Source organism: Pyrus communis, chromosome 16 (genome assembly GCF_963583255.1).
Source record: "Pyrus communis chromosome 16, drPyrComm1.1, whole genome shotgun sequence".
NCBI lineage: Eukaryota > Viridiplantae > Streptophyta > Magnoliopsida > Rosales > Rosaceae > Pyrus > Pyrus communis.
In genome coordinates this window covers 10,896,451-10,966,960 of record NC_084818.1, presented here as the reverse complement: position 1 = coordinate 10,966,960, position 70,510 = coordinate 10,896,451, and the positions used below count along the sequence as shown (strand labels likewise).

The following is a 70,510-nucleotide window of genomic DNA, read 5'->3' as shown; positions in this document are numbered from 1 at the left end:
ATAATGGTTACATAGTGTAGAGAGAGAGAGAGAGAGAGAGAGAGAGAGATAAAGGTGTGTGACGGCAGGTTTGTGTCATAATTAACTTGTCCAAAGTTTAGAACCATCATAGGGTGGTCCAGTAATGAAGGTGAATTCTAGATTTGTACTTCCAACGATTGATTTTGAGTTCGATTTTTAACGTTGGTAAATTATATGATGGTGGTTAAGTGCAAGTTAAAATGCTCCTGTGAATGGACTGTCGCCACCAACTGGTCCACTTTTTACATAAAGGGAAAAAAGTCTAGAAACGCATCCCTGCCTCCCTCCAATATGTATGAACCATCATCATCGATACCTATTTACCTTGCTTTCTTTATTTTTCTCTCAGCCGAAAGATGATCTAATTAACAGAATTTGATTTTAATTATTAGTTCCAAACCCATATCTCTCCCAACAGAAAGAGATAAAAGATGAGGAACCTTTGTTTGGTATAATAAGAAGGTAAGGATTTCATGCAATTGATTGATACACAACATCAATTTCACATCAATTAACTATTCACAAACTTTTCTTTATTATAATTCCGAATAAACCGTTATGGGGAAATTTGTAGACACGACAAGAATTCAAATAATTTAAACAAAGTTTTGAACCTATTCGGTAATAATGAATATTCTCAGAATTATCCATTGAACTAGGGATTGTGTTAGAAATGATGTCGTTAGATACATTTTTGTTGATAAACGTATTTGTAGTATACGTTCATGAAGAAGCACATAATAAAAAATCAGCACAAAGCTGTTTTTATAATAAAAAAATCTCATTTTACATTTTCTTCGAGATGGATATTATTTAGGCATCCTCATACCGCTAAATGCTGTCGAAACGCTTTTAATTACCTAAAAGTACTTTAACCATTCTAAAGAAATTAACAAACCCTAGTCTAAAGGATCTTGGATAACGTTTCGTCTCTCACCCTGGGACCTTATATCGGGGGCAAATCGCGAGCCCTCCCCCTAACTTTTCCCAAATTATAATTTAATTCTTTTTGGTGTGAAACCCCGTCCTGCAGATATTTGCTAATCATGCGCGTGGGTATACAAATATCTAAATATATGTATAGCTATAAGTATAGGCCTCTACCAAAAAATAATACATACGTGTGTCAGTGTGTGTATACCTACACTAAATAATTATATATCCTGTGTGCAGACCAAATAACAAAATAAGATAACGTATTTTATACCACTTTGTGTCTTTCCCATAACTATGAATCCGAATTCGGATTCTCTTTATGAAGATCTTGGAGATTCATGAATCGTGTCCGTTCATTGTACATTGTGCGGTCAGAAAATATATTATTTAAAATTGAACACAAATAATACTTTACAAAAACTGATTGCACAATATACGACGAACGAACACGATTCATGGCATAACTACTACTTGATGGGAACTAAACCAATTGTCAATTCAAACAATTAAGTTTCTTTTAAATTAATGGGCCTAGTAACATCTTTTTCACTTGTAAATGAGAATTTTTAGATTTGAATTTCATAGATCACGAGTTTGAAATTAATTTATTTCCCTCACCATTTGTTTTAAAAGAAAAAGTAGAAACATAAATGATTCCGACGCATGAATGTTTTGTTTCTATTTTCCTCCTCGAAAGAGAATTAAAAAACTGAAATAAACAAAAATGAGTAGAAAAAAAACAAGAGTACTGAAATTACTTGCTTATAAATAAGTAGAATAAGATGATGGGCAAGCCAAAATCCAGAAAAGAAATGAATGTATAATTTGATGAGGTAAGATGACCAACTTGCGAACTCGTCTGCCAAAGTCCTCAAAGTTAGGGGCTAACTATATTGTATACACATTTCTTTTATTTTCCTTTAATTTATATTTCCCCACCGTATTTTGTTTATTTAAAAAATAGGGAAATTGACCCTACACGCTTGAAAATCAATGCCTCGTGCCACCCACGTCTATGGCACCACCTTTCACATGCCCTTATACTAACGCCCTTACCACTCTTAACTCCATGACACTTGTTCACACACAAATCACCCCATTCTTTTTATTATAAACCTGAACAAACTATTCTTCGCCGTTCGATTCAATGTTGCGTACGATGGTTCTACTTAAGATTACTCATAATAAAATATTTCGGCGATTCTAAAATTGAATATGACAGCTTAATCAGCTAGTTGGTTAGATAGCTTGTGTGCATTCAAGGTTGTACGTATGTGAAATTTGATGTACTAAAATATAGTGGGCGCTCCTTTTTACTGGAAACGGTTTTTATTTTTGTGAGACAAACAAAAATATTAGTTAGTTAAATTGTTAAATGTTAAGTGTTAGAATAATCAGTACGAATATAAAATTCTAACGAGACCTGTTAAATTGTCACATGGTATTGTACATATAAAATTCTAGAGAGACTTGTTCTTTAAGATGTGGAGAGTGGGGACCACCAAATCTGCTAGCTATCACGCCACATCGGCTTTCCAGCGCCGTCGATATACTGTTTCAGGGCGAGCCTCCAGTGTGAATCGTCTATGAGCCGTCAGATCGTCTTACTTATTCATCAGTTTTTGAGCCGTTGATCACGCCTTCGACTTTGACCCATGGAAAACATCATCAGGGAACCGTACTCGCCCAAGCGGAGACAGCATCAACCTCGCCGCTGAAAGGGAAACACGTGGACGGTTGGGCACCGCTATACCAGGTGGCGTGCGCGAGCGCAACGGATAGTGGCGGCGCGTGAAGGTGTGGAGTGGTAGTTTTGTGAGAGAAGTGGGAAGTCTCTAGAAGAAGGCATCAAAACCCAAAAGAGGGAACAGATGCTGCTCCCTTTAATAAGAGAGAGAAATGGAATTATGTATACAAAAGAGCACCACAATACATACATACATTTCCTCATTCAGAAAAAGAGCTTTTTTAGGGGTGTTGGGGATTTGGATTTTAAAGGTGGTAGCAGTTGGATTATTGGATTATTGGATATAAAGATGGGATTAATGAATAAATTGATTATGCAAAGTTTAATAATATTGTATTCTTTTACTTGCCCTAAACATATTTAAGGCCAAAGTTCATATGAAAAACAGTGGGAATTTTTTTTAAAAGGAGACTAGTTGGTACCTTCGCTACGACAGTCTACTCTTTCGAGGTTCAGGAAGACTTATAGAGGTATTTCAGCCTCCCCCTAGCCACCATCGTGCGATTCACCAGCGTCAGGAATCGAACTAAGGATGTGTCGTGTGGAATACGAGCCTGGAATTCATCCCAACTACTAGGCCACCCCCAGGGTGGTTGTGGGAATTTTATTGGAACCTATATAACCCTTTTCAAGACTCAACTTAAATTTTAAATGTAGATTGTCTTTTATAGTCTATTGCATAATTAACATCAATTACAAAATGGAATTGAATATTATCAATAAGCCTACAAACCAATAATTAAACTCTATCATTAGCAATCTTTATCATACGTTAATTCTAACTAAAACCCTAAGGGTGTGTTTATTTCATCTTCTTAAGTGGGACTGGACTAGCTATGATTATTGTCCCATGTTTGGTATGTTTGGGGACTAACTTAAATGAGACTAGCCCAGACTCGTGTGGACTCCGGGCCTCGTTAGATTGTCCAAAATAGTCCCGTGTTGAACCATGGGATTGCCAAGGACTACGATATGCCTTCTTCTTTGCTTTCTTCACTCCCTGCTTCCTTCTTTGTCTTTCCTCGTCTATCTCTGTCTCTACCTCTCTCTCTGCTAGATCAAGCTCGTCGAGAAATTAATTCATGAGTTCCTCTTCACAGTCGCCTTCGATGCAAATCTCAAACCGGATCAATTATATAGTCTTGTGATTTCTTTGCATGATCAAGCTCGGCTCTTTGATGACGGCCTTTAGCCGTCAATGTCTATCTTCTGATAGCGAGAAGGATGGGGATTGGGTATTTTTACGGTTATGGGTACTTTTTATTTGTAATAATCAAAATATTTGGAAATTTGGGAATTGGGTCTTTAGCAGCAGAGGTCAATCTTCAGGATCAGGGTTAAGCCTTTGGTTATTGGTAATTTTGTAACTTCCAAGTTGCTAAGGAACACCAGCAATTTGGTGAAGAAGATATCCTCTTTCTTTAATCTATTAATTTTGATATTCTTAATAGAAAAAAAATTAGAATATAATAATAATAATTTATTGTTAGTCCAGCTTTTTAGTTTGACACTGCAACAAACGCTTTACTGAGTTAGTTTAGTCCAACTTAATCTAGTCTAAGTCAATCTAGGTTAGTCCTTGAGCTTAGTCCAGACGGCGTTAGTCCGGTGCAACAAACGCACCCTAAAAGCTCTCATAAAGAAAAAAAACAAGCTTTTTTTTTTTTTTTTTTTTTTTTTACCTATGATGATGATTTTGAAGTTTTAAATTCTTCAACTAAAGTATCAATGGGTGTAATTTTATTTATATTGGACATGCTACTCCATTGAGCTCATGGGGAATTTTCAAGGACACGTACCAGATATGTAATTTACAAGTGAAGCGGTGTAAACTACTGCAATGTACAAGTTGGGAAGTTCAAACTTTTGTGCAAGAGGGAGAATATACTACCTTGTTCAACCAACCCAACCTAAATGTGTATATCCTGGGTTGAATATAAAATACTAGTTTGTGTCGTACTAAGTTACATCTGGTGCGTATTCAATTTTCTTGTGGTATGTTACTAGTATTTCTAAATTGGAACATATAAACACGTGTAAGTAGTAAGGTTCTAAAAGATGCTAGACGATAGTCGGACAGCGAGCTGGGGCCTAGCACCTAGCCTAGGCGGTTAGGTGGGGTCTAGGCAGGCGCCTAGGCGGACTAGACGGATTTAACTAACTCAATTATATTTCATGTAAATAAGTGTATGTTTATACTTAAAATACATATAATTTCATCATAAACTACAAAATAGAATGACACATATATTATGAAGTATTGGAACATAATGAAAACATGGGGAACAAGCATATAATGTGTGCTCATTTAAAATATTCAACAAGTCTTTTACAATTTATTGAAAAAAAAAAAGCAAAATGAAAGTTATCTATTTTCTACCTAAGTGAATCGCAACCTAGGCGGGTCTGGGCGGGCTAAGCAGGTGCCTATCAATCTAGGCGAGCGCCTCAACATGTCTAGGCGCCCTTTCTTAATTTTTAAACGTGTAGGTATGAATCGGGACAGTGGTCAGTTGCCTAGCGTTTAGGTGGGAATTTTTAGAACAATACTAAGTAGCTCTAATCCCTTTGTCACCATTGACCAAGAAAATCAATTGTGTTTTGCATAGTTTTGTGTCAAAAATGTATGTCAATCATTGAATCGATTGGAGCTACTTACATATGAGTCAATTTTGATGGTCAATAGTAACCAATTGACAAACTAATTTATGAGTCAATTTTGATATAAACGATGATCATGATATCACTTGTCACAATTAGGATCCAATCCAATTTCAATTAAAATTAATTGGATTGTATGATTGATATTGGATAGTGTTATCCACAAGCTCCTTTTAATTTATAGTTGTCGGATCGAATGAATTGAATAAGATGAATGACAAAAAATTTAATAAGGGTATGTGATAAGTAAAAATGTGTATGTGAATAGCATTATCTTTAATATTTTTAAACAAAATTTACAAACCAAATGATATGTCGGTAATAGAAAATAAGTACGTTAACTAATACTTCTAACAAACAACAAGCACATTATTTCGTTGGTAAAGTTCAGTTTAAAAATTTGTTCTTTCTAGCATTATCTTTTATCAAAATAGCAAATTACACATTGAATTAAATACATTGATTTCTTAAATTAAAAAACTAAATTGATTTCTTAAGTTGAGATTACATCAATCATCGAAATTGATGAAACAAAATTGAAGCTTTGATTGAACTGATTAATCCAGAATGATTATAATTAGGTGTAAAAGAATTGCTAATTAAAAATGCTAATCGTCATAGTTGCCAACTTTACCTACCCACTAAAAATCTTGCAATAACATCAACTGTTTTGACAGGAGCACCCAAATTAACTGGCCTCCACTTTTCCATTTATATTATTTTATTTTAAATTAAAAGAAAAAAATCAATTTATTTATTTATCTCTTTCTGTTTTTGTCGGTAAAACTCACGAGCTCCACTCCCTAGACACCGTGTGGAATTTTTCCTAATCAAAACCCGCTTTGACATTTTCTCAAGTCAACCCAGAAACCGAAAACCACTTTTCCATTTTTCATTTTCAATTTACATTTTTCCCAATTTATTTAAAATGTTATTTCCAAAAGCAACATAAATGCATAGAGATGCCTTCTCTCTTTCTCTCTCCTCCCCCTTTCTCTCACTAGGAAAACCACTTGTTTTTGCCACTTTAGACTTTTGTGTATCAAAATCCTTCTCTCTCTCTCTATAAATACATTGTTTATATAATTCCTCTCTCTCATTACATCCTATCGTCTCTCTCTCTCTTAGCAATTAAAAGTCAGCGCCTTCTTTTGTCTCTCTACTTCTTTTCTCTGTCCTCAAACAGTGATAGCTAGCAGACACAAGGTACAGATTCAGAAACCTTGTCTCTCTCTCTCTCGCTCTCTTCTAATGGAGGACGATTGGGATCTTCAAGCTGTGGTCCGAGGCTGCTCCACCGCCACCGCCACTACCACCACATCATCAACCAGAACTCCCTCCACCGGTGCCACCGCAAGTTTCAACATCTCCGGCTTCCATTCAAACCCAGCAGCTGCTTCCTTCTCTTCATTTGGTCCAACTTCCCCACAACAGCAACTCCTCTTCTCTCCCCCACTTCCAGATCCCATCATTAAACCCAGAAATGCCATTGAAGAATTGCATGAGCTTTACAAGCCTTTCTTCCCCAAATCTCAGCCTTCCCTCTCCTCCCCACAAATCGCACCACTCACTCTCTCTCCTCTGACCACACCCAAAGATCCAAGGCATCCCATACAGTACCACCAACAAACCCAGCACCAACAACAACAAACCCAGCACTCCAAGCCATCATCTTCCACCACCACCGCACGATCCAAAAAAAGGTACGATTTTCCACTCAGTTTTTGTCTCAAAACTTCAAAAAGATCGAATTTTGAAAGATACCCACCTCGTAATTTGCGCTATTTAATTCGTAATTTCATTTATTCACGATTTTTCGTACCATTTCAGAAAGAACCAGCTTAAAAAAGTGTGCCAAGTTCCGGCGGAGGGTCTCTCTTCAGACGTATGGGCATGGCGGAAGTACGGCCAAAAACCCATCAAGGGTTCCCCATATCCGAGGTTGGTTTTCCATTTCTTTCATATAATTTTTCTCAAAACATTAAGTTAAATGAATTTTAGTTATTTTATTAAATTTCTAATTTTTTTTTTTTGGAACAAAAATCAGGGGATATTACAGATGCAGCAGCTCGAAGGGTTGTATGGCCCGGAAACAAGTGGAGCGGAACAGATCCGACCCGAATATGTTCATAGTCACCTACACGGGGGAGCACAACCACCCGGCCCCAACTCACCGCAACTCGCTCGCCGGCTCCACTCGCCAGAAGCCCTTCTCGCCACAAACCGCCACGCGGGGTGACTCTGCGAAACCCGCTTCTCCGACAACCTCGGTCTCCGCGGACGAGGAGACTGTCGTTGCACCTCAGAGTACGACCGTGGAAAGCAGCTGCAAGGAAGAGAAGGGGAGTCCTTTGATTACTGACGAGGAGGACGAGTTGTTGGGGATGTGCGACTCGGTCGTGAGTGACGATTTCTTTGTTGGGCTGGACGGTCTGGCCGGAGATTACTTTTCCGATCACTCGACGGGGAGCTTCGGCATGCCTTGGATTTCTAGTAGTGCTGCCACCGCCGCTGGTAGTATCTGATTCGCCAAGAAAAGTCAGCTCTTTTGTGAAGAAAACAAAAATACAGGAAAAAAAAAAAAAAAAGGAAAAAAACCAATTCTCTTTTTCCTCTGGGGGTATTTTTGACTCTATATTTGTTGGGGGTTAGAGAGAGAGAGAGAGAGAGAGAGAGAGAGAGAGAGTACAGTGGGTGTAACTATGGGTGGGAATCTTGATTAACAATATGCTTAATTATTAGAAATATTAGGGGTGAAAAGGCTTGTAGTTTTCTAGATTAGTCAATTAATTATCTTTTTATTTGTTGATTGGTTGTTGGTTTGAACTTTGAGTAAAGTTAATGGAAGTGATTAGTTTGATGTTAGTTACTATTTTGTTTTTATACCAATTGAAATCTCATTTTATTAGATGCAAAAGGCGTTGTAACTAAGTTAATTATAGTAGTGCTATCTCTATGTACATGCATTCGAGTCTCCCTTCACATTATCGCATAATTTAGAACTAACTAGATTTTGCTCCCGTAAAAATATGCAAATGGCTTCATAGTTCTTGGTGTGTGACATGCTTGGCTTGGTCGAAAAGCCAATTTGATACCAAAATCCAAAAGCCAGTTTGGCTCCAAATTTCTGTTTTTCATGTTGATTTGTTTGATGTTTTAACGGCTCGATTAATCCAAGCTTGCAACCGAACTTCCACAGAATTGTAGAAAGTCCAATTGGGATATAAGCAAATATCGTCTTATTGGAGCTAATATTAATGAACTGTCAACATCATGCACAGCTTTAGCAACGGACATAACCCAATCGTGGTTAAATGTCAATTGCAAGTTTCGTGCTTTGTGGTTCACAAGAAGAGAGTACGGGTTTGGACTTGACGACCCAAAGTGATTAATATTCGGCTTTTTAGCTAACATGGTCCATGATAATTACATAACTCTTTATTTTGATTCTTGAAATTTGAAATCAATAGAAGTGGTTACTAAGTTTGTCCATCATCAATCATTTTAGTCATTTCTTGAAAAATCTCCATTAATAAATACAAAATGACAAAAATACCTTTAATTTCTGTCAAGTCATTTTGACCCATTGTTTATTAAATTTAGATATTTTTGTCATTTGGTCCTTATTTAACATAATTTTTCAAAGAATGACCAAAATGATTGATGATAGACAAACTAAGGGACCACTTCTAATCATTTCAATCTCAGGGACCAAAGTGATGAGTTATGCAAATCTTATGGATAACTTTGGCTAAAAAACCTTAATATTCATAAGTGACTTAAATTATGGTTTTGCTTCTCAATAAATTGAAGAGTGAATGTTACTAGACAAAATCGTTTTTAGTTTTCAATTTTTAGTTTTTTGTCTTTAGTTTTCACTTTTTAAAAAACTGAAAACTTAAATCTTGTTTGATATCTACTTTCAGTTTTAAGAAATGTACAATGAAAACCAAAAATTGAAAATTCAAGAAAGTCGTTGTCGGCTTTTATCTTTTTGAAAATTGAAAATTGAAGGTAGTTAACAAACAAAATTTCAATTTAAAAATAAAAGCGGAAACAAATTGAAAAAAACAAAACGTCGTAAAAATACTAGTGGGTTTTGATTGATTATTGCTTGAAATGAATCTTGTAAATGTGGAGTTCCCATAAAGTTACCCTTACACGTAAAATTTTCTTTTTTAACGGAAATTGTCTAATACTAAATTTAGCCTAAAGTCCCCAAAACTTGCACCATTTTCTGTTCAGAAACAGCTAAAAATTTTATGTTTAACGCATCGAAAAACTTTTTGGAGGTTTATCATCTCCGATGGCAATTATATATTTGGCAAACTTCGGTGCCAGTTCAACTGAACTCATTTATGCAGGGAAGAAAAAGGATAAATGTATTAATTGACGTCCATATAAATAAGTACAATGTTGGATTGACGTTAGATTTTGTCGACTTAGAGTTTTGTAAGGATGTGTAAGGCGAAGTCCCACGCTGGAGAACGATCGAGCTTAACAAAGACTTGTAAGAAGTTGAGCCACTCCACAAATTACTAATTAGTTTGTGGTGAAACCTAAACCTCTTAGTAATGTTAGGGATATCATATATTTATATCATATCAGTGTGTATTTGATGTGCCACCCTTCGTAGATTAGCTTACTGACAACCTTTCACCTGCCAATTGATATTCAACGGTGAAGTGATAGGTATCCAGTTGATAGCATGCATTCCAAGAGAAAGGTGGACTAAGCTTCCCGATCAATCTTGGTTATCCAACCCAGTCTCTCCAAGCACCATTCCGACTCGCTTTACATCCCATCCTTGGTCCCTATTATTGACTTGGAGTCACCAAGTGACTCGATTGACATTGGAATTGACATTTTCTTGGAGAATTGTGCCTAAAGCTGTCAGTTTGCCAACGTGCTTTTGGAGGCTGGCAAGCATATACCATGGTTGGTCGATGTTTGCCAGGCCATTGGCTTTCGACGCTCAGACGTGTTCTTTTCTAAGCCCATTGAACCTTGGGCAGCTTGGTCTCCTCTGGCTTTGACTTTCCACGTCAAATGTTACATCAATGTAGTACAAAAATATAATCTTCTTAACATTTTCCAATATTTTTAGCTAGTGGCATTAAAATTTGTTGCGTACTCTAAAAAATTAAACACCAAGAATATTTAAAACATGGTTGGATTGTGAGTAGACAAAAGGGCTAATTTAACGATAAGAAAGTGCAAAGGGAAAAGTAGGAACTCGTCCAACTGAAAAGTGGAGTTTTGCAATGGAGCAATATGTTAGCAACCTCTCATTTTGAAATGGTAAATAGTAAAGGTAATTGTTATTCACATACATCCCTTTTTTATTCGCTCTTTCGGAATCGGTACATAAATTAGTGCTTTTTTTACGTTATTTATCTTAGTTAATGTGGGGTTTCCCGGAATCAAGTTGTTTGTTCAAGCTTCGGCTTAAGGAATAACAACCTCAATATAACCTACTCCAACCAAAAGTTGGCCCGTATTCGCTCTTTCGGAACCGGTACATAAATTGGTGCTTTTTTTACGTTATTTATCTTAGTTAATGTGGGGTTTCCCGGAATCAAGTTGTTTGTTCAAGCTTCGGCTTAAGGAATAACAACCTCAATATAACCTACTCCAACCAAAAGTTGGCCCGTATAGCATAGTATGTAGTGTAACACTTGCTTGCTCCGAACCATTTTGTCAGAAGTTGTTTTTCAAAACAACATAAATACAACTTCTTCTATGATATTTCGGACGAGCATAAGTCATTGGGTTAGTCGGTCACTGTGGCTTATGCTCGTCCATATTTTCTTAAATTTTCTATTTTTACATTTCACACGCCTTTGTTAATTCTTATCTTGATCTTTTTCAATTTATTCCATTTGACAGCCGAAAATTAAAAGGAGTGTGTCAAAGGTAAAAATAAGTGTGGATAGCACAACCCAAGATTTAAAAGAAAATGAGAAGCTACCAGATTTGATTGGTATTGTAATCAGTGTTCAACCGTTCAACATGGGCTTGGATTCACCAAAATCCACTCATATTTTATCAAAGTGTCAACGCTGCTTTTCAATAATTACCCACGTTACAGGAAAAAGATGTAATTATATGCAGAAAAAGGAATCTCCCCCCTTGGCCATGTTTCTGCAGTTACACTGGTCATAGAAAAGCATAACATTTGTTAGGACATGATTGTCCGGTCCGGCTACAGTAAAATTACTGTTCGCCGTGGAGTGGTATTTTCGCCCATTGAGCGTCATAGCGCCACTTTCGTGTTTAGAAAAATCGGATCATATGACATAGAACTCAAACATGAGAAAATCTTGTATACAATCACAAGATCTCAACACAGGATCAATAGGGTTTACGGAAAATCAATAAATTTATTAAGAAAGTAAGAAATGGAAACAACCAAAAGTGTATTTCATACAAGGACATGAAAGATGCTGCAGCAACAGAGACTCAGTCAGCAGTTATGCTTTCTCCTGAGAACGGCTGACAAATGTTTAATCGATGCTTGCATCCTTACGTCATTGCAGATGCTCTATGCAGTGGAAGCAGCAGCAATTTCATAGCCTTGCACAAACCTTCTCAACTTTTCGGTTTCACCAACAGCAGAAAGCCATTCGGTGAGAATCTCCATGGTTATATAATCCGGATTACAAGCCTGTTCAACCATTTGATCCATTAACTTAAATGCTTTCTGCAACAAATTGTTCTCCCTAAGACCCTTGAACATGGCATTGAATGTCAAGGTATTAGGTCTCACTCCCTTATCTTTCATACTATCCATCAACGAAAGAGCGAATTCCACTTGATTATTCTTGCACAAAGAATCTATTAAGATGTTGTATACTACTGTGTTGGGAGGAGCACTCGACTTAGAACCCATGTCTCTGAAGATCTTCATGGCCTTGTTTATATCGCCCTTCAAGCAATATGCATGTATCAATGATCCAAAAGTGACAACAGTGGGAACAAGATCCTCGTTTATCATCTTGCTCAGTACTCTATGAGCAATTGTAAGTTCCCCAGCTGAGCACAAATACGAAATCAACGTGTTGTATGTGATGCTATCAGGCTTTACTCCAGCTGTCTCCATTTCCTCGATCATCTCATGCACCTTCTCGAGTTTTTTCGTCTTGCAGAACCCGTTAATCAAAACATTGAAGGCAACGACATCCAGGGAGAACCCGGCTTCCTTCAACTTTGATACAACAAAGCTGGCATCATCCATCCTTCCAGCTTGGCTTAAACCAGAGATCATGCAGTAGTAAACTTTTGCATCTGTGGAGCATCCAGAACTTAACATTTGCTCAAACAATTCCATTGCCATGCCAATATTGTTTACATTACAAAAGGAACTGATTAACGTTGTGTAAGTCGCGACATTGCCTTTCAGACCATCCCTCTGCATTTCATTAAGGAACTCAATTGCACTGTTGAGCCTTCCATGTCTACACAGACCATCAACCAAAGTATTGAGAGTAACTACACTTGGTGGTATACCTTCCTCCTTCATTTGATCATAGAGCTCACGACCCCTCTTGATGTCCCCAACCTTGTTGAAACCGTCAATCAAACTATTGTAGGTAACAGTATTAGGTGCACAGCCCTTTTGCAATCTCATTTTTTCCATCAGACGTAATCCTTCTTCTTGCCTTCCCACTTTACAAAGTCCATCAATCAGAGTGTTGTACATGATCTCATCGGGTTCAGCTGAAATCCCATCAGTTTTCTCTCCTCCCCCACTCATCCTTTCAAACAACTCCAAGGCCTCATCCACCCTCCTAGACTTGCACAAAAAGTTAATGACAATACCAAAAGTTACAACATCGGGAAGAATGTCCATTTCTTTCATCTTTACCATAAGCTCATTCATCCTCTTTAAATCATTAACTCTTCCCAAACCTGTCAAAAGCGCATTGCAACAAGCAGTTTCTACAGCACCACCAGAATTAATAACGTACTGTAAAACATCCCAAGCCCGACTAGTGTTCCTGTTCCGACATAACGAAGTGATCAATTTCGTAAGTTTCAAACTATCAGGGAACACACCATGCTCACTAAATTTCTGCACCAAACCCACAATGTCCTCGTCGCTGACCCTCCTCCCACGCTGCGCTCTCTTCAGCAAAGAGGAAAGCACAATATCACCGGTAACACTGTCGACCCGGAACTCTGCATTTGGATCAAACATTTTGTCGAGCACCTTCAGTGCATCATCGACCCGTCCCCATTTCAACAGCACATCAATCACCACATTGCGAAGATGGGTGTTCTTTAAAGCGGGGTCCAGACCGTTAAACACATTGACCGCCTCATCAACCATACCAGCAAAGCCTAGGGATCGAACTAGCAGAACAGCGGCGCCCATATTAACCGGGATGTTCCGCTCTTTCGCCATCTTATACATGTCGAAAAGCCTGGTTCGCGAGTTGGGTTCTCGCTTAGTGAGCTCGAGAACGGCCTGGAATGACGACGAGAGCGAGGCCGTCGCCGCCGTCTCCGCCGCCGCCGAGTCTGGTGAGGTTGCCACATTCTCGGAAACGTAGTCGAAGAACTTGAGGGCTTTGGAGGAAGTTTCGAGGCGGCGAGTGATATGGAAGAGAGAGCGAGGAGAAGGAGCGGTGATGGTGTCGGAGAAGAGGAGGTGGCCGAGCTGGTCCAAGTTCCAGTCTTTTTCATTGGACTGGAGGAGTTGGACAACTTGGGTTACTAGCGAGTCATTTTCTCGGGGTTGTTTGCTCGGTTTGGGGTTGGGGTTGGGATCGGAATCGGTAGAGAAGTGGTGGTTGAGGAGGAGGAGGACGAAGTAGGATCGGGTTTTGGAGGATTCGGGGTTAAGGAGGTGCTTCGAGGCTAAGAGTGATGGGTGGTTCATTTTGTTTTGGGGGAGATTTGAAAGAGGTTTTGGGTTTAAGAAGACATTGGATTGGAAAATTTGAAAATACAATCAATTTAAAGAGCACTTATTGAAGCCATTTAGAACTAAGATCTGATGATATTCATCTTTTATTTGTTTTATTTGTAAGTAAGACATTTTAGGTTTAAATCTCGTGGATGGCAAATTCGAACTTAAATTAAGTTGCCCATTATGTGGTTTATATCATTATACTAAAAACAAAAAAAAACACTTATTGAAATATAACATAATTTTTCCAATTTTATAACACTAATCAAAATTAATGTTCAAAAGACTTTAGTTATCTTTAGACTAAAACTCTCTTCCTCCCAACATTGTGATTTTATTTACTATGAACCTCATTGCTATTGTTAAACCATCAAGGTCCAGGCACCACCACACTACTCTGTTATCTCTACCCAAAAGCAATTAAACCAATAGATCAGTACACCGATCACTAGGGCCAAGCAAGAGTCACTTTTTTTCTTACCACAAACCTTACAGTTAACGTCCTTCGCTACACAACGAGTTTTACGATTGCTACTCGAGCCGTAATAGAGTCGTCATTGAGCGATGTGCGAGTCTGGGAGAGGTATTCGAGAGCTCGAGTAGTAAAATTCAATTATTGAAATGGAGATGAGGAGTTTAGAGATGAGAAACAACGGACGTTAGAGGAGAAGAGAAGGTTTTAGTCTCAGGGCAATTTAGTCTTTGGAACATCAATTTTGGTTAGTTTGATTTTGTAAGAGTTGGAAAAAGTAGGCCATGTTTCAATACGTGGTCTCTAACCATCCTGTAATTGTCTTTTAATAACTAATTCCTAACTACCATTTTCAGCCATCAATCTTCAAAGTATTGCTGTCAATGGGCAAATCTTGCCAATTGATCTAAGAGCTTTTGGAGAAACTATTGTGGACACAGGAACAGTGTTGGCACACCTTGCAGAAGAAGCGTATAATCCCTTGTTGCTGTTGTAAGTAATCAGAGCATTTGTGAGTCTCCAGTGGTTAACACTCCTATCCTATTGCACAGAGTAATTGTCATTTGCACGTCGCGACGGCCCTTTGTGGTTCAAAATGGTGAGTGTAGGAATTTGAAGCCACCACACTGCTGTTATCAATAGGCATGGTAACAAAGCTTCCATCATTGATGGTTTGCATGTAGTGTCGAATTTGAATCGCCAACCAATGGTGGCTCATTTGTAGAAGTTGGCTGCGTCATTCAAGTTTTACACATCAGAAATGCCGACTCAATAAGTTGTCAATTAGTTGGTTATCTTTAGCTAGGGGGATCATACAAACGCCTAAGTAGGTAGGCCTTAGCTTGCAAAATTTAAACTCAGTTTATATACTGAGGTCTTGTGCATAGCATGGTGTTATGTTTTAATGAAATATATTTCCTCTCCATCTCATTCCAGTTTGTAGCAATATACATACATACATATATATATATATATATATATTATGTTCTGGCTTTGCAGTATCTGTTCTTTGCATTCTATTCGACGCTGTTTAGCTTTTGTGTTTGGCTGCAAGAAAATCTGCCGCTCCCCAATTTTCTAACAGAACACAATGTTACCTAATTTCCACCAGGTTGTTCTCTCTCTCTCTCTCTCTCTCTCTCTCTCTCTCTCTCTCTCTCTCTCTCTCTCAACAAATCTGACTGGCATTATATCCCGTAATTGTTCAGTACTGTGGCTGAGTCATTTCCTCGTATCAGCCTACACTTCGATGCTGGTGCATTGATGGTTTTGGAATCGCATGAGTACCTTGTACCTGCTGAACATGACAAAGCATATAAGTTTAATCTTCTTCCATCTTATTGACATGATTATTGATGGCCTGTGAACAAGTGTAATGGTTGGCTGGTTCTATTGTTACAGGATATGTGGTGCATAGGTTTTACGAAAGCTGAGGGAACGACCAAATGTCTTACAGTTTTAGGAGGTTAGACCTCAGGTTTATGTCGTGTGTTTTTTCAATCTTCAAGTGAAATACTAGATGTACATGTTTCTTCGATTGCTGATCTTCTTCTAAAAGACAAGATAGTTGTCTATGATTTAGGTCATCAAAGAGTAGGATGGGCGAAGTATAATTGTACGTTCAATATTCTCTTTGTTGTTTTCATTCCCCCTGGAGATTTCAAAAGTACCAAATTTGTTTCATGCTTGTAGGTTTCTCTTTAGGTTCACTGCATGTAAACGTCTCGGTGACTGCTCCTTCTGGAAGACTTGTCAGTAAAGGCAGTTCATCAGAAGACATGCTGCTATACAAGCGCTTCTAAATTATGGAATTGTGGGGCTCTTAATGCAAATAGCGGTGTTTGTCTTCCTTCCATTTTTTGTAAATTAAACCTCAAATCTTAAATTAGTCTCTCTTGTTGGTTAGCTCTCTTTGTGCTTCATCTGAGTTGCATTCAGTCAATACAAGTCCGAGAAGTTTTACATTCCGGAGCGATCTTTTCTTCATTTTCGCATGCACCACCATCACATCGTCATACCATCACATCCACCATTCTGTATGTAAGTGTAACCGCTAGTCCTAAACACTTCTTCTTTTATATTTAATGGGCCTTCCCTCTTTAAAATTCTTTGTCTTTTAGGGTGCACGGACAATTTTCATGCTAGTAGCAAGTATTACTACAAAGGGCCCGCGAAAATTTTAGACTTCCATGCGGTTTCTCTCTTTTACTTTTACAGTTGGTCGGTCTGAGTACTGCGCATGGAGCTAAAAGCATATATCAAGCAGAATGCTACATACAAAGATAATACTTTGGGCTTTTTCACCATCTGTAATTTTGGAGGCACATACAAAGGGTAATACCCTGCAGGAATGCACATAATCAACACCTTACGAATAACTTCTTTTACCGTATAACGTTTATAATTGGAATATTAAAGTCCGTACCTACAAAAATAATTTGAACCGGAAATCGTTTAGTTATTTAAATATATCAAATGAATAGGCAATTTATCATGAATGTGTTATTTAGTATTCACATCTTCAATTTGTTTCACACATTTAGATAACTAAATGATTTTCAATCTGAACAACTTTTGTTGGTATACTAATTTTTTATATTTACAAACCAAATGTTGTTTCTTAAGTGTAAGGAGATGCCTTTATTTTTAACTATATATATTTACATGAGTGGCAAGCAGACTCATTTTATTATATTGTACTTCCATTATGGATTCATTTTATTCATCATTAATCTCTAATGTAGGATACACTACCAAAAAAAATTCTTTCCAGACGAAATAATTTCGTTGGATCAAATAAGGTTTGGCCATCTAATGTTTTGCCCGATAAAAATTTATTGGGTAAAAATTGTCACACGAATGTTTGCCCAATGACTTATTAAAATTTTGTCGAGCAAATACTATTTACCCGACGACAATTTCATCGAGAAAAGTGTGGACCAACTTGGCTCGTCGAATCTGACTTGCCGACGACAGTATTTCTTCAGGTTCACGGAAATAGAAAAAATAAAAATTATTTTTCCCAACAAACAGTAGTCGGACAAGGAATTATATTTAAAAAAATACAAAGTACATGCTTGACGAAAGTATATGTCGAGCTGACTTTTCAAATTTTTTTTTAATTCATAAGTTAAATTATAATAATCTATTTTAAATATATTAATTTCAAAAGAAATCCTAATATTAAAAAAAATTATTTAATTACATTAAAACTGAAATATTTGTACAAAGGATGTAAAATATCGTAAACTAACTACTCCTGGGCAGCGGCTCAGATGATCAAGGAGGCGAATGCCAGAGCTTGTCATTGTATGCGTCATCTCAGCAATGTACTGCCGAAACTCATCCTTCTGTTGACCTGAAACTTCTTCCCGAGCTTCTTCTCGCTGGCGAAGCTTGTAGTTCTCATTTGGAAGTTTTGTCAAACTCAGGTGAGTATCCAGAAGTATACTTAATTGACCTTAAGGTACTCTTTTTCCTTACGATTAAGAGCATTTTTCCCACTGAGTTTTTGCTACCTGATTAAGTATCCTGGGTGGGTCATAACCTTGTGAGCTTTCTACTTATGTCTAGAAGACGTATAGTTTTACTTAATGTAAATTTCTCACATTTCTCCTCAGACTATGGGTTTTTCTCTTATACTCAGTTTTTAGCGAGGTTTTCTGAGTTTTATCTTTTATGCATTCTTCTGTTGATTTGAAACTTACATTCGTTCATTGTGCCGACGACTCCAACAATTGAATTTACTTCATCGATGAAGACTTGATGCGCCATTTATTTGATTATTTAAAAACTCAAGGGGGAGTGTTGCAGTCCTAATTAGGTTAGAAATGTAATTGTGTAAATCCTATTGAGATTCTACAGTATCTTTTACACTGTTTGGCATAAGGGAAATAAACTTGGAATTTTAACAAAGTCAGAATTTGTAAATTATTATGCACTTGTTTGAATTCATAAAAATAAAAATTTAAAATTTACGTGTGTAAAAAACACTTGGAGTTTGGGATCTCAAATTCCCAAGTTTAAAAATGGGTGTTATTTTCAAATTTCTATGTTTAAAAATAAAAAATTCAGCATTCAAATTTCATTGTTCCTTTAGGTAAATTAGACAAGAAAATTCACAAATTCTAGAAAATAAAATTTTGTCGTTTCTATTTCCGTCATTTGAAATTTCTTAGTTATCTTAAATTTTATCATCCAAACACAATGTTAGATAGTTTCCAATTGTATTGTAATGCCTAAAGCATAGGGAATTTACTTTTCCTACTACTAAAAATAAAAGCACAATGAGATGAGAAATTACACCACATAATTCACAGAATTCTCTCTACTTCGTGCCACACCCTCTTCCCCCATCTCTCTATAAGTCTCCAATTAAATAGGCCTACAACAATAAGATAATTAAGAGGCGAAGCTTAACAAGGACGTGCTAAAGGAGAAAACAAACGTCCAAAAATTATCCCTCTTCCATAAAACGTGAGATTTTGGAGCATTATTTAGATTGAAATAGAGTGCTATTAAGGTGATGAAATCTTAAACTATTCACACAGTACAGTGCGATTCACCTTTTTACTATCTAATTACTTTGAAACATCATTGCAATTGCGTTGTCTATGAAGTCATTCTCAACTCGAGTTGATGAGGCATCACCTTATTTTTAGGCTGTACACTCCATGTTCATGTTAGGCTTGCGGGTACTGTATAAAGAAATCAAAGCCGATAGACACATGGGTTAAAAGTACAAACGCATGACGGGTCACCCAACATAAAACAGCTTCCTCATGTCTTTTTGCAATTTTGGAACCCATCTTTCAAAATAATAATGTTCAATCTTTCGATATATTAAATAAATATTGGGAAATGCTAAGGAGACTCTCTTAAAGTGAAACTTTACATGAAGTTGTCGTCATTTCATATTTTTGGCAAAATATCTTTGATCTTTAATTTTTAATATTAGAAAGCCAGAAGAAAATTTTGATGTCTCAAAGCTTCACCAAAAAAATTGAAATATAAAGCCCCTCAAACAAAACAAAAAAAAAAAAAAAAAAAAAAAACAGACAAGAAAAATAAATATAAAAACCCAAGGGTATCATAAAGAAAAAAAAATTATAATTCGGTTTATTAGGAAAAAAAAAAGCGATAAAAAAGGGGATGTGCTGAAATCCCTGATTTATTTTGTTATAAAACAAATGAGATAAAAAGAATTTAACCCAACCAACCAACACCACTCTTCCATTTTAGGAGAGCGAGAGCATTTAATATCTCACAGAAATAAAAATAAGAGAATAAAAAATAAAATGCAATCAGTATTGTAACAAAAAACAGAAACTTAAAATTGTTTTATTGAAAAAATGAAAAAACAAAAAAAGACGTGACAACTCCAGTCCTCCTCCATTTTCAGAGAGAGAGAGAGAGACTAATATCTCATAAAAATATTGTTAAAAAATGAAACTTGTTGTAGTCATATATAGAATAGGAATGTGATTATGTAAATCCTAGGGAATCTGGGAATGCATCTTATATTCCTATTAGGATTAGATTATCTATTAAATATTGTAATCCTAAAGAGAAAGGTTTTACGAAAAAGCATGAGAAAGAATGCTACTAGTAGAAAACAAAAGAAGAAATCGGTAGACAAATTACACATTATGGATTCTAAAGCAAAAAATATGAGTTCGAGCAAGATCACAAATAAATGTCGTATATTTAAAAGATTTTTAGGGGTGCGTAGCGCCCTAGAGAAATAAAAGGTCTAACAAAAGAAGAAATCGGCAAAGAAATTAAGCATTATGGATTAATCTAAAGTAAAAGATAGAGGGACTTAGAGCAAGATTACAAATAAATGTCATATATTTAAAAGATTTTTAGGGGTGCGCAACGCTTGCGATTAATAGAATTTGTATGTCATGCATAGCGTGCCATGATGTAAAAAATGCATTTCGCATGTGCAAGGCATGTGCAGAAAGGCTAGTATTTTATAATGTTGGCACGGGAATTGTGCCAAAAACATGAGATGCCGGAAGGTACATGAAGAGTTCCGCTTTTGAGAGAGTACAATTCTTTGATATGGGTCTAGTTGATTTTGTATCAAATTATACAAGAGAAAACAAAGAAAGAAAAACCAGCTTAATTATTATTGTGAGGGCACCTAACTGTTGGACAATAGAATCTCACATCGTGTTGAAATCCCACATCAGTCGTGTCTCTAAGAAAAGAAGAGTTTAAATACCATAACACCACTCTAACTAATATCGATGCCTTTTGTAATAAAACCCCGGTGTTGAAGGGCCTTTGGCCCGTCTCTTTGATAATTCTACACATTGGTCATTATGACAAAATAACATAGAATTAATATATGAGAGTTTCCACCCCTAACCTTATCTAGACATCTTCTGATAAAACTCAATACCATGTAATAGGTAATTAAATTAGGATAATATCGATGATATTGATGGTGGGCCATGCTTAGGCCTGTAAAGTTTTACACTTAACAGCCATACTTCCACCTATTAATGCATCACCTCTTTCAGTTTTTCAATAAATCTGTCAATGTATCTACTCATAAACCCTGGACTTGATAGGGGAGGAATTCATTCTTGATGATAATTCCGATCGTAAGACACCTATAAGTCTATAACGATCTATTAACTCAGAAATCTCTTTTGGAATAAACTATATGGAATGAGTTATTCAGTTGCCATAGTCGTTGGTTGATAGTCATTAGAGACAGCAGCCTGCACTGCAGGGTGGGGGTTTGAATCTCTTTTGGAACCTCATATATTTTTTTATGCCTAATTACTTTTGGAATGACGAATAGCTAATATGGTATGCAACCTGCTGATTCAGACAACTTACTTACCATTGTCGTTTAACAAATTTGTCCCTTGGAAATATGGTTTACAATTAACTTCTTTAGCTTATTCATGCACGAACCAATTCGTTGAATTCAACCTTATCAAAATTCATAACATTAACTTAATGCAACTTTATCTCGACATGCATTTATAGAAAATATTCCCCAAATTAACCATACCAATTGTACTTTTTTTTACTGGAAATAGGATAGCTTTATTGCAAATTTTGGTAGAGGATATTCCTAATAACATTTGGGGTTCCTCAAATCATACTACAGAATTATCACTATATAAACTGAATTTGACAAGGTGGTGAGCCGTACTATTACAATGACGGGGACATATGAGAAAGTACACCCAACAAACTCCGACGCTAAGGCCTTAATGTCAACAACAATGAAACCAAGATTCGAATAATCCAATAAGCCACCTCAATACAAGTTTCCTTTTACAATACATGCATATTGCCATCATTTTTCCATCAATAAATTGTCTGGTGAAATGTTTCCATACCTCAATTCGGAGATTCGATGTATTACATTCACCTCCAAGTTCCTCAACCCTTTCCTCAGCATCTTTCTCACCCTCACCTTCTACATCTTGAGTATGGACCACATTCGGAGTTGTTATATTTTGGGGTTGAGTAGTGTGATTTGGTACTTCTTGAATCTAAACGATTGGATTCGGTTGAGATTCTTGATTAAAATCAATTGGATCAAATTGTTGAGAACGAAATTTTCTTTTAGTCATAGTGGATTACCACAAACAAAATTAAAAGAATAAAAATTAACAACAAACTAATTAATTAAACAAGAAAGAACCAAATAATTAAACAAGCACACAAGTGTTTTTAACAAGTACACAAATATTAGGAATGCCATGACTTTCAGAGTACCAGATCCAACAGATATAGAAATTGAGCTTAAGCGAAGGATCCCGTTTTTAATTCCCTTGTTCATTTAAATGAGAGGTTTTGTCTAGTTACCTAAACCCTAAAACCCTAAACCCTATACTAGGTTGAAGCTCTCTCCTCAGAGAAGGCAATTCTTATGTTCAGAATTGAGGTATGTTGATTATACCTATAACTCTTTTGTTATGAAACTTTAATATTCAAGATGATCTATCCGACGGACATGACTAAATTTATGCATCATGCAGGCTGTCTCGAGGTTGCTAGATGAAGGCAAGTCATTGACTGAATTTTCTGCTACCTCATCAAGAGACATAGAATCGGGCATACCATTATTTGAAGAATAATTTGAAGAAAACATAGAATCGAACATAGAATTTTCCGCTACCGAATTTTCAACCCCGAAGAAGAATAATTTGAAGAAAACATACCTATTGATGGATTCAGAAACTTGGAGATTTGCAAAAGGTTGAAGGCTTGATTCTTGAAGCAATATCTACTACTGCTAATTTGTAAGAGAAAACAAATAGGTTTTTCTCCCCAAAATTGAAATATTGAACCATCTTTTTTGACCTTTGAGTTCTTCCAGATTCCATGATTGATTGAAAGCATTAAAATTTTTGGAATAAAGTTAGAGTTAGAGACCTTTGAAGTCTTGCACGCTCAAGACCTTTGGAGTCTCCTAGAATCCCTCAATTGATGATTAAGTTGCTGCGAAAAAAAAAAAATAGGGATTTCATTCTTTTATAAAAAAATATAAAAAATAAATATTTATATATTTTTATTATTAAAGAATGAAAACATGCCGGGTTCGGGTATCGGTTCGGGGCGGATACCCTTATAACCATAACCGAACCCGAAACCGAACAATTTACCCAACGGTTACCCATAACCGTAAAAAATCCGAAATTTGATCCCCAAAACCGAACTGTTCAGATTGGTTACCTATGGGGATCGAGTTTGAAAGATTAAATTGCCATCCCCAGTTGCAAACTTTTGTAAACTTAATGTTCATCATGATTCTTGTTGTGTTGAGGAATATCATTGACATTCAAGTGGGAGAATGTTAAACTAAGTGTGAATGACAATGAGATAACAACTAGGTTTCTTGAATTACATGTAAACTCATTGTACGAGTTATGTGGTTCTCAAGAACTAAACCCTATTTACTAGTAGTGGTCATCACTGTATGCTAGAAGTAGAAGACCGATTCACTTGATCATTCAATGGCAGCTCCACCTGGTAAGTCACTTATGCAGATTATATAGTGTTGTGTTTTGAGGTTGTCATAGTAGTGGTCATCACAGCGGTGATGTTGGGGTGGTGGAGGAGATGACTAACAGTGATGTCAGCAAGAGAGAATCGAGTTCGAGCTTCGAGGTCCAGTCCACTGATAGAGTCGTGGACTCAGGACGAGAGAGAACCTAGGGTAAAACTAACGGTTAAGATTGGATGGTAGGTTAGGGTTCAATCTCTTTCGTCCATTGCAATTATAAATGGGCCGGTCCGGGGCCTCGTTTTCCTATATCTCTGGAACCGGCCCACCCCTAAATTTTCAAAGCCTCGCCCCACCCCGTTTCTCTTATTAAAAAATTAGAACCAGCCCTTACGCGTCCTGACCCACGATTCCTATACCCGTTTGGCATTGGAATGTCCGTCATACAATAGGAAGCCACAAACTAAGTTAAAAATAATGATTGATATTTTATTTTTATTGTTTATTCAAATATCCTCACGTTTGCAACGTGTGTCCTTCCGACTTGAAGCTGCAAACCTACCATCAATATTTCCTTGATTATTAACAACAAAAATATCACATGCTAATATGCCATGCATGTAAAGAGGTTGCACAAGTTGGAAGAAAAAAGGTAAGAAAAATATGAAGAAAAAAAAAATAGTGAAGGAAAATGATTTGAAATAAGTATTTTACCAGCAAAAGTGACAACCAGTACAATGAGAAGAGCAAGCTTGATTGAACCTTTCTCCATGTGTTTTTTTTTCAATTTGATAATATCAAGAGGGAAGGGATTGTGATCGTGACTTGTAGGTGTCCTATAAAACTTGATTTCTGAGTTACTAGTTTCTCCAAATTCACGATTATTTATAGCCAAAGTTGATAATATTTTTCTATAATTACATGAACCGTTAAAGGTGGGATTCAACGATTCTTTTGAAGGATCTGTTTTGTAAGCAATACAAATTATGAAACCATAATAGTAAACAAATCAGCCGGATCAGATTTTATGCCTTCATGAATTCGTCATAAACGGATTCAAGGAATATAATTTAATATCTAAGTTATTACGATTAGAAATATAATTTAATATCCAATGCATAATTCAGTTTATTTAGGTCTTAATTGCGTAATAAAGGTTTACTATAATTTAGTGAAGAATGAGGTATTTTCAGAGCATAGGCCGACTACATGTGTAGTGTTTTCGTAACATGTGTTGGCATCCGATTGGCTAATGTGATTCAACGGTTGGATGGATGAGAAAAGAATTATGCCGAATATATTATTTAATTAAATAATATCTTAGGATTATATTGTAATATCCTTGATTGGAAATTATTGTGATTCAATGCTTAATTGAATTGATCTTTTATTAGGAAAACATAAATATAAGATTTAGTAATTAATCATATCTTTAATACCTTTAAATATTCTCCTCGCTATTGGATGATTGAGGAAAGAGTTAACCCAAAATACTATTTAATTAAATAATATATTGGGATTATCTTGTAATATTCCTGATTGAATATGATTGTGATTCCATACTTCATTGGGTTGGTCTTCAATTAGAAAAGCAGATAATATTTAGTAATTAATCATATATTTAATACCTTTGACGTTTGTCCTTGCTATAGGAGAGCTTGATGAGCTTGTAGTCAACTACTCGGGCTTTCAAAGATGTTGAACTGTGCATGGATTAAACGTGTGTCTGGCCAATTTAATAAGGGCAATCTCGTCTTTCGTTGGTAAAAATTCACGTGTCAACTCTAGGATTTAATAAGGGCATTCTCCAGTTAGCACGACTTGCTGGTTGTATGCAATTGCATATGGAAACGGATTTCATGAAGGCAATGGCTGCTTATCACTTATCAGGGTGGCTTATTGGATTATTCGAATCTTGATTTCATTTTGTTGACATTAAGGCCTTAGCGTCGGAGTTTGTTGGGTGTACTTTCTCATATGTCTCCCCCCCCCCGCGGTCATTGTAATGGTGCGGTTCACCACCTTGCCAAGTTCAGTTTATATAGTGGTAATTCTGTAGTATGGTTTGAGACTTTGAGGAATCCCCCAGATGTTATTAGGAATATCCCCTACCAAAATTTGCACTCACATTATGTTTTTGCAATAAAGCTATCGTATTTCCATTAAAAAAAAGTACAATTAGTATAGTTCATTTGGGGAATATTTTCTATAAATGCATGTCGAGATAAGGTTTCATTCAGTTAATGGAATGCATATCTGATAAGGCTGAATTCAACGAATTGGTTCATGCATGAATAAGCTAAAGAAGTTAATTGTAAACTGTATAGTCAAATTTGCAAACTAAATAATATGGTATCCAAAGTTGTCAGATTTCGAAGGGACAAATTTGTTAAACGACAATGGTAAGTAAGTTGTCTGAATCCGTTTGCATACCATATTAGCTATTCGTCATTCCAAAAATATATGGGGTTCCAAAAGAGATTCAAACCTCTGAGAATCTCTCTAGGTTTGAAGTAACTTTTAAAACGAGTCAGGAGCAGATTCTTTCTCAAATTGCATTCGGAGAATCAATTTATACCTTAATAAACCTCTATTATACCCTGAGAATCAATTATTGTTTACATGTTTGCTGCCATATAAGGGCCTCAACTCACCATGTTATCAATTTAATGAAGGATCAAACAATCAATCCGACTAAAAATATAAGCTGACACCTTATGGTGTAAAATGAGAAACTTAAAATTTCATGACTCATTTTAACCATAAATTTGAAAGGTACAAAATGTAGTTGATTCTAAAAATTAAAAATACAAAATTCAAATTAATGAAACTGACTGCATAAGACGAATCATCCGCTAAGGCAGACCACAACCTCATTGCATGTCGCATCCTATAAATTTGTCTCATAAGCAAATAGATATACATCAAGGCATGTACAAAATTAGCAAAAAATTGGCATAATTCACATAAATTAACTAAAAATTACAGATCAGTTGTTGTGCACAGAAAAGTAGGAGTTTTTTATTTATTTTTATTTTATTTTATTTTTTATAACAAACGATAATATTTATATTAAAAGGGCAGGTTGAAAAGAAATTCTTTGAAATAAGTATTTATCAGCAAAAGCGAGAACCAGCACAAGAAAATTATTTGAAAATTATTTTCATTTGGCTTTTTAAATTTCTTTGATGGGTTTGTTAGTAAACTTGTAATTGCTTGATGATTTATTATGTGATTTGTGTGAGATTCATTACTTGATTTGTTTGAGACTATTTCGATTCTATAGCACACAGTTCTGTTATTGGGCATAGGTACGAGAAAAAAGAGAATAATTTCGATTCTTAGCTTCTCTCATGTCTACTAATATAAAGGAATCAATAAAATTTCAAATGAAAATAAAAATAAAAATATATCCTTCAAAACTAATAATCAAACACTCTCTAAACTAGAAATTCGATCAAGTACTCCCATCTAATCGATCCAATTATCATTCTTTACTCTCATATACCTAATTTCTTACTTTCCCTCGATACAAGTAAACGCGAAAATGTTACACCTATGGGATTGTAGGTTTTATTCCATTTCCCCAAGAGGAGTGCATTTCACACTCCTAAAACCATTCTTCTTTTGTCCCATCAGAAGGAATATAAATCCCTCCTCAAGTGCAGCAGATTCTGCTGCAAATAATAATGTTCTCATATCCTTTATAAAGAAAGGTGGAAAATAAAAGGCAAACCCTGTATTGTATACTCAAATAGTAATCTCGAAAAGTTTCGAATAAACCCGAAATGGCTTCGAATCTTATTTCAGAATCTAAACACAAGTTTATGCAGAAGTATAAAACTTATCTATGTCAACTCAAAGTGGAACCCGGCCAACTGCCGAATTTGGATACCTCACTGTTACAGTTGTGGATGCAAATTTCTTTTTCCTTGATCTTGGACAAAATTGCACCTACAAAACAAATAACACCTTATGTCAAGGCCAAGAGCCTCACGCGCCCACGATGAATTGGGAAGGGGGGGGGCGCTTTGGCCGAAGGACCTCCGATGCCAAAGTTAGAATTTAGAGAGAAAAGTGTTTGAGAGTTTTGGAGAATTTTAGCAAGAGTATTGGCCTAGCTTTTTAGAGAAAATAGGGTCATATATATAGGGAATGGAAGTGGCCATTTAGGTATTTTTTGGGTGTAAATTGTGTTTAAATTGGTGATTAATGGATTAATTAGGAATTAATCCCATTAATTAGCCAATTAACCTCCACTTAAATGGAATGTTATGTAGGTTATAAAATAATTACCTAAGATGAGGATGGATGAGAATATCTTTGAATTGGTCACCTATTTTGGACACTTTTGACTTGATTGACGCCACTGCTCGTGCGTAGGAATCCCGGTATGCCTCAAGGGTATTTTTGTCTTCTTTTACCCAAAAATCCACGTGTCGCCTTGTGATTATTTTTGGCTCTACAACAGCTGATGCAGATGCTGCCTTGTCCAAACCCAACGTTTGAAAGCAATTCACATCAGCAACACTGATTTTATATGAGATATGTGCAGCACCAAGGAACGAACTGCTGTCGAGGGCGGAGCCATGTAGGGACCAGACTGGTCCTAGGTCTCTCCTGACATTTTCTTCACATAAAAAAAGGTAGAGTTATCCCTCTGATTTTCAAATTTTTTTTAGGATATTAGGGCACCAACCAGAATCTTTTTCTACTTTGCTTTACTGGGTTCAAGTTAAGGCTGGTAGCTGTTATGCAGTTAACTGGCGTCACTGAACTTTGAGAGACGTAGGTGATTAGAAGAGGGAGAGCTTCCTTCCTTCTTCTGCTTAAAAGGACTTTATTTTGAATCTGAGTTGTGATACTGCGCATGAGAGTTGAGTTGAGGAAGAGGATGACAAGAAGGATGTCATACTAAACCCAAATGATGGTGATCGGTAGCTTAGGACACGACATATATCCTTATTTTCTTAGACCCGAAATGGCATATATCCTATACTTGAGCTTGTTGATGACTTCTCCAGCATGTGAAAAAATTTGGGGTAACCTGAAAAAGACGACGTGGCTCTATGTTTAGATTAAATTCACAAAAGTAGGGAGAAAAGGCTCGACTAAGGAGATGCAACTGTTGAGTTGGAATGATGTGGATGTTGCATCATTCCAAGAAGATCATGATAAACCAACCTGCCTACGCCTGATATATGGGAAAATTAAATAACTTATGCACTTCGTACAAATTCAAAGAAGTGAAGTAACACAACTGAAGCTCGTGACCCAGCTCAAGCTATGGTTCTATGCTTGTCCAGAGCTTGAGCCTAGCTCAAGTTCAGTAGGTTTGAGCTGACTAACCAACTACGCAGGGAGGAGCCAAATGAGGACGAGGGGAGGCGGGGACAAGTGCCCTCGCTGGATTGTTGGAAACGGTTACGGTGCGTATTAACTCGGTCCAAACTCATCCAACAGGGAAAGGGTTCATCAACTTTCTAAAAGACTTGCGCCTCTGCGGAGTTGGAGAAGAGGAGGCGGTGGAGTTGGTCAAAGTTCCAGTCTTTTTCGTTGGGTTGGAGGAGTTGGACCACTTGGGTTACTAACGATCGAGTCGTTGGGATCAGAATTGGTGGAGAGTGGTGGTTCAGGAGGAGGAAGACGGAGGAGGATTGGGTTATGGGGACGGTTGGGGTTGAAGGAGGTTGAGGAGGGATGTGGACGAGGGTTAGGGTTTAAGAATGATACTTCGGGGGAAGTAACTTTTCTTGTTGCTTACGGCCCCTCTAACGAAAAACTCTCTTTATCATTCCTTTCCACAGTTTTCCTTTTTATGTTAAATTTCGGTAATGAAATTTTTCTTGAGGTCTATGTGAATTTGAGGTCATGAAATTAAAATGGCAAGGAGTTTGTAACATTTTTTTCAGTAATTTTTCGAAGTTAAAATGTGGATCGGTAGTCTCATGATTAACTTGAGCAAGGAGGTCCAAGTCAAAAGATTTTAGATTTTTGTCCGGTCAATTTCCAAATTTTGAATTTAGAATGTGATAATGTTTTGTGGCATAAAATTGGTGAACGAGAATGAAAAGGAAAAAAAAATTCAAAATTAACTTTATGGACTTTTTCAAGAAAAAATGAAAACAAAAACAAAATAATTATCAAGCGGTTACTTAATATATTTTTCCCAAGCTTGTGAGGAAAACAAGAATTACAATGCAAAGATCAAAGTTGAAAATAAAGTTGAAAATTTGGAAGGGATCAGGATCCTCTCCTGATCTTTGTATAGAGATCCTCATGACCAACAAGTGTAGGCTGTTAGATGAAAATCCAATACAAACAGAAGATCCTTTTAAAGTTATAATAATTAGAGCTGTTAGATTTTCATCCAACAACCCACATTTATTGATCATGAGGATCCCCACACAAAGATCAGGAGAGGATCCTGATCCATTTGGAAGATCGTTTATCCCTAGCTTGTGACGCGTCAAAGTTGAAAGTCCGGGAGACCGCATTCCCAAACCTGTCAAAGTTGAGAGTTGGAGAAACCGCAACAGGGATGGAGTGCGCCCGTACTCAATTGAACTGTAGATTCTAGGTCTTATTCGAATTTGTGCAAAATTCTTCCAATTAGCAAATAAAACCATTCTTCTTTGTCTTATCAAAACGAATATATATCATGTCACTCCTCAATTGCATCAGATCGTACAGCAAATAATAACGTTCCCAACCTTTATTTGTTCAAAGAAATGTGGAAAACGAAAGACACACCCTGTATTGTCTGCTCAAATAGTAATCACACAAAGTTTCGAATCAATCCCGTAATGGCTTCAAAATTTTATTTCTGAAGTTGCTTCCAAATTCGGAACAACTTTATGAGAATTTCTATTCCAAAATGGAACCCGACTGCATAATCTGGACACCTCACCGTTTCAAAAGAGAAATTGCCACGTTCCTTCAAACTCTTCTGTAATAAGTTAGAAATCTCTTATAATCAAGAAGACAAGGCAAGACCGTTGTGTAAAGATTTTCCAAGAGACTGCATGGATGTTGTACATTTTCATTTCATATCTATTTACTTCGTTATGCAACTCTCAATTGAATCGGTAATAACCAACTACCATGAGCCCTGCCTAAATAAGCTTTGTTAGGTTGGCCCCTTACCGTTCACTTGTTGGGTTGCCTCCTCTAGGTTATTTGCTTCTATTGATCTTCTCAGCTGCTTCAGCTGCTGCAGATGCTGCCTTGTCTAAACCCAACTTCTGTAACTCACTTGAAAAGCCATCAACATCAGCAGCACTGATTTTATACGGGCTGTGGGCAGCGCCAGGAAATGAACCTCTAGTCACTTCTTCCTTGTATTCTACTAGAGCTTTGTTGATGACTTCTCCAACATGTACAAACTGCTTGCAGAATTTCGGGGTAACCTGCAAAAGGTGAGGTGGTTCTTTGTTTAGATAAAGTTCACATAAGTGGAGAGAAACAGCTGACTAGGAGATGCAACGGTTGAGCTAACCTTGGCATGATGTGGGTGCTGCATCATTCCGAGAAGATCATGATAAACTAGCACCTATATGATATAGGAGAACGAGATTAAGTGTGCCAGAAATAACTAAACCATGTATTCGACAAAAATACATGCAAAAACTATGAGGAAATTAATTAGTAGCTTTGAGCCAACTAATCGACTACACTCATCAACGACAGTGGAAACATAGCCTTTAAAATATGGAACAATGAAAATTATTATTTATTTCCAGCCTGAAATCCTAGAACTTCTGTCACAATCAAAATTTAAAGTTAACAGAAAATTAGAATGATATGCTAGTAAACAAACTTTCTCAAGGATGGTAATCTCTATTTAACACCAAAAGGAATTACATTCACAAACATCGACAGCACGATGAACAAGACTACATAATCAACTAACCTGCCCATTGCAAAAAGGCCCTGCTCCAATGCCAATTGTAGGAATCTGAAGAGCAGATGTTGCAGCAGCTGCCACTGGCGGAGGTACGCATTCTAAAACAACAGAAAAGCACCCAGCTTCTTGTAAAGCCAGCGCTGTCTCAACAACCTGCAAACGAAAACTCCAGTGCAACAAATTGTTAAGACAAAAAAGAACACGAAGAACCAAAATAGCGAAACAGAATTACCACTTGCACACACACAGACCTTTACAGCACTAGCAACATTCCTTCCCTGAGGCCTAAAACCCCCAAGAACACTAATGGCCTGAGGAGTAAGTCCCACATGCCCCATTACAGCAATTCCAGCTTCGACGATAGATTTTGCCGCAGTAATCCTCGAAGGTGCCCCACCTTCCAATTTGATCGCATCCATTCCGCCTTCCTTTAAAACCCTCACCGCTGAATCAACAGCCTGCTCATGATCAAAACAGCAACATCAACCACCCATGGCCCGCTTATAAAATCATAAACCCGATCAGAAAAACAAGACACAATCTCATTTCTACAATTCAATATTTGGTTTGTTTCTGCTTGGTACCCATGAAATTCGAATATGTAAGAAATCATGTAAATCGTTTATTTCATCATCTGGGTCATAAATTCCATCAGTCAAAAGTGACAGAGACATAAAAATGAATAAAAGTCATTTCTTTTACTTTCTCAGCAACCGACCAGTCTCCAATGTCCATTTCCTTCACATTCTCACTATCAAAAACATGTTTATCTCCACATACAAAATAAAACCCATAAAACAACAGACATCAAAACCCGATTTAGCAACACAAATTTCCATTTGATTTAGTAAATACCTGATTGGAGCTCGACTCATAAAACCCAAAGGGCAAGTCCCCAACCAAAAGCGGCCGTTTGGCGCCACGAGCCACGGCTCGGCAGTGAACAAGCATTTCATCAAGCGTGATGGGCAGTGTGGTGTCGTAGCCATGAACCACCATCGCCGCCGAGTCACCGACCAAGCAAATGTCTATGCCGGCGGAATCCAAGTGCACCGCAGACGGGTAATCGTAGGCGGTGACCATGGTGATGGGCTCGCCCTTCTTGTACTTCTGCTTCAAGTGGGTTACCGTGACTCTCTGGTCCGGGCTTTGGGTCTTCGGGCCGCCGTAGACGGTGTTCTCCGGCACGTTGCTCATGCAACGGAGGATCGGAGCGAAGGCCCGCGACATCGGTGAGGCTCGCTTGACGGCGGCTGCTAATAGTGCCATATTTGAAGAGAGAGAGAGAGAGAAATTGGGGGTTTGTTTCGGCTGCGCCACCTAAATTGAGGGAGCTGGAAGCAAGTGGGAGTGGAATGAGTGAGAGAAGCGAAGTTGCATTCGAATTGGGTGAGATTTGACCGACTCGTGTTTTGACTTTTGGGACAAATGTCATCTGCGCGCCACATTTTGGTGGCAAAATGGTAAATTGCTGACGGTAGTATCACTGCTGACCGTAACACCATATAATATGGGTTGGGCTTATCAGCCCAATACCTCTTTGCAGCCCATTAAGTGGTGTTTCAAGCTTCCAAAAAAGATCAAACGTAAGGATAGAGCGGTGTGTGCTATCTTTTCTGACTACGACAAAACGAAGTTAAAGCTTCACTTTAAATCTTAACAATAAGGGTGGCGACCCAACTCTTTTTTTTTTAAGACAAACAGTAGTGGCTTATTCAAAGCTATCAAGAAAGCATACAATCTTTTTAGAGGACCTACGACAATAAATCTGGAGGTTCCTCAAACCAACAAAAATTGAAATAAGAAGATAAGGCCAACTTGGTCATACAGTGTGCTGCAACATTTACCGATTGACTAACATGACATACTTTGGATTCTTCAAAGCCTCTCAGACTTTCTTTGATGTCCTCGACCAAAAGATGAGTAGGAGAGGGCCCCCCCTTCAAGCTGCCAATGTCCTGAACCACCTGCAGGGCGTCACTCTCCAAAATAATATGCTGCTAATGCCGCTGCACAGCCCATAAGATACCATCCCGAGCAGCCATGAGTTCGACCAATTTGGGGTTGGTCACATGTGGTGTTTTGCGAATGAAACCTCCAACACAGCTGCTGGTTTCGACACAAAAAACCACACCAACACCCCTCGAATTCGAGAGGAACAGAAGGAACCATCAACATTAATTTTTACCCAACCGGAGGGAGGAGGGCACCAACGAGATGGCGAGTTCAAAGGTTTGGGGTGACCCAACTCTTGATAAGCCTTTATAAGGTTTCAAATATTCTTTTACGTAAGATCTACTTTCTTAATTATCAATGATCAATGGGGGGAGAGATTCATATATAGTACCTCTTTCAACAATAATGAAAATAAAACACCAATAGATCTTTAGTTATGACGTGAAGTGATCAAACCGAATTGGTTATTTTTTCTTATACATAGATATTTTTACACTAATAGGGTCAAAGAAATAATTTACAAGCCTTGTCTCAATTAAAAATTAAAATTTTATCTTGTGTGTATTTTCTCTTGAAGTTTACTTGTTTTGGAATAAACGATATTATTTACACTAAAAGAGAAGGAGATGGGTTTAGCCTCACAATGGACTAGCAATAGTGTGGTTCAAATTCTTCATTAGCCTCCTAAAATTTATTTGTTTTAGTTGTAATTGATTTTATGAAAGTCTTTTAGAAAATAATAAACTTACTAACCACCATAGTCCCACTAGGTGGAAGGCTTGTTTTTATTTATTTATTTTTTTTTTATTTTTTAAGCTTAATGAGAGAAGGGCAATTTTGGATTATGAAAGCTCCGCCATTTTTGTCATCTTTCTTTAGATACATAGAAGGTAAAACAAAAGATTTGACATATCAAATGGAGTAGAAAATCTCACGAGATATTGAATTGCCACAAAAGCCTTAAAATATATTGTCAAATACAACTAAATCTCTATTAATTAATAAAACTCTTTTTATCAATCAAAAGAGGGTGAAAATCCCACGAGATTTACACCCTCTTTAGATACATAGAAGGTAAAACAAAAGATTTGACATATGAAATGGAGTAGAAAATCTCACGAGATATTGAATTGCCACAAAAGCCTTAAAATATATAGTCAAATACAACCAAATCTCTATTAATTAATAAAACCCTCTTTGTCAACAAAAAGATGGTGAAAAGACAACTTCGTCTTCTATCATACAAAAAAATGATGGGTAATAATGTAATTTCATAGATCCAAATTTTACTTTTTTTTATTGAAGCCTTCAGATGATGTTAAAATATCTCTAATATTTAAAATTAAAAAAATAAAAAAAAAAAAAAAAAAAAAACCTCCCACTCCCCCCACATTCTCTCTCTCTCTCTCTCTCTCTCTCCCCCTTTCTCCTTCTCTCCTTCTCTCCTTCTAAAAAATGTGTTCATACACACAAAGTATGTAGGCAAATGCTAGTTGTCTGTTAAATAAATTACTTTGATTCGATTATACATTTATACTACTAGTTTAAGGAAAAAAAAACGAATGTAAATCCAACCGACTCAATGAAATGGCTATAGGGCTAAAAATAGCTCGAAATGACATGAAAACCGTCTCTAACCAAGGGTTAGGCTAAAGGGCTTGTGGGCCCCACCGGGCCAAAAATGTGAAATCTGATCAACTGGCTGGCCCAAACTAGCTAGCCAGCCCCGGGTTGGCCCAAAAATTTAAGTTCAACAGCTACCTGGTGTCAGCATAACGCTAGCTGACGTCAGGTGACCATTGGATTTGAATTTTTTTTTTGGGACAATTTTTTTTTTAAATTCTAATTTTTTTTTTTCTTCCTATAACTACCTAAGCCATTAAATAACATTAAATTTAAACAACACAATCTCCACCCTAGTACTACTTGGGAGAGTTATTCAAACTTAAACAACATTAAAAAAAATATTTAACAACATAAAACTTAAACGCCTACTCCATCATTTTTTTTGTCCAAAGATGTGTAACAAGATCTTGTTGTAGGTACTTGTTTGTGGCACACAAACGTATCATCTTATGACGCCTCATGTACTCATTTAAAGAGATATTACCAGCTCTTGGATCCAAAGGCAAATTAGGCCCATTATATATTTTTGCACGAGCCTTCCTTGACCAATTTGGATCATCTTGGTCATCATCAAACTTCCCGTCAATATAGCCATCTCACTCATCTTCCACAATCATGTTGTGTAATATGATGCACGACATCATGATGGAGTTCAATTTATCTCGACTCCACCCTCTTGTTGGTTCCTTAATGATCTTCCACAGTGCTTGTAGAATATCGAAAGCTCTCTCAATATCTTTCCAGTATGCCTTTTGGTGTAGGGTAAACCACATTTGGGTGTCATCCACAGGGTTTGCAATTGCTTGGACAAGTGTCGCACACTTTGGATATATGTCACATGTCAAGTAATACCTCATATTGTAATGACACATGTTGATGTAGTAGTCAAGTTGAGGTGATTTAACCTTCGTCAAGTTATTGAAGAGGGGTGAATGCTCAAGTACTATAATGTCATTTTGGGATCCTGGGACTCAAAATAAAGCATGCCAAATCCATGTATCAAACAAGGCAACCACCTCTAACATAATGGTTGGTTTTCTCGATCTTTTGCTAAATCCTCCTTGCCATCCAGTGAGACAATTCTTTCATTGCCAATGTATGCAATCTAATAACCATTTCATGCCCATAAAGCCATAGTTTTCAGCATTGCGAATGAGCCGATCCAGATTTGCTTGATTTGGTTCACATAGGTACTCCTCTTTGTAAATCTGAACAAATATGTGACAAAATTCAGCAAGATTATGATGGCATGTAGACTCAACACATACCATATGTATCATCCATCACATCAGTTAATGAGGCATAGGTCATCATTCAAAGTGCAATAGTAACCTTTTGATGAGGTGAGAAATCAGGGCGACCTACTCTGTCCAGCTTCTGTCAAAAATATAAATTGACATGTTGGACATCATGAAGTAAGCGCTCGCTTCATTCGGAAACGACGTTTGAAATCTTTTCTGTGTATACTAAGTTGGGGTTGAAGTAGTTGTTCATTAGAGTCTCATGCGCCATCTCTCTATTTTGTGGCTTGTAAGAGCGACCAACAACAGAGCCACTCCATTAAGGTTGTTCTTTAGTTGCCTCACATGCCATGACCCCAGCCATTGCTGCCATATATGTTGTGTTACGCCATGCTTCATTTTCTTCATCAAACTCCTCATCTTCTCGTTTCATCTGTGCCCATTTATCTTCCAATTCGGAATTGGATGAGGACTTCCAGTTGGAATCCGAAGAGGATCCAAAGTTAGAATTCATTGCAAACTTGAATTGAAAGAGATATTGGAAAGGGCAAAGATCAAGGTGTGTGAATTATAGCCCAATATCCACCCTATTTATGGACATTAGAAGCTGAAGATAAGAAGTGCCACGCAAATAAGAATCCTATCTAAAATTCACACAACTAATTACATCTTGACACGTAGTACTCGAAATCCTATCTAAAATTTTTTTGAGATTACATAACGACAATAAATCTGGAGAGTTACTCACATATCGACACGTGGCACTTGAAAATCATATTCGAAAAATTATTAAGATTATATATCGACAATAAATCTGGAGAGTTGTTCACTTTAGCGACATGTGTCACTCGAAATCTTATCCGTCAAATTATTGAGATTACATCTCAAAAAATTATTGAGGTAGTTTAATTTAAGTAACCATATTAATTCAATTAAAATAATAAATTATGTTTGGCCTATGGCCTTTTGGCCCCTTTGGTTGGAGATAATTTTTTATCACAGAGCTATGTTTGGCCTATGGTCATTTGGCCCTCTCGATTGGAGATGATAAGAAATATGACATGACATTGTTTGTTAAAATATTAATTTCTTGAAGGACTATAGGGCTAAAGAGAGCCCTCTAACCCACATTATATTGGAGATGACCTAACCGGCTAGAAAGGCCTTAAATTGAAAAAAATGGATGTTACTGGGGTAGATCGTTACCTTCTTCAGCTAAAAAGACCGTCTTATTTGATTGTGTAAGAACTGTATGTAACGGAGTCATTCTGTTTGATGAATTGTTGGATATAATGTTACATTATTAGAAACAAAACATAACTTTACATTAAACTATTATCTCCCATCGGTCCTCTCCTTATCGAATCTCTTCCACTGGTTTGGCTTACGTAAATAATCGAATCTGCTTCTGCAACGACATCGCTAAGTCCAAATCAGAACCGTTAAAAAAAAGTCTACACATCCAACCACTCAGATCATCCAACCCAAATCACAGCTAGATCGCGCCACGTGTTAAAAACCAGAATCCACTCCCGCGGGTCTCACTCACACTGTCTCCCAAAATGCTGGCAGCTCACGCGCCAACGTCATCGATAACCTCACTCCTCCGCCTTCCTTCTCCCCCTCTCTCCTCTCTTCGCACGCTTCCACTACTTGACATCGCCAAGTTTCGCTGCTTCCGTTATAGCCAGAGCTCACTCCGTACGGTAACAGCCATGTCTGTACAGACCGCCGCGTCCGCCGTATCATCGCCGGACCACGTTGCCGGGAAATGGTTTTCGGTGCCGGAGCTCCGACTCCGAGACCACCGATTCACCGTGCCTCTCGACTACTCTGTCGATCGTACCGCTTCGCCTAAGATCTCAGTCTTCGCTCGCGAAGTTGTTTCAGGTAATTAAGCTTTATTCACATCATTAATTTAGTTTAATTCGCGTTGTTAGCTGCTAATTACTGTTTGAATGGTGTTGGTTGTGAATTATGCAATCTAGTGTGTGTGATTTGAAGTGATTAATTTGTTCGTGAAGCTCAGAGTTCAGATTTTTGCTGAAGTCGTTGACCATATTTGTGCTTTGCTCTGTTTGGTTGCCAAGAAAATGGTGGAAAGGGAGAGAATTGAGACATTGTTTACTACAGCTAAGAAAAAGGCATTGATTAATGTTTTGAATTGGAAGAGTCATTCGAATCCAATAACTAACAATGGTGATAGTTTTTAGTTGTTTTGGCCCTCAGAAAATATGTAAGATTACTCTGCTACATTTTGTTTTCTTACTCATTTAAACAAGCACTTTCGAAGGACAATTGTAGTACTTGAAATAAATATGTCAATGTTCAGAATGTGAAGTTTCTTGTGAGTTTCAATTGTCATGAAACTAGTAAAACTGTGCCGAGATTTCTGTTTATGAGCTAATGTCTAGTTTCCACATACCCCCACTTATGTGAAAGTTGGGTTTGTTGCGTTTTTCCTTTTTCCTTAGCATTGTAGACACTGAAACTGTTTTGTTGATGTGATGTATTCTGTTATTGATGCAAAAGGTGCTCATACCGTTGTTCTTAACACTTTGATTTTTTATGAATGTTGGTCTAATAACACAACAGGTCATTGACTGTTGAAATATGATGTGTAGTAGTTTTCAGTAGACTAGTGGCAGGTTCCAGAGTAATACTCTTCTTTTGTTCGGTAGTTAATTTAATTCAAGTAAGTTGTATATGGATTCTTAAGACACTGGCATATGTGCATGCAAGAGGCTTAAACTCCATTTAAGGATGGTTCATAACGAGATAAGTAACGTCAGAAGTTGCATACATATGTGGCTATGACACTCGAGATAAAGATACTAAAATTGAGCGTGAAAGCATGTGCATACCTGTAAACTGGGGCTTCAAAAACTGTCTGCTTTTAGTTATGAAATTTCTCTTTTTTTTTTTTTTTTTTTTTTTCTCTAGTGAAGAGTAGATAGTAATGTAATGGGCAAGCAAGATTTGTTTCCATTTTGCCAATGTGCAGAATGTTAATATTCTTTGCACACGCAGACAAGACATTTGGCTTTACATGTGGTTCATTACTCCCTCAATAAAATAAATTTTATGTTGCAGTTGGTAAAGAAGAACAACATTTGCCATACCTATTATATCTACAAGGTGGACCTGGATTTGAGGCCCCCCGACCAACTGAATCCAGTGGATGGATACGTAAAGCATGTGAAGAATTTCGTGTTATATTGCTGGATCAGGCATGGGCCGCATGTCTATAGAGACATATCTTATTACAAGCTTTTGTCGATATGCAATACTTTGTTTATTATAATTGTGCTGATGTATTTTACTTGCAGCGAGGAACAGGTTTATCAACTCCTTTGACAGCTTCATCTTTGTTGCAATTGAAGTCTGAAGAGAAATTGGTTGATTATGTAAAACATTTTCGAGCTGATAATATAGTAAATGATGCAGAGTTTATTCGAGTACGTCTTGTTCCTGATGCTGCACCATGGACAATCTTGGGTCAGGTATTAATTACAACTTCCTTTGGTATTTATGCTTGCATGTGATCTTTAGGGTTTAGACTATACTGTGATAGTTCTGATGCTTTGTAGTTGCCTTATTTGCTGAAAGACCTACTTTGTTATCAAGGACTTTCTTATGATCCAAGAGTTCAGTCATAATGTCGATATCATTCTTCTTATATGTGAAGCTTTTTCATTCGTGTCATATCTTATGGATTGTTTGAACTGTATCCTGTACAACTGAACCAGAATTACAGCTTTTTTCCTTTCCCTTGTGCAGAGCTTTGGTGGTTTTTGTGCAGTAACTTATTTGAGTTTTGCACCACAAGGACTAAAGCAAGTCCTTTTAACTGGAGGAATCCCTCCAATAGGAAATGGATTCACTGGAGACGTTGTATATAGAGCATGCTCTGAACGGATTATACATCAGAATGAGAAGTACTACAAAAGGTATCCTGAAGATATTGAGGTTGTTCGTGAAGTTGTTAACTATCTATCAGAATCAGAGGGCGGCGGGGTGAGGGTCTAGAACAGATGATCTTGGTTCTGTTCCTACTGTTGAGATTTAAGATCTTTGAAATTAACCCCACTCACCCTTGTTTTTGTACAGGTCCCACTTCCATCCGGGGGCTTCCTAACCCCAAAGGGATTGCAAACTCTTGGTCTTAGTGGCTTAGGATCCAGTGCTGGTTTTGAGCGCTTACATTACATGTAAGGTTTCATGAATATGAATCTAGATTTTAATATGTTACAATTTAGTCATTCTTTAAGTGATTTTAATTTCACTTCAACCCATAGGTTTGAGAGGGCTTGGGATCCTATAATAGTTCCAGGAGCACGAAAGGAAATTAGTTATTACTTCTTGGATGCTGTAAGAAAATAACTGCTTTTTCTCGATATCAAATCTAAGGTTTTGAATATTCCTGGTATAAAGTTATAAACCTTAAACCATTCCATGTTTGCAGTTTGACAAGTGGTCTTCTTTTGATACAAATCCACTTTATGCTCTTCTTCATGAGTCCATATACTGTCAAGTAATTGCTTTAATCTCGTTAATTTACAGAAGTTTATACTATATATTCTTAAATATTTATATAGTTTCATTAGCTTATTAGTTCATCTAGTTATGTAGTTATTTATTTGTTGAAGGGTGCTTCATCACGGTGGTCTGCTCATAGAATAAGGGCTGAAGATGAGGGCAAATTTGATGCAGTCCGGGCTGCAAAAGAAGGTCGTCCCGTACTTTTTACAGGAGAGGTAGGCATTTGTTCCAACCTTCTCTTTCAAAATGACAAAAAGACATAATGTTGACATTCAGTTCTATGAGTGACGGGTTGTTGATGTATTTAGATATTAATTCATTTTATACATCTCATGGATAGAAATAATTGACAGCGTATGAGATGTAGAATACTTTGGGGAGTTATAAACATTAATCGATGATATCTAGCTGTGCATAAATTTATGATTTAATTGCATGATGGTATAAAAGCTGTCTAGCTGTAGACCCTTGGACCAGTCTATGGGTTGACTGATGTCCATCGGGAAGCAGTAGATTCACAACTGTGTAGCATACAGGGCAAGTGTCTTGATGAAAATTGTAGGAGCTTTCCGACAGCATGTTGTTACTTGCAGCTTTCAAAAGTACTTTACGCACAAATATTGTGCTTTTTGCTCCTGCAGATGATCTTCCCATGGATGTTCGATGAGATTCATGCCTTAAGGAAATTCAAAGGTGCTTCTCATGTATTGGCTGAGAAGAAGGATTGGCCTCCCCTATATGACATCGATGCACTAAAAAATAACAAGGTGTGCTACCTTTATATGAAGTTAATCTACTTGAATAGCATCTCTCCATAAGAATTTTACAAGGGGAAGGAGACCTAAACTTTCTCGCAGCCTGTGATGTTTTCCATTTGTACCAAACCCTTGACGTGAATTATCAGCAGTTTCGCCCATAAGTGTGTAAATAATTAAATTTGTTTCTGTCAATGTTGGCAGGTACCTGTTGCAGCTGCTGTTTACTACGAAGATATGTATGTCAGCTTCAAGCTGGCTATGGAAACTGCTTCGCAGATAGCAGGGATTCGGTTGTGGATAACCAACGAATTCATGCATTCTGGTCTACGCGATGCAGGGAGCCAGGTTTTTGATCATTTGATGGGAATGCTAGATGGAAAGAAGCCTTTGTTCTGATTTCCATGGCAGTTCCTGCACTAAATCTCTGTAGTTTGTACTTTTTTTCGGTCAAATGTGTGGTCTGGAGTTGATTCAACTTATTTACTTGATACTTTGGCCTCGTTTGGTATGGATGATTGGATTAGACATTACAGAAACTTCTCTCTTCTAATCCTACTATTTTGGGGAGGATTAGAATTGATAAACTCTTCATTTCTTACCTTCTCCCTTTAATCCTCCATCTCCTACCGCACAATTTTTTTTATTGCTTCCTTCAACGTACCTTAAAAATAATGTCTTACTCATTTTGATCCAATCCTCCACCAAACAAAACATTTATAATGGTGCCTTAGTTGCGGCAAGGAGCTTCTCTATATGTTAAAGTTCAATTTGAGGCTTGTATTATTGGTTTAGAGACTTTCTTTACAATGATCTCTTTTTAAGCAAAATTTGATTTTCTATAGAATTAAGCGAATGTGTACTGTTAATTACTCAATACACATGCAAATGTGAGTTAAGTTAGTTGACTAGTATAATAATACAAGTTCTAATTCTCCTCCTTCTTAGAGCTGTTTAGAATAGTCTTGAATATAAAATTAGGGATGTGCTATTCGAACACTTTTGTTTACTTCTCACACACTCTCTTAATTTGCGGTTGTCAAATCGAATGAATTAAAGAATATCAAATGACAAAAATTAACAGAAGGTGTGTGAGAAGTAAAAAGAGATGTATGGATAGCATACCCCTAAAATTAACACTTTTAATGCCCGTTGTTTTTTAACTATATCATATCATTGTGATATAGGAACTATATAACACAATATTGGAAGTGCTTTTATAATTAAATCACCAAAATGCCTCTGACCGTGTTTCTCAGGAAAAGTTAAAAAATGCTTTGGTGTTGAAAAAAGCAAAAGATGCACATGTTCAAGTGTTTAAGGAAATACTTTTAAGTGTTATTCAAGAAAACACTTGCATATTTGTTAAATTTTTTGAAGTAATAGAAGCGTTGATATTAAAGGCGGTTTCAAAGATAAATTCTTTCTAAATAAGCATTTTCAAACGATAAAGCTATAAAAGTATTGAATGAAAAGTTAATAATCGAAGCTATAAAAGTATTGTATGAAAAGTTAATAATCGAAGCTATAAAAGTATTGTATGAAAAGTTAATAATCGAAGCTATGTATAATTTATTAAGCATCATTTACACTTTTTACCCACTCTTATTGGTAGTCTATAAAAAATATTGAGAAAACAACTCTATGTAAAGTTATAAATTGTACTCTTAGTTGATTCGTATGTCAATCTATTAGGGGTCAATTGATTGACCGGACTAGTACTGAATGGGGTTATTCAACACTAACATCATCTTTAACCAATGTATAGGATTAATTGATCATTGGACAAGCTGAGATTATTACATTCTTTATGTGGACTTATTTTAGACAATTTAAACAACACGCCGAAATAGAAACACTCAAACCTAATCAAAGCAATCTAAGTCAATCCTATGTATCAAACGTGCCCCCAAATCATCATCAAATCAAACCCTAAACCCTTCTTCTGAACCTATTTTGTAGGTGGATTTTGCGAACTCCTTGCAAAGAAGATCATTTGATTTTTAGAGTTTCAGGGAAGGTAGGTGGGTTGCACAAGCCCTGATTGCACCAAAACACCAAATAAGACTCCAATCCGTCCACTATAATCCTAACCTAGTCTATCCAAAATACAAGTTCTATCCTATCCAAACCACCAAATGAGGCATATTAGGGCGGCGAGGTAACCTTAACTTTGGTAGGAAGTGGTTGTCAATCTCTCCTTTCATACACACATCTTCAATGTACACATAACTTATTTGCTTTAGGAAAGTATCAATAGAGAGATAAAAGACAAGCCGGAGTCCTGTCACAATGCTTGTGGGTCACATAGAAGAGGATGGCGTCGGCAACATACATATGATACTCGGTCCAAATCTTTTTGCTTGCCTTGGTTGGTAAACAGTATCTAGTCAAACTTTGATTATTTGAACATGTGTCCTACAGTTCTCAATATATTAAAATATTACAGAAACACCTATACCATGAATCTTGTGGGTGAAGATCGAAGAGAGAGAGAGAGAGAGAGAGAGAGAGAGAGAGAGAGAGAGAGAGAGCCATGCATGCAAATCCATGCATTGATGATAACGATATGCATATTGGGGCACGTCACCTTATGCACTTGAAATTTGCAGTTGAACAGAAGTAGTTGAGATGTAGTTGGCCTTTACCCTAGCTAGGGTAAAGAAGATAGTGTTATACCAAAAACAGCAAAAAACCCTTTCCTCTCATTTAATTCAACCCTAAGCAATCATCTCTCTCTCTCTCTCTCTAACTTTGTTCGTGTGCGTCAGTCCAACTTCTTCTCACCTTCCACCACCTTGCTGGAGAAGACTTTATATATACATGCATCAAAATTCTCTCTTCCTTTCTCACCCTTAGTTTGATTATTGACCACTAATTATAATCAAAACACTCCTATTAATTATAATGGAAGATCGTCATCAACAGCATAATCCACCTCCATTAACCTCCCAATCGCTGCCCTTGTCATTACCATTCTTGTCACCGCCGCCACCCCAAAACCCTCCTCCCCCTCCTCCCTATCTCTTCACACCCTCTTCATCCTCCTCATTGATGACCAACCCTCCCGATCTTCTAGACATTGATTGGGTTAGCCTTCTCTCTGGTGGTACTCAAGCGGCAGGCGGGTTTAATCATGATCAGATTAATAGTTTTAAGCCTATGGCTATGATGGACAATAATATTAGTGGCTCTGCTGGGAATACTGGAGCTGATCAGGAAGAAAAGGTGGGTGTTAAAAGGAAAGGTGGGGGTAAAATGAGAAAACCAGCGGCGAGCCGACCTAGGTTTGCGTTTCAGACTCGAAGTGAGGATGATATTCTTGATGATGGCTACCGCTGGAGAAAATATGGTCAGAAAGCCGTCAAGAACAGTTCATATCCCAGGTTTATTCATTATTTAATTACTTTGCAAATATTTATGAATATGAACACATTGTTTATACCGTACATGTATCAATCTAGAGAACAAATTTTATTTTATTTAATATTCTAGGGAATTTTTTTTTTTTGAAAATGATGAATATTGGTTACTTAGCTGGCTTGTGAATCAAGAGAATCTGAGACATAAACGAATTATCATTTGCATATATTCTTTTTAGTTGCTTAATTTGTCAGAACTTGTGAATTATCTCATATGAACATATATAGAGAATCAATTTATTTAGTCAAGTTGTTTAGAGAATTTATCAAATATAACAAAAAAATTAACCTTAATTTCAAAATTGTCAGTTTTTATAAAAACTTTCAAATATATCCAAAATTCCACTTAAATAGACACAAATGCCCTTAAATATATGAATAACTAATTGTTAACTAAAAGACTTCTTGTGCTATATTCAAGTGTTGCTCTCACTAATATTTTCTTCTTTTTTTTCGTTTCTTTTCCAAACAAAGAACAAAGGTTTCTCTCAATTTTATATTTTAATAAAATAATCAAAGAAGCCTAGTGATCCTTAAATCTTTCTTCATATATGTAACATAGCACGAAAAAATAAATACGAAAAGGACTTTTTCATAATTCCAAGCTGCCCTTCGAGCATGATATTACATATGGTACTAGCTTTTTACAGTATTGAGAAAAGCGGAAATGTTGAGCAAGACCACAATTAAGGAAATTAACCAACAAAATTCTCATGCTGATTAACTAGGTTTTACCACAAAGAGAGGATTAAGAACATCGTAAAGAATAAACAGATTAAGCACAAAGTAAAATATTGCTGCAAGAATGGCAGCAACAAGAGCTCTGATCACTAAAGTGTTTTGTGGGAACTAGGCGAGAAAGAAAGGTTTTTTTTATTTATTATTTATTAAAAAATAAACATGAGAGAAACATTTGTTCTGCGTTTAGAAAAGAAATGAAAAAAAAAGAAAAAAAAAATATTAGTGAGAGCAACTCTTGATTATTGCACAAAAAGTCTTTTAATTAGTGTAGATGATATGGTTTGTTCAAAAAAAAAAAAAAACCACCTAGTTATACATACAAAATAAGGGATTTAATGTCTATATAAGTGGAATTTGGACGTATTTGAAAGTTTTTATAAAAACTGATATTTTTGAAATTAAGAACTAATTTTTTGCTATATTTGATAAATACCTTCATCATCCTCATTAAATTATATAAAAAATTAAAAAAATAAATACCCAATTGTTTACATGACTCGGGTTTGTCTATAGAAAAACTTTTTCTAAGCCTGACCCGAGAAGGAAATTTAGTACGTGAATATTTGCCATTTGGACTCAGAAATTATGATCATATAATTCTGCCAAAAAGTATATTTTTAGCAGAAAATACAATTATAACAAAGCATTTTTCCCACAAAAAAAAAAAGAGAGCTCCCAAATCATTTAAAACGCTAATATTAATACAAATTTGTTTAGGGAAATTAAACTAATTTACCATAAAGAAGAAGCCATTGAACCTAGTCATATATACCTTACGTATTCTAGCTAGCAACATTTGAGGTGTTTAGCTAGCAATTTGAATCCCAAAACTCCCGTAGTTGTTTGGTTATCTGTATTACATGGGATATAACCCTCTAAATATATAAATGTGTGACAATATATAGGAACCGAATGATTCAGAATTTTATATTTTAGTTTAATTAATTTTTTTCTCCATCTAAGCACAATGCTACTATCAGGGCATTTACTCAATTATTAGTTAGTGTTCTTCATTCCATTGTGTCGAGTTTAAAATATCTCCTCTATGTTTCATTTTAAACATATGGTCATTACTTATGTATTGTAGGAGCTACTACCGCTGCACACATCACACATGCAATGTGAAAAAACAGGTCCAGAGGCTGTCTAAAGACACGAGCATTGTCATGACAACGTATGAAGGAATCCACAATCATCCTTGCGAGAAACTCATGGAAACCCTAACTCCTCTACTGAAGCAAATGCAATTCCTCTCTAGGTTCTAATTAACAAGGTCACTGTATATCATCTTTCATTGGCATTTGTACTTATATATTAACCTTTGTGCACAACGTAGGGAGAGATTTGTAGTTCAAAAGTGGGTTAAGAAAGTCTACCCTGCACCCGAGTCATGTGTTCGAGACCCATTCTCTTAATATCTTCTTGTAAAAAAAAAAAAAAAAAAAATTGTACACGTTAACTGTGACTATGTGATAAGAAAAAGAAATTAAATATAAAAATTAATGTACCAAAATCTATGTTAGTATATGTTATGCATTAAGCTTTAATCGTTTATATATTTTGTTACTATATAAATGTTTAGACTCCTTATTTTATTCTTGATTTTTAAATGATATGCTCGTGAATAGTGTTCCACTCGTAACTGGAAGGTCTCAAGTTAAAGTTCATGAATGATGAGTTTAAAACCTAATTATAACTTGAGTATTGGCAAGTTGTAAAAAAAATACAATATAAAAGAAATGATAGGATTTTGGTTGTCAATGGGACATAAAGCCAAGGCTAAATGATCCCAACTATATTAGCAATCAAATGAGATTGACAAGATGGAGGAGCTTGCTAAAAAAAAAAAGGACCTAAACCCAAATGAGTCAATTCATCAACAACAAAATTCATTTTTTGATAAATAATATGCCGAATTTCAAAGAACCAACTATGGTGTATAAAATCATGACAATTTAAAACCAAACTTCCAAAGGTTGATTATCAAGTTTAGCATTTAGAATCAAGTCTACATCAAGGGCAGAATTAGATTCAACCAAAATCTTCTTAAGTCCCTTATTCTGCTCAAGTTGCAAAACAACCCCAAATAGAGTCAATTCAGGCCGAGTCCACAGGTGTTTTTTTTTTTTTATTCCTCTTCTTCTTTAGCTTTCTCGAATCTCGATCGTTCCAGGAGATGTTGGACCACCACCTTCTCCTGCAGTGAGACCGAGACCAATATCGGTGACCTCGTCGTTTACCCAAAGCTTGATTTCCTGTGATTCCTGTCGTTTCTAAGCCACAAGATCGGAATCTTGTCGAGGATGTTCACTATTTTCCTATCCTCGTCGGAGACCCGCCAGCAAATCCCCATCACTGGCAAGGTCAACTTTAGCATGATTTCTCACACTGGATCGTCGCTGTTACTCAGCCTTACCTATGCACCTCAAGACTGCCACTGCCTGACCCGTGTGTGTCCAGTTTCGACTGAAACCTTAACCAACCACCATCTCGTGCCTATCTTAAACCTCTACTGCTGCGTCCTTATGAACCTCCCACCCATATCGTCATCGCATAGTGCCTATTTGAAGCCTGTATTCAACACTCGTTGCTTTCTTCCGTCGCATCTTTTCCGTTCAGCCCAGAATCTACATCGACGAACACCGTGCCAGGTGGATTGTAGGATTTAATCAATGGTGGAGATTAAATCTCCACATATTGAACGGTAGATATGGTTTGGGCCGGGGCCCCGTTTTCTTAGCAATTTGGACCCGCCCCGCCCCGTTTTAGATTTATACAAATTAGACCCGCCCCTTCACTACTACAAAAGTGGCTTATTGTGTTGGTGTCTGGTGTCAGTTTTATATAAAATAATGGCAGATAAGACATTTCTGACACCCTTCTTACATGGTGTCGGAATTACCGTCGGGTATAGGTGACATAAACTGTCTATGTCGCTTATAACCGACATAGACTGTTAATGTCACTTATAACCGACATAGCTTTTAATCTTTTTAAATGGTGGTGTCTTATAAAAAGAAAATTGTGTCACTTTTAACCGACATAAAGTTAATGTCGCATGAAATACTTTATTTGACATTTTCATCCGACACCATTTGTTTTAAATATTTTCAAACTTCTTGTCAGTGGGCAGGTAAAGGTCAGTCTCATTGGACTGAAAGTGTATCCAATATTTGGGCAGGATTTTCTCGCTAGTTTTGCACGCAAAACTGGGTAGGGTGATGTCGGTTTTAACCAACATTGTCGAATTTTGAAACGTTGAATCCCTACTTAAAACCTATCTCTTTCTTCCCTTCACGCCATTCTTCTTCGCGTCGCTGGTCCCTTCCCCTTCTCTTTGTCCTTCCCTCAGCTCTCTCTCTCTCTCTCAAGGGGATATCTTCAACACTCCCCATTCCATATGCTTTTAGCCCTTTTCCATATGATTTTAGCAATGTGGTTGATGAAGACACATGGTTGAAAATGAACAAAGGTTTCATAACTGACCTTGATTACCTTCAAATGACTCCCCACTAAGTGACGAAGCTCCTATCAGTCTAATTTTCATCTATTTTTCTTCCGTTTCCCTGACCTTTGCTTTTCTATTTATTGCTTAAGTTCTATGTGTGGTTTTGACTTATCAAATTTTTCCAGGTCTTAACTGAGAACTATAAGCACGATGTCCAGAATTTGAAGAGACAACTAAACGATCAATTAATTCAATCAAGAGAGAACTGAACTACAAAAAAAGCAAAGCTAATTAGAGAAATCCCTCATAGGCTTTCTAAATGTGCAACAACTTGCAAAGGCTTTGATGTGGATGTGTTATCAAAGACTCAGGTATAGCTATTTTTCAAATCGGGCTCTCTGAAGTTTATTTGGTGTTATCAATTTACTTACAATATAGTTATCTAGACAGAGCTTTATATCTGATGAAAAATCTTTGGTGGCAATCAAGCATAAGTGAAATTGGCACAAGCTTGCAGCCAGCTTGCCTTGCGTCTGCAACCCCATCGTCGAGCATATCATATTCAATTGATGAAAAAGAGGCAATTTAATTGATATAGTTGAAGAAAAAATTGACAAAAGGAAAAAAGAATAGAAAGAAAAAGTGATTGAAACATGATGAGAATCAAGGAGAGAGAAAGGGAGAGAAAGGCTGATGTAGGAACTAGGAACCTTTTAGGTATGGATTTTTAATCACTGAAGGTTAAGACCGACAATAGGTTTGATATTTTAATTGTTTAATTGTTACTTGATGTCGGTCAGGACCGCCATCATGTCAGAATTCAATGTCGCTTCTAACTGACGTAATATTCGATGTCACTTTTAACCGACACTATTGTTCTTTTTTTATTTTATATTACTTTGCTTCTTGGTGGTGGATTAAGGGACTAACCGACGTCAATACCCTTTTCGTGATGCTAGCAGTGGTGTCGATTCCCCTATCCGACATTGCACAATTTGATGTTGGATTTTTACCAAAAATCCGACAGTAATTGGGGTTTCTTGTCAGCTTTTACACCGCCAGTGATAGCCTCTTTTGTAGTAATGCGTACCCATCTCGACCCGCTTGTACCTGCCCCTACCTGTGGGTCCAAGACCCGTTTACCCACCCCTAACCCCAAATTTCAGCAATTAGAATCTCACATCGACAAACGCACAAAAACCCGCAATCTCTTGCTTTGGAGAATTTCTGAAGACTCTGCGAACTTCAATAAAACTAGCCCTTTACAACACCTGCCGACATGAAGTTTTACCTAGCTCTATGGAGGAGGTTCTTAACAATAAAAGGCACGGGTTCGTGGAGGCTTGAGCAAGGAAACTCCATTAGCCTCAAACCTTTCTTTCAAGAAGGCAGTAATTAACAACATACATAGGATCCAGTGGGACAAAATCCTGTTCAAAAGGACTTTTGTTCCTCAAGTGCCAAAGGAACCACACCATATATATTAGTATTTAAGCGGACCGGACCTCAAGCAACCGAGCCCAATATTTTGTGATTTTCAATGAATTAACTTCTGATAATTTTTTGTGGCTCTCTCACTATTTAGAGAGCTTGGCACCCAACATTATATATTTATGCAAAATACAGATGTTTAATCTTAAAGAAAAGGAAGGAACACAAGTATCAGAAAAACCAAATTCTATATATTTATGCATAATATACCGATACATGTATAAGTACAGTACAAACTTCACAGACAACTACAGTTGTCTGTGATTCAAATTAATCTTAGACATGGCTCTTGATCGAAGAGCTATATTTGTCTTGATCATCATAATACTTGGACCACAGCATAACCCCTCCATACTTGGGAGAACCCTTAATTGCTGGAAGCACATTAGAAATGAGGTCATTCACAGGAATGAATCCACTTCCAGCAGCATCAGGAGCAGCTGGGAGTCCTAGGAATATCTTGGTCGCCTGAATGTCCGAAATCCACTGCTTCCATGCATTTTCAAGGTTGCTAAGATCGGAGGAGTATTGGCAAGGAGGGTTATTGTAGAATTGCACCCAAACATTGTCGAAAAGGCCTGTCTTTAGGGCACCTCCAACCCAAGCATCAGGGAAAGGGCACTGAGGAGCTGCAGTTAAGTAAACTTTCTTCCCCTTTTTGCTATAAGCAGAGAGGAACCTTGCTAGGTCATCCCAATGTAGGGGTGTTCCTCCCTCAATATCGAAATCAATTCCATCTAAAACAGCGGCACCAAGTGGGCGAGATGAAGAAGTTCCCCCCAAGAAATTGTTCCACAAATAAGTTGCTACCTGCCTAGCATCCTCTTTAGATGTAAGGTAGTAGCTCCCCGCTCCTCCTCCGATGGAAAGAATGACCTTGATACCTTTCGATTGGCATGATTTAATGTCGGAGCTCAGACCAGTGCAGCCACTCGTGTACGGATCACAGTGCCCGGCTAGGTTGATCATGGGGGTCTGGCCATTGCCAAAAGTTGGAAGGAAGGCTATGATAACATACTCATAGTTGCCTGTGGCACAAGTTTCCTCTAATGTACCCTCATTCCCATTTTGTCCCCAGTAAATGGCAATGCCTGCAGCTTCAGCTCCAAATTGTATTGATAGGTTTACTGAAATGAGGAGTGCTAATGAAATTGCTAACTTTGGTAGTACCATTCTGCACTAGAAAATTTGCTTAGCTAGCTCCAATGTTTTTTTTGTTACTACTTGCTTCTAGTATTTAGAGAAAACATTGTCTATTTATGAGAGAAATTTGACTCCATAGTGATTGCAACACCTTGTGCTTTTGTGGAAGAGTGCGTGGCTGATAAGTCACTTATTACCATTGTATCAAATTACAATATTGCGGATTAACGCAGACGGCATATATTAGATTAGAGTTAATCTCACATATTTGCGGCATCATATGTATGTAACATCTGCTTGTGCTTAATGGTACCCGAATAATGTTTTTGGTTAGACTAGACTTTTCTTGTCAGACAAATATTTATATTGGTGAAGTATGAATTTAACGACACAATAATAAAAATTCAGTCACGGTGTTGCTAGACACCTTGTCAAGAAAATATTTCTCAGTTTTCGTTCTCTTCTATATATGTCTCTTTGTGATGTAAATGGTTGTGGATTAATGCAAACGGATGCTTCAAAAAATAAAATAAATGTCCAAATAATCCAATATCGCCTGCAAATTTGTTACATTGTACCGTTTCCAGGAATACTATTCTGTCTCTACGTTGTGGAAATAATGTCAAATTGTAAAATCTAATCTCTCTCTTTTGAAGCAAATGCAATTCCTCTCTAGGTCGTAATTAACAAGTTTTCTATATATGATATTTCCATTTGGCATTTGTACTTATGGAGGGATTTTCGGCAGCGGAACTTGAACTTAGGTCTTGATTTAGCGAAGAGAATGATACTTACCAACTCAATCAATCCTCGTTGACCACATAATCCAATATTGCCTATACATAACATCCCATGTATTTTTTCCACGAATACATTTGATTTTTTATTTTTTTAAGTTGATATTGTGAGAACGAAATACAACTTTCTCACGCCTTTCATGTTTTGTGACGAGGTATTGAAACAGATGTCACACTCTCTATTTACCATTGGCAGAAGTGCTCACCAAACCAAACCTTCGCCTTGTAAAAGGAATAACCCTTCCGCCGGTCGTGTGACTTTGACATGCCAATCTTTAACACCATATCACTCGTCTCTTCTCTCCACGCCTGTTTTGTTTTTTAGAGTGAAGAAATTCATGTGGATTCAATATTATATTATCATGAATTTGTGATTCCTTAACAAAGGTTGAATGGTAACATTTTGTTTTTTAAAGACTGAAACGATCCCGAATGGTCAAAATCTATTGTATATCATGACTTTATCATGACAAAGCTATGAGTAACTCATAACGTTGTTCTCTCTCTCTAAAAAAGTATCATGGGCCCAATTTAAGACTCGGACACCAAATAGACAAATGCCCACTACATCATTTTGTCTCCCAACAGTCCATCTCTTTCGATTTATTTTGCTATTTGTTCTACATCATCGAATATTTATCACACAATAGTAAGTCCAAAAAGAGAATTTGCATAGGGAATATTTAGCATACGTATCAAATTCACTCTCTTCGATACTTCTTTAGGAATTCGAATATGTTGCGTAATTATTACTAAAGTGGACGAATATGTCACAGCATGTTCCGATTGGATTGTATTCCGATGTTTTCAAGATAAATTGATAGGGTAATACTAGGGATATTAAATTTAAAAATTAAATTTGCAAACTAAATTATTTGACACCAATAGGAATGAGCACGTTTATCAACGTTTAAGTAACAAACTAATCATCAACTTTCATTTTTTTAGTTTTCAAAATTTAATTTACAAATTTAATCTCCCTAGTATTATCCTAAGTTAATCAAATTGTAAGAAACAAAGAAGAAAATGTCTGGTGTAGCATACATGCTGCATTTGACCTGACTCACAGCAATGATCAGTCTTAACGTACCTCAATCAAATGGACAAATATTACCATTAAAAAAAAAAAAAAAAAAAAAAAACCAAAAAGCATCCATGTTATCCAATCACGGATGTCCAAATAAGGAATATATAATCCCAACACGTATATGATTATAATTAAGGTAATTGTGGGAAAACCACAAATTAATTAAGCAATGCACCTCCTATATATAACCCCAAGTGAAATTCTAAATCTCAATTAGCAAGGCCGCAAGGCTTGTCTAAATCAATCTATACTCTTTTGTTCATCTTTGTTTTCTTTGGCTAATCTCTTGGTTTGTTTAATTTCTTCATCTCCACCTTTGAAATGTCGGGGTTGGTGGACAAGGCCAAAAACTATGTCGCAGAAAAGATAGCAAATGTGCCGAAGCCTGATGCAAGTCTCACAGGTGTTGATTTCAAGAAAGTGAGTTTTGACTCTGCGGATTACATTGCAAAGGTCGCTGTGAACAATCCCTACCCACATCCTATCCCCATCTGCGAGATCAAATACACCCTCAAAAGCATTGGCAAGTTAGTTTTCACCTCTCACCTTTACATATATTTTTTTTTCAGTACTAGTGATTTTTTGAAATCAACGAATGTGATCAAAACTGAAACCTCTTTATGAAGTTGTAAATTTTCCAATTCTACAAATCAAACCAACTAGGGGATTTCGGTTTTGAAATATGAGATCACAATTGAACCCTAAATTTATCAAAAAATGAGATCAAACCCGAAACTCTGTTGAAATGAGCTTGGATTTGAAACTGGACATTCTTTCGAGTAAAGTTGTACATGAGTCTTGAGTTTGATCCGCAAATTCAAAATTTAATTAAGGGTAGATAGGCTTACGGAAAATTGTAAAATGATTATTATATGATTTAGGAAAGGAACTTCTGCATACCCACTTTTTCTTCGTTTTCATGCATGCCTTTATTTATTTCGAGATTTTAGATTGAATAAATTAAAAGAGACTTAATCGACTTGTGTAGAAGGAGAAAAAAGTGCGGGAAATCTTTTTTCTTGATTTGAAATTGTCCATCCAAACATTTGGTTGATGTATATTGATTTTTTTTCTTCTGATTTGTATGTATACATGTGAATTAGTGTTATTGCATCTGGGAACATGCCAGACCCTGGCTCGATAAAGGCAAGTGGCACAACTGTATTAGAGGTGCCGGTGAAGGTGCCGCACAGTATTATTGTGACATTGGTAAAGGACATTGCCACGGATTGGGACATCGACTATGAGTTGGATTTGGGTCTCATCATTGACCTTCCTCTAGTTGGGAACATTACCATACCACTCAATAGGAAGGGCGAAATCAAGCTTCCCACCTTATCTGAAGTCATTTGGGGTTCAAAGGATGAAGCTGCAAAGGAGGAAGCTTTAAAACAGGCTTCCAAAGAGACTAAAAAGGAGACTTCAAAGTAGATATGACTTGATTAAAAAGCGAGAAAAGTTGAAAGTCGAATTCTCGTCATAAATGTAAGAGCACATAGTTTATCTTAAGAAAAAGAAAGGTGAAAATCGAATTCTTGTCCTGAATGGCTGAATATGTAAGAGCAGTTTGGTTAATTATGTTATGTGCTTAGGTTTGAGATTAAAAAGAATTTTGATTTAATTTGTACCATGTGGATGAGCATTTTCTTCCCGGCATTGAATTGGTTAATTTCATGCGGTACCCTTTCATCTTTCCCTTGTAATTTTGCTTCAGATGTACTTTTTGTTTTATATTCATGCATTTATCTTTTTACTTCGTGATTCTAAGTCTTCTTATTATTTAAAACTAAGTGATTTTCATACTCTTTTTTACCTTTAGATAGGATTTCTTTATTAATTCTATTATTTCATCTCTTTCATCCAATAACTAGAAAGAAGGCTTAGAATACAAATAAATTAAAGAGGATGCAGTAATTCATAGTTGATAAATATAAAATCATCTCCAGCTTGCTACTTTTCTATTGGTGGTGATGCTCTAAGCGACTTGTTATACTTTTATGCGCAAATGGAAGCGAATTCTAATAAAATACTAATATCAACGTCGTAGGTGAAAGCTAAAACAAACAATCTCAAACTAACACAAGAGATTTATGTGGTTCGGCATAAAGCCTACGTCCACGAGCGAAGCACGACGAGGAATTTCACTAAACAAATGGAGATTACAAAAGCGTATTTAAACTCTCACAACCCAAATCCCACAAATTACAAACCCTAAACCAAACGAGTAGAGAACTCAAACAAACGAAGAAGATTCTCCCATATTGCTCTCTAACTCTCAAACTCACAAATTGACTCTCACTAAATTGCCACACGAATGAGCCACACAAAATACACTAACCCTAAGCACCAATTTATAGTGCATAGGACTTAGGTTACAATAAGAATCTTAATAGGAAGTAAATACAAATCCTAATCAAAGAGGTAATTAACAAAATCTCTCCACCAAAGAAACCAACTAAGAAGTCAAAATCCAAACCCAAATAGGACACCAAAACCAAATAGGTACACAAACCTAATTTTTGCATCATTCTAATTTTGAGCCGTAAAACTCAGCAATCTCCACCTCGGCGAGAAATTAGCAAATTTCCAAATCAAACACAAACTTCATATTTGGTATACCAAAATACAAACGCAAACATGCACCAAATTCTTTTGAAACTGATCTCCACCTAGAATCAAAAAATCCAAAAGTCTTCAAACTTGAAATTTCCTCCAACACCTTCTCCAATAAATTCCATTATGGAAACTAACAAATATGAAACAAAATCCAAGCTAAAGCTTGAACAGCCAAACAAAAAATGCGAATTGCACTCCACCCAAAGAGCTTGAGTACCAAGCTCCACCTTTTTACATAACCTTTAGAGGAGTTCAGAACAACGATCGTTTGCAATGTTTGCATCAACACTAGCAAAAGACTTATCAAACGGCTTCTTTTTGCCCTTGAGTTTAGGGCAATCTACTTTCCAATGACCTTCCTTATAACAATAGCGACAAGTGTTCTTTCCAAGTTTGCTCCTTTCCTTATTCCTTCCTTGAACTACCAAAGCTCCATCTTGTGTGTCAGTCACTTTATTCTTTAGCTCTTTAGAATTCAAAGCGACTTTAATATCTTCCAAACTAAGACTTTCTCTACCAAATGGCATGGTATCGACAAAGTGTTCATACGAAGGAGATGAAGAACACAACAAAGTTATCGCATAATCCTCATCACTAATTTGGTCGTCCACACTTTTCAAATCCATCATAAGTTTATTGAATTCATCAACATGCTTATGAATTGACGTACATTCATCCATACGAAGAGTATCAAACTTTTCTTCAAATACAACCGTTTAGGAAGGGATTTGGTCATATACAAGCTCTCCAATTTTAGCCACAACTCCGGTGCATATTTGATGTTACCCACTTCACGCAAGACTTCATTCGATAAAATCAGCATGATTGCTCCAAGTGCCCGCTCCATAACATCTTTTTTTTCTTCATTAGTCCATGAATTCAGCAAAGCTTTCACACCCTTTGGCGTTTTTAAAGGCCTTTGTTGAACTAACAAAGCACACATCTTCAATTGCCAAATACCAAAGTCATTGTTGCCGAACTTTTCAATATCAACTTTCACTGACGACATAGAAGGCTTCATAGTGACTGCCAAGCAAAGCCCAAGCCGAAACCTAGGCTCTGATACCACTTATTGTACTTTTATGCGCAGGTGAAAGCTAAAACAAAGAATCTCAAACTAACACAAGAGATTTACGTGATTTGGCGTAAAGCCTACGTCCATGAGCGAAGCATGACGAGGAATTTCACTAAACAAATGGAGATTACAAAAGAGTATTTAAACTCTCACAACCCAAATCTGACAATATACAAACCCTAAACCAAATGAGTAGAGAACTCAAACAAACGGAGAAGATTCTCCCAAATTGCTCTCTAACTCACAAACTCACAAATTGACTCTCACCAAATTGCCACACGAATGAGCCACACAAAATACAATAACCCTAAGCTCCTATTTATAGCAGTACATAGGATTTAGGTTCCAATAAGAATCCTAATAGGAAGTAAATACAAATACAAATCCTAATCAAATAGGTAATTAACAAAATCTCTCCACCAAGGAAACCAACTAAGAAGTCAAAATCCAAAACCAAATAAGACACCAAAACCAAATAAGTAATACAAACCTAATTTTGAGCCGTAAAACTCAACAATGTGACTAATTCAGAGTTCATATTTTTGGTTTATTCATCTTTATCTGCTTATTGTTTTGGTTGTAGTCAATCCCTACAAACCAATCGACAAGAGAAAGAAAAGCGAGAAAAATAAGATGTTTTATTTGATGCTCCCATCAAGACTTATCCTTCATTTTGCATTTTCTTAATTTTTTTTTTTTAACAAATGATACTATTTACATAAGAAAAAGAACAGTGAGTTGAGCCTCACAATAGTCCATTATAATGTGATTCAAAACGAAAATCAAACCTAGGACCTCTCACTAACAAATGAAGAGGAATATCACTAGATTATTGTTAGAAAAAGCATGACATACTAAAAACTACTTTAACATCTTATTCTAATACCAATTTTAGCAAATTTAATTACTTTTTCAACTAAACTAAACTCTAATACGGACATATACTTCGATGATCATTCCATTTCTTCAGCTTCGCAATTAAGTATTTCTTCGAAAACCAACATTTATAGAAGTCATGATAGCTTAAGTCTCAACAAATAGCTTCCACAGATGGACGAGGTATTCACGCCCGCAAAATTTTTCTCGTAGGATAGAAAACTATAATCACAATTTCGTCAATCACAATTACTTTTAGTTGAATAAATTGGTGTCGTTGTTTTTAGTTATAAAAAGGGAATCGAAAACTTAATCTATCGTGCTGGTGACTCATTAATTCACGATATCTGACCATTTTAATTAACTAATCAAAAGCGATCACTAATTTATTTTTTTTTAAATTCATATGCTATCACTTACTTTAAGAGATGGGGGAAATAAGCCTTCGAATGAGCTAACCATAATTATTTGGTTCGAATTCGCTTTAACAAGAATTGAACCTAAGACTCTCTCACTTACAAGTGAAAAAATACTAGGGTCTGGTAGTATTAAGTGATCACTATTTTTTTTTTTTTTTGTCCGGCATAAATGTCACTCAACTAAGCCCTTGTATAATGCGAGCACAAGCATAGAAAGGTAAATTAATATCATTCTTTTTCCTAATGGTATGAAAGAATAAATTGGTTGTCATTGGATATTCGGTAATAGTAATAAAGATAATAACGAATGGAATGATATGAACGGCTTGGATTTGCATCAACAACCAATTTTCGTTAGAAAAGAAGTTTCTATGGAAACAATTATTTATTTCTATTTTCAGGGTACTTTCATCTAATTTTTTTATAAATAATAAAAAATACCATTGAAATTTCGTAATACATAGAGTAAATTATTATCATTAAAAAAAGAAACTATAATTAGGGCTTCTGTTTGTGTGCCACTCTCCACCGTCGAGAATCTTGATATGTGGAAAACAGAGACAAAAAAGAGACAACATAACCCTAACTTTTAGTATGCAAGTGTAACTGTGTAAGCATAAATTTTTATCTGTTTTTTTGTTTTTTCAGTCGACCGAAAAAAATATCTAGTCTTTTCACCGGATCCTTTGTTTCATGGAGGCAGATTTGGATGTCCTTCTCATACTCTTCGGTTTGTGCGCTCAGAATTAAGCCACGTCAACATTTTATATTTTTATTATTTTTTATCTTATTATCATTATAAAAATATTAATATAAAATATTAATATAACTTAACCGTGACTGCACAAAATATAAGGAGATGGGAAGGGTATCAAACAGGAGGACAGACAATCTATCTTCTTGTTTCTTTTGGATTTTGAAATTATAGGAATCTTCACATCATAATTGTTCATTATATATCATGCGGTGAGTTTTTATCAGGTATTATTTTTGTTTTAAATAAAAAAATTCAAATGATTTATAACCACACGATACACGATTAAAGGTTAAGATGTGAGAATCACTTAGATCCCACAATTTGGATCCGGATAAGATTCAAATCCGTTTCTTTCCTGCATCAAGCGGACACGTACATCCTCAGTTGTCCTCAACTACCGACCTCCTTGACACGCGTCACAAACGTAGTAAACAGACAACCACCTCCCTATAAATATATCTGAGAAATCCTCAAACGATCAATAAGCCTGCAAGTCTTGAAATCTCTCTTGGATTCGATCAAAAATCTTTCATTTTTTGGTTGTAGGTTTGCGTTTGAAAAATGGCCGAGCAAGGTTTCATGGATAAGGCCAAGAACTTTGTCACAGATAAGATATCAAATGTGGCGAAACCAGAAGCAGAAGTCACAGATGTTGATTTCAAGAAGATGGGCTTGAGCCATGTGGAGTACCTTTCCAAGGTGTCCGTGACCAATCCCTACAGCCATTCCATCCCCATTTGTGATATCAAATACACCCTCAAAAGCGTTAACAGGTTCCATTTCTCACTTTTTAACACTGCTCAATTGGGTTCTTGGCGTTAATTAGGTCATGTTGTTTTTACGAAGTTCCGCTTTCGTGCATATATTTTTTGCTGTGTCAAATTTGATCCTTGTAATTTGCGAATTGTATCCGAGGACATACATTTTAACATCTGTTGATTTCTTGTGCTAAATCCGTTAAGTTTGCCCTAACATTTACTTTTGACCATTTCGTCGCAAGAAACTAACAGAAATAGACAAATGTCCTCGGGTTGGAACAGTACGTAGTTTGCAAATTTCCTCGGGTGAGAAGAGTTTACAAACTACGTGAATTAAACTTGATGCAATTGAAAAGTCATTTGTGTTGCAGTTCTCTTTAAGTATAAAGTTTTAGGTACGATTGAGTTTGATACTGGATTAACAGTCATGGTGTGATTTAGTTTAATCTCTATCCAGTTTTGTTTTATAAAAAATAAAAGTTCAGGTGGTGGATTGATATTGTGTGTAGGACCTTCCCTTTTCGTCCTGGCGCAAACCCCTTTCCCATTAATTTAGACTAGCTTAAAATATCGTTTTTTTTATTCAAAATAAAATAAAACTTGTGGATTTAATTGAAAGTACATGGATGATAGTGAAAACTTTGTGAATCTTAGAGGGACCAAAAAAGCGTTTTGACCTTTTTTTCCCTCAATTTGTAGTTTGATTTTGTGTATATTTGCAGGGAGATTGCATCGGGGACTATACCGGACCCTGGATCACTAAAGGCAAGTGACATAACTGTGCTGGAGGTGCTATTGAAGGTGCCACATAGCATATTGGTGACATTGGCAAAGGATCTGGGTGCAGATTGGGACTTTGACTATGAGTTGGACATAGGCCTCACCATTGACCTTCCTGTCATCGGCAACTTCACCATACCACTCAACAAGAAGGGAGAGTTCAAGCTTCCCACCCTCTTCTAATCACCATGTCTTTTCAGATGCAATAACTTTTGCTATTTTGTATTTTGTTGTTTCTTGATATATGTATAACTTCATTATGGAATGGATGAGGAATTAGGGTGGTGCTAATGATGTTTTGATATTTAATTATGTTTACCATATTAACGGTGGGAATAAAGTTGAAGAAAGTAAATTCTATGTCGGGAAAAGAAATGATCTTGCATATAATTATAAATAATTATGTTATTATTTATATTGCTAATTAATTTTACAATGAAATTCTAACTGTTTTGAAATCTAAGTAGTAGAAATCAAGGGGAATAAAGTAGCTTTATGTGTGTTCTTGCATTTGTTCTTTCTATCTCTGTAAGATGATATAACTTTACACAAAACTATCTCGACTCATATGTTGTACTACAATCTCATTTCTCATATTTTAAACATTGCAATATTATATCTCAACTTAGGAATATGTTATAATGTCATATTTTCGTTAGTGATTCCATCAAATTAATCGTTAAGTGATGATTTAGCAAATAAAGGGTCCATATATTTACTGATGTGGTAGTCAACTGTGTCATTAAAAAAATATATATATATAATTTAAAACAATAATTTTTTGGGAGTTTTAATGAAAAGGGCTTTGGGCAAACAAATATTTAACCAAGAACCATCTCAAAATGCTGTTTAACCAAAATGGTTCAAAGTTTAATAAAAAACCATCCAAAACTATTGTCCACGAGTTAAACTTACAAGCCCAACCTGTTACAAATCTACATTCTGTAAATATCCTTAAATGATTCGATATTATCCTGACTATTCACCAACCTCAACCCAGCACGAAACTATCATAATAACTCTATGTCTTCCTATCAAATCGAATTCCTCCATTTCAAAAATAACAAAATCAAAGTTGAAAAAGGAAGCATTCATCGAAACAAAAATGCCGAAACAAGTTCAAAGAAGTTTAATGGCAGAAACAAGCGAAAAAAGTGTGGAAAAAAAAAAAACAAAATATAACTGTTTCTGGAGAACCCAAAACATAACACTGTTTCAAGAAAAAAAAAATTCAGATGTAGTATTTGTTTTGTCTATGTACAAACAAACACTGTATCTGGAAAGAAAACAACCAAAATTCAGAAACAGTGACTTAAATTTCAGAAACAGTAACTTAAATTCTAGAAATAGTGACTTAGATTCCAGAAACAGTCTATGTTTTAACCTTTGACTGTTTCTTTTCTTTCATGCATCAAGTGATTATATTTAAGAAATTGATTATATTTAAGAAATATGGTGCTTATTTTACTTTGAATCCAAATATAGTGAATTTTACTATTTCTTTTCTAGCTTACATTTAAGAAACAAAGTGTCTATTTCATTTGGATTCAGAAACAGTGACTTAGATTCTAAAAACAGTATTACTTTAAATCCAAAAACAGTTTATTTTTACAGTTCAGAAACTGTGATTCGTCGTTATTATTGAATAGCATGCAGATCTCAAATTTATTTTATAGAGAAACAAACGATGAACTCCACTGACAAAGAAAAATTGAAAAACAATACCTCGAATACACTATGAATAATAACGACTATCACATTTCAATGAAATAATACAAAATATAAATTAAATAGCATGAAGATCTATATTTTTGTTTCAAAGAAAAAGAAGAAGGTCTGCAAAACAATGACGACAAAAAATTAGAACTCAACCTAAGAAATTTAGGGATAAAGTTAATAAATCATAATTTATTATAATTAGGACATTTTTAATTGGATTACTTTAATATGGACCTTGTACTAATTATTAAACAAAACTCATAACATGATTTTTTATTAAAACTAAAACTTTTTAAGTTATTTTCATTCATTTTTCTTAATTTTTTATGTCAAAAGTTAAATTAAAAAAAGTGGGCCCCTCCCCCGTCAAAACACAAAACCTACTGTCTTCTCTGACCTACCCTCTGCCTTCGCTGACCTCCCATCTTACCGCCTTAGCGTACGGTAAGCTCGGAGCCAGCTTCTTCTCTTGCATTACTCTCCAAATCCTTGCACTCTTCCACCATTCTCTCCCACGCCTCCGTTTAAACGAAACCTTAAATTCAAACTGAAACCAAACCCTTAATCGAAACCCTTCTTCTCTCCCACTCCACTCTTAGATTCAATCCCAAATCCAACACCAACCCAATCCCCAAACTCTCCCTCAAGCCCTCTACGCCACTCTCACCACAAACCCCCAAACCCGAATCCCCAAAACCCATCTCATCCTCGAATTCCTTGAAGTGGGTATTGGTGTTTTCCAGGTATTCGAGATCAACGGCCGCGACAGGAGGTGGAGTTTAAGGTCTTCTGAGAAAACCCGATGCAAAGCAGGGAAAAAAGAAGGAAACTTATCAAAAACTTCATGGTGGTCCGTGGAGAAAGCTTGAGATTTTGGGTGAATTTCAAGAAATTAAATTGTGCAGTGGGTTTTTTTTTTTTTTTTTTATGGTTAAGGTTTTGGTTAGCTAATTCCACTCTTTTTCAATGACAGATTTAGTGTAAGGTAGGTCAATATCTGCAGTGGGGTTTTGGGGAGGTCGGAGACTAAGAGGGGAGATTGGCGATGGCGGATTGCAGTCGGAGAAGACAATGGATTTTGTGAATTTGAAGAGAGTGGGGCCCACTCTTTTTTATTTATTTTTTGACACGTAAAAATTTTAATTTTTTAAAATGATTTATTTATTTATTTATAATGGCATGAGTTGGCTGCCACGCTAGCAAATATATGGGTCCTCTAATTTGCCAAATCATTACTTAACTACCAATTTGATAGAATCATTAATGGAGATCTGACATTGCAAATAATTCATAATTTGAGGTATGGTATTGTAATATTTAAAATATGAGAGATAAGATTGTGATGCGATCCATAATTGAGGTAGTTTTGTATAATTCACCTATTTTTTTCTTTTTTTGAGATGAAAAAAAGGCAATTTTAGCAATAGGGTCACTTTTTTTTTTTTCGAACTCTAGTTTACTACTACACTCGAAATGTCCACATCATTTCTTTTGTCGCATTGTCGTGTTTTTAATTAGTCTAATACTTTAACTTGTGGACATGGCGATAACTATTTCGTTTTTGTTTTTTGTTTTTTTTTTTTAATTTTGTATTTTGTATTTTAAAAAAAAAATATTATCTACATTAAAAAGAAATAGATGGATTAGCCTTATAATGGGGTTGGTAATAGTGTAGTTCAAATTTACATTTGGTGAAAATCAAACTTAAGATCTTTCACTTACGAGTAAAGAGGAAGACCGTTTATTATCAAGAGTTTTTCTCAAATTTATGATATTCCAAAATCTTTCAAGGATGACCGTTCATGATCTCTTTTATCCTATAACTTCTATTGTGTGTACTTTAACATACAATAGTTATCAAATAATGCCCTTGGTTGAATTTTTCCTCAATTTTTATGCACGTATACTCATTTGAAAAACATGTGTGGTGAAAGTCTGCCTCATTTGAATGATCGAACTAACAGTTTAACTGTTAAAACTAAAAGGACGAAAATGCAATGACAAAAATTACTAGGATAAACGTGAAACTCAAGTAAATCATATATTTTTTTTCATTACAAGCCATAATATACACCAAGAAAGATGAGGGTTTGACTCTGGAACGCAATACGTGAAGAGGAATGCCCTAACTAGGGCAATCCACAAGTTTGACCAAAGCAAAAACAAGGGAATTACAGAACAGGAACGACATCAATGACAGGGGAAAGGGATAATAATTTGGAATCAATGACCATATTAAACAAGGAAGGTCTCCCACAACATATATCTGATTCCACAATATGATGAACTTAAAGAACACCAACTATATTTTTGGAGGGAAGTAAGAGGGAACCCAGTTCTTTACTTATATTTCGGGACACTTTACAAGGAAGAAATGCAAGAAAAGGACCATGGTTGGCCCCATCTCCAAAAGCCAAAAGGTTCTACAAATGTACCAACTCCTATATATATGAATGGGAGTAGAGTAATCGGTCCCATAACTAAATATTTTAAATTCAGTTTTTTGCCCTTCAGCAACAATGCAAAGAAGTGCCTCTTTCGTTTCTTCAAAAATGCAAAGAAGTGCCTCCTTCGTTTCTTCAAAAATGCAAAGAAGTGCCTCCTTCGTTTCTTCTTGGTATTTGAACGTGTCACGATTGGCGGGCAGTGCCAAGAACTATGTAGCGAGCAAGGCGCAGGGGTATGTGGAATCGAGATTGGCTGAGATGAAGAAAAGATCTGCACTTATTGTAGGCCTTCAATTTGGGAACCAAATCTTGGACTCCACAGAACTCGTCTTCGAGATATCTATCTTCAACCCCTTTGAGTTCTATCTCCCTGTCAGTCAGGCTTCTTTCAAATTCAAAAGCGCCGGCAGGTAGGTTTTGATCCACATCTCCTTTTCACATCCTCCCTCCTGGAGACGTTCTTGTGTACAATTGTTATGTACCATTTCCGTCACATAACTGTGTTAAATATGACAAAGTAGTTGTATATATCGATTGTTTAAAAATGATGGTTAGTAGGTCAAATGTCCGATAATATATATAACATGTCAATAATGTCAATACAGAAATTTTTAATGCATACGCGTTTGAATATGTTGTTTGTTTTCACTTCATGTGTGGTGTAGCGAGGTCTTAACAGGAACATTGAAAGATGCCGCGTCGCTGAAGCCCGGAGAAGAGTCGATTATGTTTGTGTTAGTGAAGGTGCCATTAAGAGTGTTCATAAACTTCGCAAAGGACATATCTGGAGATGCAGATATTAACTATGAGATCGATTTGAGTATCAAGATTAAGTTTCCTGTAATTGGGAACGTTGTATCCTTACCAATTCCTTGCCAATGCCAACAGGGCGAACTCAAGCTTTCTCATCTGTTTTCCAAATTGTTGGACCAAATCAATCCTCAGCAGCTGGTGCCTTAAACATGAAATATAGTTTCTATATATTATAGGTCCCATCCTATACATCTGGTAAAAGAATTATAAGAGGGAGGGTGGAGTCTTAAGGGTTTCTCCTTGTAACAGAACTAATACTCAATTTATAATCTTCTAGTAAGGCGAAATCTTGGATGCAACTCTTGCAATACCCTGTTTTATCTATCTTCTATCTCTCTTGTGAGGTGAATGTCTCGCCCCCACAGGATGCTCATAACGCAATTGTTTGAAGGCCTTCGTATGTTTGTCATTTTGAGGTTGTCACGAAAAGAATGGATGTTAAATATAAATAGATGTTTTGAGTTAGATAACATTTTGAATATCCATTGAAGAATGTTATTGACACTTTAAAAAATCACTTTACACTCTAAATTTTTTATATTTAAAACTAAAATACTTATGAAGAATGCAGTATGACTTTTTTAGAGTACCAATAATATCTCTCATGTCCACTAATACAAAAACTTGAGAAAAAGTCTTTTGGATCCACATTTAGTTAAGATCAAATATATATATATATATATATATATATTTTTTTTTTTTTTTTTTTTTTTTTTGTTTTTTGAGTCTTTATGACTTTCGTTATGGCTGCTGTCAAAAAGTCCAAATAGAAACCCAAACCCAACAGAACCACCAGAGCACCTCCTCTGGTTTCAGACTCCATGGCAGAACTTTCAAAGTCCTGATCACGTTATTTTTCAACGAATTTTCCCAAAATCTTTAACTTTTGGTACTTTTTGCTCCAAAAAAGAAACGCAAAAAATCCCCATTCAAAAATCATTCTCTCTCGATCAAAGAACTCAAACATGGGTGGTCAGATGAAGGAACATCAACTCCATCAGCCCCATGGCTCAAGAAATCTAGAAGAAGTGGTGCCAATATTTTCCCCCAAGTCACTTGCCCGGATAAGAAGAATCAAATGCTGTGGGATTTCACTACAGTTGTCATCCTCCAAAGTGTAGTCATTGGCGTGCTCTGCCTCACCGTGTTCCGATTCCGAGATCCTAAAGTCAATCTGGCGGGAATTTCTGTGGAGAATATGAGCATGGTGGTCGGAACCCCGGCCGCGATCAACACATGACTCTAAGGGAAGAAACTAAGGTGAACAATGAGAACTGGGGTAGGCTTAAATATGATAGAGTGTTTTGTTTTTATCACATGAGGGTGTGACAGTTGGAGAAGCAACAGTTTCAAAAGGGTCTATTGGGATGAGGAGCAAGGAGATGAGCGCTTTGGTGGAGCGATGGCGTTGGCGGCGGAGCAAGCGGGGAGATTGGCTCTGGGGTTTTGAATTTGAAAAGCTATATGAAGGTAAGCGGGAACGTGAAAATGGTGGGGATGGTGAGGAAAAGAAGTGAGGGGATGGGTTGCAGTTTGACTATTAGTTTGTCCAGGCAGGCAATCCAGGAAGTTCATCTTTTCAAAACAGACTGCGTATATTTGTTACACCAAAAACCTAGATCGCGTAAAGAACATGTTTAGGTCCTAGTTACGTCTGTCGGGAAATTGATCGCCTGAAGTCAAGGATGTGCTAATCACTTGGGCAGTTGAGAGACATTTCTAACCTCGAAGATGATTTATATCAGACTAATCGGAAAAAGGTACGAGAATATGACTTTGGTCGTGATAACAAAACGAGTTCGGTTGTGCTCTGCCGAAGTTGAGTAGTTACTCTAGCGAGAACATAATCAGACATTGATAACATGAGATCTGTCTTAGCACGCAAGTACGATGACCCTTAAAACAACTGCGGTCAGCAACTCTGTCGTCGAGATTGAACGTGACTGTGGAAGGCAGGGCCGGCCCTGAGGGTAGCTAAAGTAGGAGAGCTAGGGCCCTACCCCGGATGGGCCCTCAATATTACACACACACATACATACAAGCTTTTTATGCACAAGGATCTTCAATTTTTTTTTCAAAAAATAGGGATTAGGTGTGAGGCTCACTTCACATTGAACTTTAACGTTCTGAACTGTCTATTTTGTAAGTCTCGATTCATAGGTCATCATTGCAAAAATTCAATTCAATCCGAAACCATTTGCATATTTAATTATCAAGATAAAATTTCATTGTTTCTTATATAACAAAATATTCGTTAACTTCTTTGAACTCAATTAGATATCTTACATGTTTCCAATTTGGCTAATATTTTGCAAGGATGATCTATAAGGTGCAACTTGAAAAATAAACTGTGTGTATCATTAAAGTTCGATGTGGTGTAGACCCTACAACTAATTTTCATTTTTATAATAATAATAATAAAATAAATAAAATAAAAAAGGGATCATTCCCTTAAAGGTTTCCTATATATATTACAAATTTTGTATATATTCAAATAAGAAGTTTACAGTTTGAGTCTTTACTTATAGAATTTTGTTAACTATACCAAATAAAGTTGCCTTTATAGAAAGAAAATTTTCAAAATTGAAGTTGATCAAATATTATCTTCCATCAACTATGTCACAAGAAAGATTAAATGAGTTATCTATTTTATCAATCGAAAAATAATTGGTTAAGAAAATTAGATTACATAAACTTACACACTTGCGTCTTACACATTTGCGTCCAAAAACATGAGACGTGTAATATTTAAGTAATGTTTGCATATATTTCTTCTTTTGATATTAATTTTTAAGATATTTTATGTAGAAATAGAGCTTTTCATGTAATTAGTGATTTTTTTTATACATATCAATACAAAAGGTCGGGAGTCAGAGAACTTTAAGACCCCATTTGAAAGGCTCGACTAAAGCCCTAAATTCTTAGGCCAGCCCTAGTGGGAGGATTAATCTAGTTAATGTGAATACTTAGTGTGAAATGAAGCAATGTAAATTATGCTCTCCTTTTGTTTGATTTCTGTTTCTTATGTAAAATGTCGTACACTTATCCCATTACTTCAAATTTGAGGCCCAAAAGGTTGGACATGAGCCTGTCTCATAGAAGATGGGACCCTACTCTGGAGAGGGTTTTCTATCACAATCAATATAATATTTGGGCAATCATCTAGAACAATATCTTTTTAACATTTAGTTGTAAAAGTGATCGATTTTTAGTAGTGACGACAGTATATTAATCATATATTGATGACTTAAATATGACATAATAGCCACACAATGATGACATGACGACATAATAAACACTGATAATTTATGTAGCCAACTGTAAAAAACTGATCATCCCTACTAATTGCATGTATAATTTTAGTAGCGTTATTCATTTAATAAATGTTTTTCACATGTTTCATAAATGAACCACCTATCCAGTAAGCACTTGCTTAGAGGTGGATCTATTAAGGGACTTGGGTGGTTCTGGGACCAGTGGAAGTCCGAAAAATGGCTGTGAGGACGTTGGAGGACCACCCAAGTCCGAGGAGGAGAAACACCAACAATGGCTTGCCAAAAGACTTTCCAAAGGATGTCAAGCCATTAAAAAAAAAAAATTTAAAGACACATGCAACACAAAGGAGATTTGAACTCAAGGTCTTCCATGTCCTCCCTGATTATTGTCCTGGATTTAGGGGTTCGGACGGATGAGTTGACTAGAGCCTTGCTCTAAGTCTCCTTAATCTCACTGTTTGTCTTTAAACCTGGTTATGGCCTTTTATTGGGTCTCTTACTTGTCTGCTTTACTTTGTCCTGGGGGTGTGGCGCATAGAGAGAGGATCTTCATTGGATCCTCTTTATGAGGATCTTGAGAATCTTTCAATCACATTTGTTTTTCGTGCATCATGTGACCATTTTTCATCAGGTACTATTGACTCTAAAAACTACCAAGCCTACATGGCGCGCAAGCAGAGTAACTAATAAGCTAACTACGTCATTCGGTTGTGCATGGGGCGTGCCAACTAGTCGGCCGAGTTCGGCCAGGGAGTAAAATATGTTGATTGACCTCTTGATCTTATGACTACGACCAAGGAAGGAACACGTCTCGGCCTCCGGGTTCTAAAGCTTGAAGATAAGGCTGCTAGTTTCTTCGAAGTTCACAAATCGTCGACGCTGGGTTCGATCTTGGTAATTATATTCGTGAGAGTATAAGTACACCGAACTGGGTACCAGACTATCTGGACATAAATACTCGAAAGAGATAAATTTCTTGATTGTAAATGTGGTTCAACCGTCAGAATGTCAAACTCTAAAATGTACTTGCGAATATCCAATCATAAAACACAGCTTTCAATGTGCCAAACCTAGTAACCTGGTAACACC

The 70,510-nt window shown here is 36.4% G+C and overlaps 9 protein-coding genes across 9 annotated transcripts; 6 read left to right on the top strand and 3 right to left on the bottom strand.

Moving 5' to 3' along the window:
• The first annotated feature begins 6,482 nt into the window (after window positions 1–6,482).
• On the top strand, window positions 6,483–8,230 carry LOC137721388 (WRKY transcription factor 22-like). The gene is made up of 3 exons (XM_068460481.1): window positions 6,483–7,068; window positions 7,196–7,306; window positions 7,413–8,230. The coding sequence occupies exons 1-3, from the start codon at window positions 6,617–6,619 to the stop codon at window positions 7,888–7,890; spliced, it is 1,041 nt and encodes a 346-aa protein (XP_068316582.1). The 5' UTR covers window positions 6,483–6,616; the 3' UTR covers window positions 7,891–8,230.
• A 3,488-nt stretch (window positions 8,231–11,718) lies between these two features.
• Window positions 11,719–14,283, bottom strand: LOC137721239 (pentatricopeptide repeat-containing protein At3g61520, mitochondrial). The gene has a single exon (XM_068460342.1). It carries the CDS (start codon window positions 14,247–14,249, stop codon window positions 11,910–11,912), a length of 2,340 nt encoding a protein of 779 aa, XP_068316443.1. The 5' UTR covers window positions 14,250–14,283; the 3' UTR covers window positions 11,719–11,909.
• A 15,834-nt stretch (window positions 14,284–30,117) lies between these two features.
• Window positions 30,118–32,923, bottom strand: LOC137721269 (3-methyl-2-oxobutanoate hydroxymethyltransferase 1, mitochondrial-like). Its single transcript, XM_068460371.1, has 5 exons — window positions 32,493–32,923; window positions 31,889–32,095; window positions 31,644–31,790; window positions 31,230–31,283; window positions 30,118–31,140 (listed from the first exon to the last, which is right to left on the bottom strand). The coding sequence occupies exons 1-5, from the start codon at window positions 32,904–32,906 to the stop codon at window positions 30,907–30,909; spliced, it is 1,056 nt and encodes a 351-aa protein (XP_068316472.1). The 5' UTR covers window positions 32,907–32,923; the 3' UTR covers window positions 30,118–30,906.
• A 5,099-nt stretch (window positions 32,924–38,022) lies between these two features.
• Window positions 38,023–42,351, top strand: LOC137720527 (uncharacterized). Its single transcript, XM_068459608.1, has 10 exons — window positions 38,023–38,350; window positions 39,554–39,690; window positions 39,790–39,963; window positions 40,241–40,477; window positions 40,571–40,671; window positions 40,759–40,831; window positions 40,926–40,994; window positions 41,110–41,217; window positions 41,644–41,769; window positions 41,962–42,351. Exons 1-10 carry the CDS (start codon window positions 38,023–38,025, stop codon window positions 42,154–42,156), a joined length of 1,548 nt encoding a protein of 515 aa, XP_068315709.1. The 3' UTR covers window positions 42,157–42,351.
• Window positions 42,352–44,532: 2,181 nt separating this feature from the next.
• LOC137721344 (probable WRKY transcription factor 75) lies at window positions 44,533–47,315 on the top strand. Its single transcript, XM_068460442.1, has 2 exons — window positions 44,533–45,143; window positions 47,008–47,315. Exons 1-2 carry the CDS (start codon window positions 44,665–44,667, stop codon window positions 47,183–47,185), a joined length of 657 nt encoding a protein of 218 aa, XP_068316543.1. The 5' UTR covers window positions 44,533–44,664; the 3' UTR covers window positions 47,186–47,315.
• Window positions 47,316–51,135: 3,820 nt separating this feature from the next.
• On the bottom strand, window positions 51,136–52,032 carry LOC137719501 (hevamine-A-like). Its single transcript, XM_068458551.1, has one exon. It carries the CDS (start codon window positions 52,030–52,032, stop codon window positions 51,136–51,138), a length of 897 nt encoding a protein of 298 aa, XP_068314652.1.
• Window positions 52,033–54,111: 2,079 nt separating this feature from the next.
• LOC137721345 (desiccation protectant protein Lea14 homolog) lies at window positions 54,112–55,640 on the top strand. Its single transcript, XM_068460443.1, has 2 exons — window positions 54,112–54,413; window positions 54,990–55,640. The coding sequence occupies exons 1-2, from the start codon at window positions 54,208–54,210 to the stop codon at window positions 55,315–55,317; spliced, it is 534 nt and encodes a 177-aa protein (XP_068316544.1). The 5' UTR covers window positions 54,112–54,207; the 3' UTR covers window positions 55,318–55,640.
• Window positions 55,641–60,100: 4,460 nt separating this feature from the next.
• On the top strand, window positions 60,101–61,527 carry LOC137720651 (desiccation protectant protein Lea14 homolog). The gene is made up of 2 exons (XM_068459739.1): window positions 60,101–60,402; window positions 61,110–61,527. The coding sequence occupies exons 1-2, from the start codon at window positions 60,191–60,193 to the stop codon at window positions 61,348–61,350; spliced, it is 453 nt and encodes a 150-aa protein (XP_068315840.1). The 5' UTR covers window positions 60,101–60,190; the 3' UTR covers window positions 61,351–61,527.
• A 4,064-nt stretch (window positions 61,528–65,591) lies between these two features.
• Window positions 65,592–66,389, top strand: LOC137720652 (desiccation protectant protein Lea14 homolog). The gene is made up of 2 exons (XM_068459740.1): window positions 65,592–65,743; window positions 65,999–66,389. The coding sequence occupies exons 1-2, from the start codon at window positions 65,592–65,594 to the stop codon at window positions 66,291–66,293; spliced, it is 447 nt and encodes a 148-aa protein (XP_068315841.1). The 3' UTR covers window positions 66,294–66,389.
• Window positions 66,390–70,510: the final 4,121 nt, after the last annotated feature.

Excerpts from the sequence above, each read along its gene's own strand:
- LOC137721239 (XM_068460342.1), bottom strand. The coding sequence starts at position 14,249 with ATGAACCACCCATCACTCTTAGCCTCGAAGCACCTCCTTAACCCCGAA.
- LOC137721344 (XM_068460442.1), top strand. The coding sequence starts at position 44,665 with ATGGAAGATCGTCATCAACAGCATAATCCACCTCCATTAACCTCCCAA. Across the intron at positions 45,144-47,007 it reads AAGAACAGTTCATATCCCAG|GAGCTACTACCGCTGCACAC; the intron begins GTTTATTCATTA and ends TATGTATTGTAG.
- LOC137721388 (XM_068460481.1), top strand. The coding sequence starts at position 6,617 with ATGGAGGACGATTGGGATCTTCAAGCTGTGGTCCGAGGCTGCTCCACC. Across the intron at positions 7,069-7,195 it reads ACCGCACGATCCAAAAAAAG|AAAGAACCAGCTTAAAAAAG; the intron begins GTACGATTTTCC and ends GTACCATTTCAG. Across the intron at positions 7,307-7,412 it reads AAGGGTTCCCCATATCCGAG|GGGATATTACAGATGCAGCA; the intron begins GTTGGTTTTCCA and ends AACAAAAATCAG.
- LOC137721269 (XM_068460371.1), bottom strand. The coding sequence starts at position 32,906 with ATGGCACTATTAGCAGCCGCCGTCAAGCGAGCCTCACCGATGTCGCGG. Across the intron at positions 31,284-31,643 it reads GGCCTTTTTGCAATGGGCAG|GTGCTAGTTTATCATGATCT; the intron begins GTTAGTTGATTA and ends TATATCATATAG. Across the intron at positions 31,141-31,229 it reads AGCACCCACATCATGCCAAG|GTTACCCCGAAATTCTGCAA; the intron begins GTTAGCTCAACC and ends CACCTTTTGCAG.
- LOC137720527 (XM_068459608.1), top strand. The coding sequence starts at position 38,023 with ATGCTGGCAGCTCACGCGCCAACGTCATCGATAACCTCACTCCTCCGC. Across the intron at positions 40,672-40,758 it reads TTTGAGCGCTTACATTACAT|GTTTGAGAGGGCTTGGGATC; the intron begins GTAAGGTTTCAT and ends TTCAACCCATAG. Across the intron at positions 41,770-41,961 it reads ATGCACTAAAAAATAACAAG|GTACCTGTTGCAGCTGCTGT; the intron begins GTGTGCTACCTT and ends CAATGTTGGCAG.
- LOC137720652 (XM_068459740.1), top strand. The coding sequence starts at position 65,592 with ATGAAGAAAAGATCTGCACTTATTGTAGGCCTTCAATTTGGGAACCAA. Across the intron at positions 65,744-65,998 it reads AAATTCAAAAGCGCCGGCAG|CGAGGTCTTAACAGGAACAT; the intron begins GTAGGTTTTGAT and ends TGTGTGGTGTAG.
- LOC137721345 (XM_068460443.1), top strand. The coding sequence starts at position 54,208 with ATGTCGGGGTTGGTGGACAAGGCCAAAAACTATGTCGCAGAAAAGATA. Across the intron at positions 54,414-54,989 it reads ACCCTCAAAAGCATTGGCAA|TGTTATTGCATCTGGGAACA; the intron begins GTTAGTTTTCAC and ends CATGTGAATTAG.
- LOC137719501 (XM_068458551.1), bottom strand. The coding sequence starts at position 52,032 with ATGGTACTACCAAAGTTAGCAATTTCATTAGCACTCCTCATTTCAGTA.
- LOC137720651 (XM_068459739.1), top strand. The coding sequence starts at position 60,191 with ATGGCCGAGCAAGGTTTCATGGATAAGGCCAAGAACTTTGTCACAGAT. Across the intron at positions 60,403-61,109 it reads ACCCTCAAAAGCGTTAACAG|GGAGATTGCATCGGGGACTA; the intron begins GTTCCATTTCTC and ends GTATATTTGCAG.